The sequence below is a fragment of the Pipistrellus hanaki genome (assembly GCF_964339955.1).
Source record: "Pipistrellus hanaki genome assembly, chromosome: Y".
In the NCBI taxonomy this organism is placed as follows: domain Eukaryota; kingdom Metazoa; phylum Chordata; class Mammalia; order Chiroptera; family Vespertilionidae; genus Pipistrellus; species Pipistrellus hanaki.
Window position 1 is genome coordinate 65,931 of NC_140525.1, and position 72,089 is coordinate 138,019.

The 72,089-nt window shown below is 42.9% G+C and overlaps 2 pseudogenes across 2 annotated transcripts; both read right to left on the reverse strand.

The window, feature by feature from the left end:
• Window positions 1–12,988: 12,988 nt before the first annotated feature.
• Window positions 12,989–43,069, reverse strand: LOC311615851 (melanoma antigen preferentially expressed in tumors-like; annotated as a pseudogene). The gene is made up of 2 exons: window positions 43,038–43,069; window positions 12,989–13,569 (listed from the first exon to the last, which is right to left on the reverse strand). The product of its transcript is annotated as a melanoma antigen preferentially expressed in tumors-like (transcript).
• A 93-nt stretch (window positions 43,070–43,162) lies between these two features.
• Window positions 43,163–43,791, reverse strand: LOC311615853 (claudin-34-like; annotated as a pseudogene). The gene has a single exon. The product of its transcript is annotated as a claudin-34-like (transcript).
• Window positions 43,792–72,089: the final 28,298 nt, after the last annotated feature.

A 72,089-nucleotide genomic window follows, 5' to 3' on the forward strand; every position in this document is an offset into this window, starting at 1 on the left:
GCCTTCCTTTGGGGGAAAAACACTTCCATGTAATGTAAACTCAACTTCTTGTGTGGCATGTATCTTCTGGTGGTTGAATCACAAATTTGTTGTGGAAAATTACCTTCCTGTGGGAAATCACACCATCATTTGGGGATACACGCCTCCTGTGACAAAAATAGTACTTCCTATGTGGGAAACACTCTTTCCTTTGGGAGAACCCACTTTCCAGTGGGGAATCATGCCTTCCTGATGGAGAAACACACCGTTCTTTGCCGGTAATAGTACTCCTTGTGTAAGAAACATCAATTATTGTGGGGAAAATAGTACTTCCGATGAGAAAAACACACCTTCTTGTGGGAAAATCTCACCTTCCTATGAGGACACACATCTTCCTGTGTGGAAAAGAAACACCTTCCTGCAATAGAAACTCAACTTTTTGTGTAGAATGCATCTTCTAGTGTTTGAATCATCAATTTGTGGAGAAACTCACCTTTTTTGTGAAGGAAACACACCTTCCTGTGGGGGAAACACTCTTTGCTGTGGGGGAAATACAACTTCCTGCAGAAGAAACATGCCTTCCTGTAGGGGATGCACACCTTCTTTTGGGGGAAATAGTACTGTCTGTGAAAGAAACACACTGTCCTGCAGGAAAATCTCATGTTTCTCTGCAGAAAACAAGCCTTCCGGTGAAGGGAAATCACCTTCCTATAATGAAACCTCAACTTCTTGTTTAGAGTACATGTTCCAGTGTTAGAATCACCAATTTGTGGTAAAAAAAAAAAAATCACCTTTCTATAGGGGAAATACACCTTCCTTTCTTGGAAATATAACTTTCTGTGGAGGAAACACACATTCCTGTGGGGAAAATAAACTTATTGTGGGGGAAACACGCCTTCGTGTGGGGGAAACACTCCTCCCAGTGTTAAAATCCAACTTCCTGTAGACGAAACATGCTGTGCTGTGGGGGAAACACAGCATCCTTTGGGGATACACAACCTCCTGTGATGGAAATAGTACTTCCTGTGTGGGAAACACATTTTCCTATGGGAGAAACCCACATTCCGGTGTGGGAAACATGCCTTCCGTTAGAGGAAGGACACCTTAATTTGGGGGAAATAGTAATCCTTTTGCTGGAAACAAACCTCCTGTGTGAGTAATAGCATTTCCTTTGGGAAAAACACACCTGCCTGCAGAAATCTCACCATTCTATGGCAGAAACACACTTTCCTTTGGTTAAAAATATTTTCCTATAATGGCAACTCAACTTCTTGTGTAGAATGCATCTTCTGATAGATGAAGCACGAATTGTGGTAGAAACTCAACTTTCTTTTGGGTAAATACACCTTCCTGAGAGAGAAATACAACTTCTTATGGGGCAAACACTCTTTCCTGTGGGGGAAATAGAACTTCCTGCGGGAAAATCACTCCTTCCTGTGGGGGAAATACAACTTCCTATGGGAAAAACAATCCATCCTGTGTGGGAAATGTAACTTCCTATAGGGGAAACACTCCTTCCTGTGGGGAAATATGCCTTTCTGTTGGAAAAACACACAATCATTTGGGGGTAAACGCCTCCTGTGTCAGAAATTGTACTTCCTATGTGGGAAACACACTTCCCTTTGGGAGAAACCCACCTTCCAGTGGGGAAACATGCCTTCCTGTTGGAAAAACACACCTATCTTTGCCAGTTATAGTACTAAAATGTGTGGAAAACAGCAATTCTTGTTGGGAAAATAGTACTTCCGATGGGAGAAACACACCTTCTTGTAGGAAAAATCTGACCTTCCTATGAGGACGCACACCTTCCTATATGGGGGGAAAAAACAAAAACAAAAACAAAAAAAAAAACAAAACAAAACAACAACAACAAAAAAACACACCTTCCTGCGATGGAAACTCAACTTTTTGTGTAGAATGCATCTTCTGGTGTTTGAATCACCAATTTGTAATGAAAAAAAATCTCATTTCTATGTGGGAAATACACCTTACTTTCTTGGAAATATAACTTTCTGTGGAAGAAACACACGTTTCCAGTGGGAAAAATGAACTTATTGTGGGGGAAACACTCCTTCTTGTGGGAGAAAAACTCCTCCCAGTGGGGAAAATACAACTTCCTGTGTGGGAAACACTCCTTCCTGTGAGGGAAAACTCCTTCCTGTGGGAGAAATAGTACTTATTATAGGTGAATCACTCCTTCATGTGGGGGAAATATAATTCCCTGTGGAGAAAACATTCCTTAAGGTTTTGGAAAATACAACTTCCTGAAGAAGACAAATGCTTTCTTGTGGGAGAAACACACCATCCTTTGGAGATACACAACCTCTTGTGATGGCAATAATACTTCCTGTGTGGGAAACACAATCTCCTGCAATACAATGGCTGGTGCACAGAATCTGGCTCACAGTGGCTGGAATACAGTGGCTGTCGCACAGTGGCTGGCACACAATGGCTGGCGTACAGTGGCTGGCGCACAGTGGCTACAATACAGGGGCTGGCGCACAGAGGCTGGCGCAAAATAGCTGGAATACGTTCCTGGTGCACAGTGGCTGGCATACAGTGGTGGTGCACAGTGGCTGGCGAGCAGTGGCTGATGCATAGTGTTTGTGCAAAGTGGCTGGCACACATAGGCTGGGGCCCAGTAGGTGGCGCACAGTGGTGGAGCACAGTGGCTGGCAAACGGTGCCTGGAGCACAGAGGTTGGCACACTGTGGTGGCGAACCGGGGCTGGTGCTCAGTGGTTGGCGCACAGTGGTGATGCACACAGGCTTTGAGCACAGGGGCTGGCGCACAGTGGCTGGCACACACTGGCGGGAATACAGTGGCTGGAGCACAATGGCTGGTGCAAAGTATTGTCACACAGTGGCTGGCGCACAGTCTGGAACAAAGTGGCTGGCGCACAGTGGTGGCACACAGTGGCTAGAGCATAGTGGCTGGCACGAAGTGGCTGGTGCAGAGTGGTGGTGCACATTGGCTGGCGAACAGTGGTTATTGCACAGTGTTTGTGCATAGTGGCTGGTGCACAGTGGGTGGTGCACAGTGGTGGAGCACAGTTGCTGGCCACAGTGCCTGGAGCACCGAGTCTGGTGCACTGTGGTGGTGAACCGGGGCTGGTGCACAGAGGCTGGTACACAGTGGCTGGCGCAAAGTGGCTGGTACATAGTGGTGGTGCACAGTGCCTGGAGCACAGAGTCTAGTGCACTGTTGTGGTGCATTGTGGTTTCTCACAGTGGCTGGCTTACAGTGGTGGCGCATAGAGGCTGGAGCGCAGGAGTGGCTCACAGTGGCTGGTGCACAGTGGTTGCAAAACAGTGGCTGGCATACAGAGGCTGGTGCACACTGGCTGGAATACAGTGGCTTGAGCACAGTGGCTGGCGCAAAGTGGCTGGAATACTGTGGTTGGCGCACAGTGGCTGGAATACTGTGGCTGGTGCAAAGTGGCTGACGCACAATGGCTGGTGCACAGTGTTGGCGCACAGTGGCTGGCACACAGAGGCTGGTGCACAGTGGCTGGAGCCCAGAGGCTGGTGCACAGTGGGGGTGCACTGTGGCTGCAATACAGTAGCTGGTGTCCAGAGGCTTGCTCAGGTGCTACAATACAGTGGCTGGCGCACAGTGGCTGGCTCTCAGAGGCTGACGCACAGTGGATGGCACACAGTGGCCTTTTCATAGTTGTGGCGCACAAAGGCTGTCGCACAGTTCCTGAAGCACAGAGTCTAGTGCACTGTTGTGGTGCGCCATGGCTGGCTCACAGTGGCTGGCGCACAGAGGCTGGTGCACAGAGGCTGGTGCACAGTGGCTGGTGGACAGGAGGGGCACACAGTGGCTTGAGCACAGTGGCTGGCACAAAGTGGCTGGTGCACAGTGGTGATGCATAGTGGCTGGCGTACAGTGGCTGGTGCATAGTTTGCGCATAGGATGGCGCAAAGTGTCTGCAATACAGTAGCTGGCATCTAGAGGCTAGAGCACAGTGGCTGCAAAAACAGTGGCTGGCGTCCAAGAGCTGGCACAAAGTGGCTGACGCACAGTGCTGGCGCACAGTGGTGGCACACAGAGGCTGGCGTACAGGAGTGGCGCATAGTGGCTGTCACACTGTGGCTGCAATACAGTGGCTGGCATACAAAGGCTGGCGCACAGTGGCTGGAATACAGTGGCTGTAGCAAAGTGGCTGGCGAACAATGGCTGGCTCAAAGTGATGGCGCATGGTTTCTGGTGCACAGAGGCTGGTGCACAGTGACTGGAGCCTAGAGGCTGGTGCACAGTGGGGGTGCACAGTGGCTGGTGCACTGGGGCTGCAATACAGTGGCTGGTGCACAGTAGCCGGCTCACAGAAGCTGGCGCACAAAGGGAGCAAAAATGCATATAAGACAATGTCTTATTTTAGGGTGAATAGGGTACCTCAGGAGGGGCGGGTCAGTGCTCCCAGAGTGGAAAGTGACTTTTGGGGACTTGACACAGCTCTCTCTCAGATGTCAAAGCCCATAGACAGGGCAGTGGGGGTCGCAGAACACTAGTTTGTGATATGCCCTGTGATGGGGATGGTGAGTCCTCAGATTCTCATGGCTGTCCAAAAGGGGAAGCTGGTCTCCCCATGCTTGTGGACCTGGGCCCTGAGTAGGAGGCAACCTGTGAGCAGAAGGCCATCTGCAGTTGGGACTTTTAGGTACAGAACAACACTTCCAGAGGTGGGTCCATAGGCCACTGGGTGTGAGAAGCAGGGCAGTCTGGCCAGTGGTGCTCGCTCATTGGTCCAATGCACGAGGGGGCGGGGTTTCTGGAACAAGAGGGCAGGGCCAGGCCCAGAGCAGAAGGCTTTCAAGTCAATGAAGGGTGGGGCCAGGTGAACAGGTGAAGGCAGTCATGCCAATAAGGGGGCGGGGCTAGGTGAAGAGCAGGTAATTGTGACCTAAGCAGGAGAATTTTCTTATTTATTCAATGACAATCCTGTCAACATCTGCTGGAACATCATCATAACAATCCAATTGCTGAAATTTCCTGGTGAATTTCTTCTGACTCCATTTCTTTCAGAATCAGTGGACCAAAACTCTCAAGTTTAGCCTAGGGAGGGCCTTATTTTTTGGAGATGCATTATATTTCACTCAGAAGGAAACCTGAAGGAGGTCTTATTTTCAGAGGATGTCTTATTTTCGGGGAAACAGGGTACTTACTGGTCACTAGGCCCTGAGGGCCGGCTTTTTGCCCCATCATGAGGAAAGCCCTTCCTTGAGGACAAGGGACCTTGTTGCTGGCCTCCAGTCTGTACTACGGGAAGATTGGGGATTCTGCGCCACTGGGGACCCCCATCCTCATTCACAGGACACCATGACCTTATCCACTGGCCACTTTCAGGTGTTGAATCTGGCCACAATCTATTCTTGGCCTGGCCGCTTCTGGCTGATCATGGAGCCAGCCCCCCAAAACCTCAGCCCCCTTGTTTAGGTTGCTGCTGCCTGGCAGCCTGCCTGACTTCCAGCATCAGGCCTTTTCACAACACCCCCCTTCCTGTCTCTGGAGACCAGGCTTTCTCCTGCTTAGGCCACAATTACCTGCTCTTCACCTAGCCCCGCCCCCTTATTGGCATGACTGCCTTCACCTGTTCACCTGGCCCCACCCCTCATTGACTTGAAAGCCTTCTGCTCTGGGCCTGGCCCTGCCCTCTTGTTCCAGAAACCCCGCCCCCTCGTGCATTGGACCAATGAGCGAGCACCACTGGCCAGACTGCCCTGCTTCTCACACCCAGTGGCCTATGGACCCACCTCTGGAAGTGTTGTTCTGTACCTAAAAGTCCCAACTGCAGATGGCCTTCTGCTCACAGGTTGCCTCCTACTCAGGGCCCAGGTCCACAAGCATGGGAAGACCAGCTTCCCCTTTTGGACAGCCATGGGCCTCCATGAGACTCTGAGGACTCACCATCCCCATCACAGGGCATATCACAAACTAGTGTTCTGCGACCCCCACTGCCCTGTCTATGGGCTTTGACATCTGAGAGAGAGCTGTGTGAAGTCCCCAAAAGTCACTTTCCACTCTGGGAGCACTGACCCACCCCATACATATTTATCAGTGCCTACCTATAGCTTGACTAGCAATATGTATGTGGGCGTATTGAAAATTGCTTGCACTTTGTTCAGAAGTGGACAGGTTTTTCCCACTGATGGTAATTTAAGAAATTAAGGATGATGTACATGGATGACAAGATGTCAGAAAATAATACATTCCAGAGTAACATTTTACAGCGCATACAACCATGAGCCCAAATGGAGTCTTAGAGTAAATTTAAACATTGTCATGGAAAGAGAATATTAAGTGGAGTTTTCAGTTTTTACATTTCCTTAAAACACTGCTCTCCATTGAGATATCCTCACCTAAGTGTTTTTCGTTTTCAGTACCACTGTCACATGGTAGACAGAATTATGTAGGTACTCTGTGCAAACAGCCAATCCCTTCTAGGAAAAATTACCATGTCTCTCCTAGAGATGATGATTTCAGTACTAGTTAAAGGTAATGGGCAACAAAACATAAGGTCACCTAATGTATACTAGATACTGTATGTTGTTGAGGTGAAATTCATCCATCATCATACTATTTACCACTGAGCAAGTAAGTAGCATGTAGTTTATTCAGAGTCTTATGCCACAGCCACATCTGTGTAGGTCCAAAACATCTTTATTGCCCCTAAATAAGAGCTCTGCACTATCATTCTCATCCCCGATCCAGCAGCTTCTATTAAACAACAACCAGTATTCTGTCTCTATTGATGTGCCTATTTCCCAAAGATCATAGTATGGGAATGAAACAGGACAGGGCATTCTGTGTCAGGCTTGTTTCTGTTAGCATAAATGTTTCCAATGGTCATCCACGTGGCAGTAATCAGTCCTCAGCCACATTTATGATTAAATATTTCATTGCAACTCTAGTGCACTCAGCTCATTTATCTCTTCATCTGTTGGGGTCATTCCCACTAGAAGACTGCTGTGAGCATTCTTGGACTTGGTATTTCAGTAGAAGTTTCCAGTGATTTTTGTGCATAACTTAGAGTGGAAAACTGAGTTTTATTATGATCCTGTGATAAATGTATGTTGAAGGAATTTCCATTGTTTTCCACAGCAGTTAGCACCTTGTCACCTTTCTGTTGTTTGTGCACACGATTCCAGTTTTTTCTAAATCCCCAACAAACCCAGATATTTTCCTTTTCACACATTGGAGTCTACTTAGGAATAAAGTAGCATCTCATTTTGGTTTGGATTGGCATTTCACTAATGACACATTATGTTGATCATCTTTTCATGAGCTTGTTAACTGTTTGTGCATCTTCTTTGGAGAAATGACTCTTGAAGCCTTCTGTTCATTTCCATTTTCCTAATTTTGAAGTCAGGGTGTGTACATGTTCCATATCTTAGAAGGTGATTGCAAAATACTTCTGCTTTATTTCCTTAACTTATTCCAGCACAGATGACCCAGGTTTGTGATTCAGCAAGCATTATGTTTCACCATCTAGGGAGGAGGCACACCTTGACCATGGCATTGCAGGTCCTAGAGATGTGCACTGCTATTGAAGACAAGGGTGTTTAAAAGTGTCCTCCTCTTTCTGTCAAATTACAGCAGGAATGTTTGGGAGGGGTGTGAGGTAAGAAATCAATCTAAGGACTTGTATGCATGCATATAAGCATAACCAATGGATGGAAGACACTGGGGGTGGTGGTGAGGGCATGCATGGAAGTGGGATGGGGGGACAATGGAAAGATATGTATACATGTGATACTTTAATCAATTAAAAATTGAAAAAAATAAAAAGTTAAAAAAATAAAAATGTTTCCCTCTTTTATCCAATAACTTGCTACAGCTGTTAACATGGACACAGTTAATTTGTGTTTTTTACTGTAGTGATTGTGATGACTGTGTCAGCAGTCCTGATAGAGATTATTCTGAATGTCAAACTAGAGGCTCTTAAGGTTGGTTTTTATTTTTTATGCTTTATTGATTTTTTTACAGAGAGGAAGAGGAAGAAATAGAAAGTTAGAAACATCAAACGGTTGCCTCCTGAAAACCCCTCACTTGGGATGTGCCCTCAACCAAGGTAAGTCCCTCAACCAAGTTATGTGCCCTTGACTGGAATTGAACCGGGGACTTTTAAGTCTGCAGGCCAATGCTCTATCCACTGAGTCAAATTGGCTTTAGCTCTTAAGGCTGTTTATGTGAGAACTATGGTAAGTGTCAAGATATACTGTGTGTGAGAGATAGGATTGGATTTAATTGCCCACCTTGTGTTACTCTAAGTTCACTTCCATTTGCCAAAGGGAGTACTATATGCAGTATGGGTATTGCATTATCTTGGAGATCTTGTGTTCTTTTCTTATAGCTCATTTGGAACAGTACATGCTTTCAGGGATGAGAGATCACACTCATTTATTTCCATATTAAAGAAACAAAATTCTACATTTTTTTTGTTATTCCTCACCTGATAATATTTTCTCCAATTGCCCTTGGAGAGTGGAAATGAAGGGAGTGAGGATGAGATAGAGCTACATCAAGGGGAGAGAAATACCTTGAATTTTTCCTCATGTACAACCCTCAACCTGGTCCAGAAAGGGACCCTGCAACCCAGGGGCATGCCCTGGTCCGGTCCTGCAAACAAATTCTGCAGGGTCAATGCTGGTACTCTTCCCACTTATGCATACCAGTCAGGGTTTTATTTTTTATTTTTTTTAACATCTTTTAATCAGAGGGAGAAGTTGACAGAGTGAAGCATGGGAACAATACAATGGTAAGAATTTCAGCCTGTTTTCAGAAAAAATGTGCATTCACATTTATTCACAATCAATTATTTAAGTTAAAACATTATTCGTTAACTGTCTTTTAAATAATTGTAAGCTCCATTGCCAACCTCAGCATTACTATTATCTTTTCAGCACAGGCAGGTAAACTTATAGGTTTCCCGAATATTTAAGACTTTATGGGGTCATGCCATACTGATGCAAAATTATTCAATTAGAGGTTCAAGTATTGTTATTTTGTCACTGCTTTGTCAGGAGGCTCAGGTGGAACACCTCCTGCACAAAGGTCTCTTCTGCCTTATGGTGGAAGCAGTCACTGAGATGATAAATATAGCCACAGATGAGATGTTTATGATGTGGAGCATGACAATTAATGCAGCAGAATATGGGTAACCTCTATAAGGGGTCCTGGTGTTGGCAGAGATCATAAGTTCAGCATCTACTCATGCAGTACAGCAGCTCAACTTATTGGACTCCTCTGGGAGAGTCAGGAGGGAAGCTCCTGTGACAGAGGAAGTAGACACTGAAATTAAAAATGATGCTAAGGTATGGATGACATTTAATTTTTTTTAAAAAAATTGTCTTCTGTTATTTAAGAATGACCAAAGGCTAATGGTGGGATTGGGGAAGAAACAAGAACTGAAGGTGCCTTCACATCCTATGATGTTTCTGCATAGGATGCAAAGTTTGAATTATTCAAGGATATTTCATAAGCATTTATGTTAATTACAATATACTTAAATATTTAAATTGAACATTTGTATTGTTAAAATATTCAGAATAAAGTTTTCAACAAAATGGGATTTCTTGTCTGATTTTACTCAAAACACGTACAAGCAATGTGTTTGGACAGTGAATTGAATTCTTGGCCCTAAATTCCCCAATATGTCTTAGACCATACTGCATACCAGATTTTGAAAGAACTGCATACAGAATGAAGCAGTGTGCTACTTCTTTATGGCATACTGCCTTCTTTTTCAGTTAGGCAGGGCAAACAAAGCACATTTTCTTTGGAAAACCTCAATGGAAAAAAGGATTGAGGAATCTCCAACAAGGCTGCAAAGCAATTGTTGGCCTCCTTCCTATGGCATTTTGTATGCCCTCAACCTTTAAAGGAATAAAGTAAGGAGAAAATTACATACAGAATGATATAAATGTTTTAAGAAGTCTTAATGTAAGCATCCTTTTGCTTATTGAATGGCATCAGCACCTTTCTGATATGGGAATAATAAGATTGAAAGAGAGATTGTCACTTAAACCAAACCAGTTATCTTTCCTGACTATACCTCTGAATGACATGAACAAAAGTGCCCCTTGGCAGTGATATGTATTTTACTGTAGAACTACTCATGCACTTCCCTTCAACTGTTTGACATTTAATGTACTACAAAGGGTGTGCTCTCCTAAACATCAAGTTACCTGAAGCCTCGTTATATTTATCAGTGTATGTAAACAAACATCTCATTGGAAAGGTTTTTTAAAACTCACGTCTTTGCCTGTTGAGTGTATAGTTATCAACACTTCCAATGTGAATTTCAAAAATTACCACAAAATGTGTGATTTCTAAGAAGTATTTTCATTACAATGGTGTATGTGAAGTATGGAGACCCCATCCATACAGCCTTCATGTACAGGATCCCTGTGCACCAGCAGTCACCACGTACCCAGGGCCCTTGAGTGCCCATCTTCACAGATGATGTCTCTATCTAAACATGCACTTGCTAAGCCTTCTTGCTGTGATACTATGCCTTTTTTGTGCATTTTGATGGAAAAGTTCATCAAAATAAATAATTTTGCTGGATTTCTTAGTTGTGGTCTCCAGAACAAATGAAGTGTCAAGTGCAAGAGACCCGTTGAGAGACAACATGCAGCAATGTTTTTATTTGTTTCATCTTGTTTTTTGGTGTGTTTTTGAATTCATTCTTTAGAGAGAGATGGAGAGAAATGGACAGAGAAGCATGCATTCATGTGAGCCAGAAATATTAATGGTTGCCTGGGGACTGGACCTGCCACCTGGACATGTGCCCTGACCAGGAATCAAACAGATGACCTTTGTCATTCACAGGACAATGCTTAGCCCCGCTGGCCAGGGTCATTAACTTTCACATTTCTTCCTTAACGTGGCTAATAATCACTATAAGTGGCTAATAATCACTATTAATGCTAATAACAGTGGACAAGTCCAGAACAGGACATGTTGACAAGTGCTTTACATAAGTTAGCCCCACAGGTGAATCTCACCACAATGTAATGGGGCATGCTCTCTATGTGTGGTGAGGAACCAACACTCAGATCGTGCCCTTCCTCCCCCAATCCTGCCCTTTTTTATACTTTTCCTCAAATTCCAGAGGTTCTGATTCCAATTATGAAAACTGTTCCCTGTCAAGCGGGGATAGGATGACAAGGTGCAAGCAGAGAGAGTGTTTGATTTAGAGAGAATCTTGTTCTCTGATCCTCTTTCATGGGGTTTGGGAGACTCACCCTCTGTTACAGATATCTCAGCATTTTCTCTCCTCTATAGAAGTAACATAAAGTGCCTTGCCGGTGTGGCTTACTAGACCTATGATCTAAGAGGACATAGTTCAATTCTCAGTTGGGGCAGGCCCCCAAGTTGAGGCCTTGATCCCAGGGGGCATACAGGAGACAGCCAACTAATGATTGTTTCTCATTATTGTGGTTTCTATCCATCTCTGCCTCTCCCTTTCTCTCTGAAATTATTAAGAACTGTACTTAAGAAATGGTAATATATGCTCCCAAGCTGATGGGACCAAACTACAATAGAAGAGTGGAAGGAAGAGAAAATAAAGTAATGGCAATACAAAGAAAGAAGGGTTAGGTGCTGTGTGTGGCAAGCTGCAAAGCTGCTGATACCCAGCAGAGAGCAGCAAGCACATGAGTGGCTGGCACTGAGTGAGAGACAGAAATAGCACATTAAGGAAGATGAGAGGAACACATGGAGGCCTACCCTGGGCCTGGGTGTGTGGCCTTCTCCCCAGGTGCTCCTATGGCTGAGCGCTGACTGAGCCAAATGAGACAGCCCAGGGCTAGAATGCAGTGGCATGTGGGCAGAACGCCTGTTTCTTGCTGGGCAGCTGACTGTCCTTTGACTATGGGAATCCAACCACACAGTATGATTTCTTCCTTTCACTTGGTTGAATTGCCCCTCAGGCTGGCCCTCCAAACCCCCAACTCCCCCGAGTGACCTTCACCTGTGTCCACTTAAGTGCTCTCCCAGAACTGGCTTGGGGTGGGCCACTCGTCAAACACAAAACTCAAGGCCAGTCACTGCTCAGAGTTGGTTTACCACAGCCTTAACTGATAGTAATGAAGATCATGTTGAGAGAGCCTTCTCACATTATGACCTAGCCTCCACAGAGGGTTTCATATTAGTAAGGGACACAGATATTAAGCAAAGGTTTATGCCAGCTTAGCATTTTGTTGAAAGGAATGTAACTGTGTTTACTGGCCACAAGTATTGGAATTCAAGCAGGGGCTGAATCCAGGGGGATGACAGGTTTGGATTTGGAAGTTCAGGCCTCTGACTAGCTGGCAGGATGATGTCCCTTTCAGTACTGGAGACCTGACTTGTGCACAGGGAAGCTCTACCATGGAGTGACCACAGGCCAGTGATGGAGGCTCCCAGTGGGGAGGAGTGTTTTAATCCATGGCCACTAGAAAGTTGTAGTTCAGTGGTGCTAATGGGAGGCCACTTGTTCCAGTCCATGTGGATGCACCTTCTGTGGACTGATCCACTGAACAGTCACAGAGCTAAGGGAAGAGGTACTGGTGCCCCAGAAGAACCACCAAACCAGAAAGGATAAGTGGTGATGGAGCTGCTGGAACCAACCTCACCACACTAGTGTCTGTGCATCACAGATGCTCATGCCCTCTTACTGGACTAGCAACTGCAGATGGTAGAATTGGGTTAACATATCTAGGGGACTCCAAATGGTTCACATTCGGTTTCCTTTATTACTGACATTTATTTACAACCATTCAAACAAAGGTAATCTTGCTTCTACCTGCCAAGCCTGAATCCCACCTCCCTAGAGATTCAGATGCACATCTCTAACTCCTTAGGACTCATCTCCCCAAAGAAAACATCTGCACCCAGTCCGCATCTCCCCCCACCACTGAGTAGTTGTCTGAAACTGGCTGCTGGGTTCCTTTAAGATTCACTTATGTCTGGGCTTCAGTGTCCAAGGGTCCAGAGTAAAGCCTATGAGATGTGCACCCAGCTAGACATGCATGTAACAGGGTCACAGAATGGGGTTTGGGTTATAGAAGGTTCTATAGCCACTGTGAGGACAGGGAAAAGCACTGAATTAGAATATGCCTGGGTGCACCAACTCCTGCAGCATATGCTTCAGCCCCACATGCACCTGGGCAAGTAGGCCCAGGTCGATGATGTTGTTGCTCCTTTCCTCGTAGCTCTCCAGGGCGGGCAGGATACAGCACACAATTCAGCTTGCTCAACCCGATGGTGTGGCAAAGCAGGTGCTCCAATATGGTCATGAAGATGGTGTTTTCACAGAAGCTTAAGGTCATGAGCTGAGAACAGTGGCTCAGGGCAGGCAGGAGGTCCATGAACTGGGAGTCCATGATCCCACACTCATCCAAGTCCAAGTCCTGCAAGGTTGGGGAGGCTCTCTCTAACAGCAATTGGAGGGGCCCAGAACTGATGTTGGTCAGGGTCAGCCTCCTTAAATTCAGGACTCTCAGCTGGCTGACATTCAGATGCTGGGAGAGATGTCTCAAGTCATTTTCTAAGAGCATTCAGCTAGTGATGGACAGAGTCTCCAAGGGGGTCTTCAGGCAGCTGGGGAGACACAGAGCAGTTAGGTGAGAGGGGGGGTGGAATGGTTAGACAGAGGGAAGTGAGCATGAGATGGGCCTTAAGGTAAAGAGGCCCATGTCACCTTAGTGTCAGGTCTTCCAGAAGATGATCAAACCCAGGACAGTGCGCAGTGAAAAGTGTGATTCAGTCAGGGCAAATTTGAGTGGAATCCTTTCTGCTCTGCGAGGGATTCAGCTCCATGAAATGTCACACTGTTCATTTGTTCATCTGTCACCATACACCCAACCTCAGACACACAGGTGTTGAGAGCATAAATGATGGGAGGTAGAGGTGAGAGAAGCTCAAAAAGGAGCTCAAGCAGTAGGCAACCAGTGAAATTTAGTACTGGAGACAGGAACCAACATGCCATCCATTTGGGCTCCCTACCAGCCACAGCCTGGACTCCTGTAACCCTCATCTCTTAGCCCATGAGGCTACTGGCATAGTTGCAGAAAGGGCTAATCTGGACATGGTTTGGTAACATCCAGCTGGAGCTGCCATCCTGCAGGAACTTAGATCACTGCATCTTCTACAAACTACCTATCCCTTTTCATGATTCTTCCCTATAGAATGCTGCTTTCAGGAGGCATTCCTTAGCAGGAACCTTTGGCAAGCCTTGGCAAACAGGTGATTAGAAGTGTTTTGCCATCACCAAATCGATAAGTGTGGACCTAAATCCATGAAACCTCACTTCTGATGGGCTTTCCTCTCCTCACTGCCATCCTCATGATTCCACTGCACAATCTTCCCTTACACACCACTTAGGATTACACACCCAATTTTCCTTCTCAGTATTCTTGTGCATGGACTTGCATGGAGCTTGGCCTAGAGGTCAGGTGATGTCCAGCTATCCACAAGGCAGTAAACCAGGACAGTCAGGGGTGCTAACTTTTGGGTCCAGTCCCATGGATCCTGGTTTAGCAGTGAAGTAAACTTGAAAAAGTCACAGGTCTTCTGTCCAGACAAGGGTAGGTGTCTGAGAAAATTGGAATGAGGTGACTGCCCAAGTCAAAGCATTGAGAACCTACAGGTGGGAGGTAATATCAGACCCCAGGCCTCCTGAAGTGTACACAGTCCCTGTGCCCTGACCAAAGTTTAACATGTCTTTTTTCTTTCCATTTTTTTGGCAGTGTTATTTTTGTAAATCTTTATTGTGGGAAGTATTACATATGTCCATTTTCTTCCCCCTATCAACCCTTCCAGGCCATCCCAGCTCCCTGCCCCAGATCCTCACCACTGCCATTGTCTGCTTCTGTGGGTTATGCATAAATGCATGCAAGGTCTTTGGTTGATTACCTCCCGCCCACCACCCACTCACTCTCCTCTGCGTTTCCTCAGAGATTACAAAGACAGTCCATGCTTCCATGTCTGGCCCCATTTTTGTTTATAACATTCCACATGTGAATGAGATCATGCAATACGTGTCTTTCTCTGGCTGGCTTATTCACTTAGCATAATATTCTATAGATCCACCCATGCTTTGCAAATGGTAAGAGTTGTCCCATTTTTTCTGCCTGGTAGTATTCCAATGTGTAACTGTACCACATTTTGTTTGTTTGTTCCTTTGTTTTTATTCACTCCCCTGCAATAGGCACTTAGGTGCTTTCCAAATCTTAGCTATTGTAAATTGTGCTGCTATGAATACAGGGAGACATGCATTTTTTCTGATGAGTGTTTCAGGTTTATTTTCTTTCTTTCTTTTTTTAATATATTCTATTGATTTTTTACAAAGAGGAAGGGAGAGAGATAGAGAGCCAGAAACTTCGATGAGAGAGAAACATCGACCAGCTGCCTCTTGCACACCCCCCACCTGGGATGTGCCCACAACCAATGTACATGCCCTTGACCAGAATCAAACCCTGGACCCTTCAGTCTGCAGACCGACGCTCTACCACTGAGCCTAACCAGTTTTGGCTGTTTCAGTTTTCTTAAAAATATATTCCCACAACTGGGATGATGATGACAGGGTCATATTTAAGATCTATTTTCAGTTTTCTGAGGACACTCCATACTGTTTTTCACAATGACTGCACCAATCTGCATTTCCACCATCAGTGTGCTAGGGTTCCCTTTTCTCTACATGCCTGCTAGCACTTTTCATTTGTTGATGATTCCCATTCTGACAGGTGTGAAGTGATTTCTCATGTCCTTTTGATCTGCTCAATGTCCTTTTGGCTTCTTTATATTGAAGGTGCTCATTACACATTGATCCTTATAATTTACCTTTATCTTTAGGGTTTTGTAGAAGCTAAGAGTTGGATTTGACTCATAATCTTTGTTGAGTTCAGAGATCCATTTGTTTGACTTAGGAAGAATAATTGATGGTTATCCCATTTTTTCCTATTGTCTAAGCACAACAAAATGTAGTTTGTGTAGACATTATTCTTCAACTTCTTCTTCCAACAGGTATTATGTGCATGCCTCCTGAGTGCTGAGTAATGCCTCTGAATTAGACAAACCCCCTGTTTTATTGGGTAGTGATTTTTTTTTTTGTACATATAACAGATGTTTAAGGAAAAGTAAGCACTATTATGCACAAGAATGTTGAAAAGGAAAATGATGGTGGCAATTTATGTAAAATTAGAAGGGGTAGCAGACAATGCTTTTATTCATTAAAAAATCAAGGGAACCAAGGGTTATTAACTAAATCTAGAATGTTAGCTATGAGGCAGTGGGGCATAGATCTCTAGGAAATATTTTGGACCCAGAGTACTTAGAGGGTCTAAAATACTTAGTACTTATGGCTTCTGTTTTGTGTCAGGGCCCCTGAGTGGCAGAAATCTTATTGATCTTTGTTTACAAAAGTAATACCAGATTTGTTTACCAAAATTGTTTAGGTGGGTCAATTACTATCCACTGAGTTATGTTACACAACCAATGTTGACTTTGGGATAGCAGGGAATTTAAGCACTTATGATAACCAAAGTGCTATCTTTATAAAAGTTATATTCATGGGCACATTTAAATATGAACAGCTGAGTGATGTAAACATATTAAAGATTATGTAAAGATTCTACTTAAAAATAGAAGACATGAAATACTTTAACACTATGTAAGTAAATATATGGATTAATACTGAAAATTTTTACTTCAATCACTTTAATCAAAGAAATAATAAAAATAATACAGACTATGAGTAAAATAAACAATCCCTTTGAATTATTGAATGTATAATTAATTTCCAAAGTAGTTACATTTCTATGTCACCTGAGTACACTTTAAAAGAAATCAAAGCTGACAATATAAAAATAAAGTAAGACAAAGTAATGCATGTAATTTCTCATGGTATAGGAGACATGTTTATTTATAACTTTGCTTATTTCTAGAGGGCATTTGAATAACTTTTAATAATCAACATATATGGTTTTGTGGTAATGGAATTAATGGAAGGCAGTGAGTGGTAAGTGGTTTTATAAACTTAGCATGATCATGATGAAGGTATAAATAGTTTGTGAAAATAATTTATGGTTTGGGAAATTTTTTTAAAGTTATCAGTTTTCTTTTGGTTGCCATGATAAAGAGATTTATAAAAGTTGTGCACTTGTTCCTTTTAAATGTGCTGCGATAATGTGGATTTAATGCATAATCATTTAAAAAAAATTTTAATATATTTTTATTGTTATTATTTTTGTAGATATACCAATGCTCCCCCCTCCCATACATACCCTCCCTCCCCAGAGTTTTGTGTCCATTGGTTGTACTTATATGCATGTATACAAGTCCTTCAGTTGATCTCTTATTTCCCTCAGATCTCCCCAGCCTCCCCGCTGTAATTTGACAGTCTGCTTGTTGTTTTACTGTCTCTATATCTATCTTTTGGTTCTTCAGTTTATAATGTTCTTTATCATCCATAAATAAGTGAGGTCATGTGGTGTCTCTCTTTCATTGACTGCCTTGTTTTACTCAGCATGATGTTCTCCAATTCCATCCAGGTTGCTGCAAACGATGATAATTTTTCTTTTTTTGTGGCTGCATAATATTTCCTAGCTATTGTAAATTGTGCTGCTATGAACATAGGGGTGCATATATTCTTTCTGGTTGATGTTTCTAGCTTCTTGGGATATATTCCTAGGAGTGGGATTACTGGGTCAAATGGGAGTTCCATTTTCAGTTTTTTGAGGAAGCTCCATACTGTTCTCCACAGTGGTTGCACCAGTCTGCATTCCCACCAGCAGTGCACTAGGGTTCCTTTTTCTCCGCAACCTCGCCAACACTTGTCGTTTGTTGATTTGTTGAGGTTGGCCATTCTGACAGGTGTGAAATGGTACCGCATTGTTGTTTTGATTTGCATTTCTCAGATAATTAGTGACTTTGAGCATGTTTTCATGTGCCTCTTTGCCTTCCCTCTGTCTTCTTTTGAGAATATTCCATTTAGATCCATTGCCCATTTTTAATTGGGTCATTTATCTTCCTTTTATTAAGTTGTGTAAGCTGTCTGTAGATGTTGGAGATTAAACCTTTATCAGTGATAACATTTGCAAATATGTTCTCCCATACAGAGGGCTTTCTTGTTGTTTTGTTGATGGTTTCCTTTGCTGTGAAGAAGCTTTTTATTTTGATGTAGTCCCATTTGTTTATTTTCTCTTTAGCTTCCATTGCCCTAGGGGAAGTATCATTGAAGAAGTTCTTTTGGCATACATCTGAGATTTTGCTGCCTGTGGATGCCTCTAATATTTTTATGGTTTCCCGTCTTATGTTTAAATCCTGTATCCATTTTGAGTTTATTTTTGTGTATGGTGTAAGTTGGTGATCCAGTTTCATTCTTTTGCATGTATCTGTCCAATTTTCCAAACACCATTTATTGAAGAGACTGTCTTGACTCCATTGTATATTCGTGCCTCCTTTGTCAAATATTAACTGAGCATAGTGATTTGGGTTGATATCTGAATTCTCAATTCTATTCCATTGATCTATATATCTGTTCTTGTGCCAGTACCAGGCTGTTTTGAGAACAGTGGTTTTGTAATACAGTTTGAAATCTGGTATTGATATCGCTCCTACTTTACTCTTTTTTTCTCAGGATTGCTTTGGCTATTCGGGGTCTTTTGTTGTTCCAAATGAACTTTTGAAGAGTTTTTTCTAGGTCAGTGAAATATGCTGTTGGTATTTTAATGGGGAGTGCATTGAACCTATAGATTGCTTTGGGAAGTATGGACATTTTGATGATGTTGATTCTACCAATCCATGAACATGGTATGTTCTTCCATCTGTTTACATCTTCCTCTATCTCTTTTTTCAGTGCCATATAGTTTTCTGTGTAAAGGTCTTTTACCTCCTTAGTTAATTTTATTCCAAGGTATCTTAATTTTTTTGGTGCGATGGTAAATGGGATTGCCTTTTTAGTCTCTGTTTCTGCAAGTTCACTATTGGTGTATAGAAATGCCATAGATTTTTTGGCATTAATTTTGTATCCTGCTATATTGCCACATTCATTTATTAAGTCAATTAGTTTTTTAATGGAGTCTTTTGGGTTTTTTAATGTACACTATCATGTCATCTGCAAATAAGGATAATTTTACTTCTTCTTTTCCAATTTGGATGCCTTTTATATCCTCTTCTTGTCTAATTGCAATGGCTAGTACTTCCAGTACTATGTCAAACAGGAGTGGTGAGAGTGGGCAACCCTGTCTTGTTCCTGTTCTTAGAGGGAATGGTTTTAGTTTTTGTCCATTGAGTATGATGTTGGCTGTGGGTTTATCATATATACAATAGCTTTTATTATGTTGAGGTATGATCCTTGTACTCCCACCTTGTTGAGGGTTTTTATCAGGAAAGGGTGTTGGATTTTATTAAATGCTTTTCTGCATCAATTTATATGACTATATGATTTTTATCTTTCAATTAGTTTATGTGATGTATCACATTTATTGATTTGTGGATATTGTACCATCCTTGCCTTCCTGGAATAAATCCTACTTGGTCATGGTGTATGATCTTTGTGTTGCTGTTAGAATTTTGTTGAGGATTTTGGCATCTATGTTCATGAGAGATATTGGCCTGTAATTATCTTTCACTGAGTTGTCTTTATCTGGTTTTGGTATTAGAGTGATGTTGGCTTCATAGAAGGCGTTTGGAAGTATCCCTTCCTCTTGAATTTTTTGGAATAGTCTGAGGAGGATAGCTTTAATTCTTCCTTGAAATGGGATGGAAGCAAGCTAACTATTGCATTCAGAGTTCAAAATAATGATTATAAGGTTGTTCAAGGATTTTGATTAGAGGGTCAAGGAGAAAGTAAAACAAGAATACTAGTGAGAAGGCCAAAGACATGAAAGAACCTTAAAGAAGCTTGCCAGATGTTCCTGCCTCTGCGTTGTTGGGAGCAGGAACATGTAATGGTATTGAGCAGAAGCACTCACTGGGGGCTGTGGAAGCAGCCTCTCCTGCATTCCGGCCTGCCTGGAAAGAGGCAGGGCCACAGAGGAGGAGACACCAGGCCTCAGAAGGTGTCTGCTTTCAGGGTGTTGCCTGGGAAAAGGATGGAAGGGTGGGTGACTTCTGATAATCAGAGTTTTAGGATGGCCAAGGGACAGGAAAGGTGTTCACTACAGGAGTGCAGGGGCCAGATGTTAGCTTCTGACCCTTGGTAGGCTCTCAACTCCCTGGGCCAGGGTAGTCAGTCCCATAGACATGCCATTGTACTACAGAAGGCAGGCGCCATTTTCAAGATGGCTTCACTGCTCAACAGAAGCCAAGGGCCTTGTCCTGTGAATGTGAAAGCTCATAGGAGGGGCCACCCTCCCTGAGTGTGGGGCAGGGGCTTGCAAAGAAGTGAGCAGGAGTGTGGTCTCACACGCTAGGGAGGGTGCCAAGGCCTGGCTGTATGGAGGCTGGTGCACCCTGCAGCACCCTGAATGGGTTGCCCTTGGGAAAGGGAAAAGGTCAAAACTGTGTCAACAGGCCAAAGGCTTCCTGGTACACAGCCAGCCACAGGGGCCAATCAGAACTTTCTAGGCCAGAGGGAAACCGCAACCCAGCAAAGTTCCTTTTCATGTTAAGGTAGGGGTGAAACGTGAGATGACAAGCACTTGGACACAACTTGCCTTTCATTTAAGTTGGGGACTGGCCTGCCTTTCTCCATTCCAGTTTCTCACTCAGCTTTTGAAAAAGATTTTGGAGTGTGAGGAATGAGCAGAGGATCTGATGGGGGTGGTGGGTGCTGGGTGCTGCACCTGGTGTCTGCCCTCTGCCTTGATCCCTGTTCAGTAGATCCCATGAGATGGGCACCATTCCACTCCTCTTTTGAAAGCAGGGCTGCAAATGCACCAGCTGCTGACAAATACTGCCTGGACCACCGACCTGAGGAGCTTCCCTGTGTTGCCCAGGAGGAGAAACAGTTTCTCACTGGCACTCTCAAAGGAGCCAGCCAGGCTAAGTCTTGTGAGTGCCTTCCCAGCCTCAGAGGAGGAGACATGGGTGTCTGTGTTGCATTAGGAAGGCACTGTTGGAACAGGGTCACCCACAAATACCCAGATTTTATTGGTCACCTGCATGGGTGCCTGTGGGTGACCGGGACCTTCTTTTATTTAGAAAGGTGGTCTTTGGGAAGAGGCATGTCTTTTTTAAAAACTGAATTTTGCTATATCTGACAGAAACCCAAGTAGAGAAGTGAAGACAGAGGGAGAGAGACAGGGAGGAGAGAAAGAAAGCCAGTGCAAATGAATGAAGTGAGATGTGGATGGTATGGCAATGACCTTCAGGCACACAGAAAGAGGCCTTTCCTTGGTCTTTGTTCTCCTCAGCCTTGGATCTGCAAGAACGGAGGGTACAGTCCCCTACACCCATAGGCCTTCCCCTTGGCTCCAGTTGGACCTCAGAGACCTTACAGGGTGCTTTGCCCTCTCTTGCCCAGATTCTATGGCCCAATTATTATCACATATTTTTGTTTCTCACCCCAGGCCATGTTTAATGCTGAGAGGTGGGGAGGAGAGGGAGAGGGAGGGAGGAAGGGAGAGGGGGGGAGGGAGAGAGAGATCCCTTTCCTCCCCTAATCACCCTGACCAGGAATCCAACACAACCTCTGGTGTTTGGGACCACGCTCTTGCTGTCGATTTTGCTAGGGTAAATGTGGACCTGGTTGTAAATGACAGAAAAAGCAAATTCGCCATGTGCAACCTCTGGCTGGTGCATCAATGGGAAGAGCAGGTGGTGAGGGCCAGGAAAAGGCCACATGATACTTCAAAAGGGGGGGCAGGAGGGACTTTTCAGGGAGGGCAGTGGCAGGCAGTGGTGCTGGGGAAGGGAGGGGCGGAGCAGAGTGGGGCCCAGTGCAGTGTCGCTCACTGTTTGGAGTACATGTGGGAAGAGCTGATTGTTCATGGCCAGTACAACTAGGTGGTGCCCAACCTGTTGCAGGGGAGAAGCACCCCTTGAACCAGGACTATGCCTGAAGGACCCGGATAAGGGCACTAGGGACAGGCAGAGAAATCCATGCACCGCCACCTGCTTTCTGGCAGCTGACCAGCTCAGGACCAGTGTGCCCTTGGGTTGTGGGGTGAGGAGGGGTGGTGGACCGTGGGGTTGGGGCAGGGTGTCCTGCTGGGTCAGGAGATTGCGGGTCTCGCCAGCCTTTTGGAAAGGGAGTGTCGGGAAAAGCCCTTCCACTGAACACAGGGGCTGGTGGGTACAAGTGCAGGGAAGGAATGTGGGAGGAACCACGCAGGCCAGGGCAGAAGCGGGTGGCGAGGTGGCCTCCATGTTGAGCGTTACGCTGTGCAGAAACCAAGGAGGCCTTAGGAGGTGAGGGCACAGGTGCTGCTGAGGAGGAGCAGGGACTGGGCGTGGAGCAACTCACGTGGGTGGTGGAAGTGCGGGCTGGCCACAAAATGAGTGCGGCAGAGGAGGCAGAGTCCCAGGTGGAAGCGCAGGCGAAGCCTGAGGAGCAGCAGAGAGCAGAGCCAGGGCCGGGTGGGACAAGAGCCCGGCACACACGGGAGGCACTGGAGGCCCTTCAGGTCCAGCTGAGCACTGAGAGTGCCTGAGCCAGCAGGGCCTACATGCAGGTGAGGCACAAGACCTCTCAGCATAGAAAGCCCATTCTTGAGCACAGACGGGCCATCATCCAGTGCGTCCCACACTTCTGGGCCCAAGATGTATCCTTGCCCAAGCCCTCTGGCTTCCCTGTGGACAAAGACTCAAAGACCATAGGAGTAAGTGGAGGAGGAGCCAGGAGGTGGTGAAGGGGAGGAGGGCAGAGGAAAGAGACCCCTACTTCCACCCCCCAAGCCCCCCCTATCCCGGCACCCGATCCCCCCTCCAGTGGCACAGCACTGGCCAAAGCTAGGGCAGGCTGCTGCAGCCTTCCAACTTTCCTGCTGCAGGTCAGGAAGTGTGGGCACGAGGTATCACACCTCAATCAGATAGTGGAAGGGCACCTTCTCCAGTGCAATGGGAAGATCCTTGGAGATAGTGTTTTGCCTTTCTTCTTTTTTCACCAAAAAGCTCAGTGTAGCCACCCAGCTGGTACTAGTAGCCACGTTTAAGCTGCATGATTCCAGTGTCCTCTCTCAGACACATCAGATGCCCATATGAACTTGGGGCAGGCTTCCTCCCTCCTTCCTCAGACACACACACACACAGCAGAGGACACACACTGACACCCGCACCCACACCAGTACACACCTACCCCCTTTTATTGCAGCTCTTGTGTTTGGCTTGGCTCCTTTGCAACTCGGAATGCAGCCTTTGTGACCCACAGGAATCTCTAAAGATGTGTGCTGCCACTGTTTCTGGAGACCGCACATTCCTTTCCCAGTGATCCCAAGGGACAATGTGGGAATCTCTTTCACGTCCCCTGTGGAAAGGGTTCCAATTCAGGCTCGGGTTCTGGAGAACGGCCGCACACAAATGAAAAGAGACTTGCAGAAACTCGATTTGGCAATATGGGGGGCCACACAGCAGTCCAACTCTCCTGGGAGAACTACCCTTGCTCTGGCTCTGCCATCCCTTTTATGGAGGTTTTGGGGAAAAGATCTTAGGTAAGATAAACAGACATTTACATTTAGCCCTTAGGCAGGAAATAACAAACTTATATGGGAGAAACCAGGCAGAGGCTGTTTCAGCTAACAATGTCTCAAGTAAAGTCTGAGTGGTTAGAGCTATTAAGGTTGTTGACCAGCCTTCATGGCTTCCTGTCAACATCTCTCTTTTAGTGAAACTGATTGGCTTCCAGCAGGACAAGGCCAGGGTATCTGCAAAAATCCTAAGCACTGTGTCATCTGCACAGGCACAGGGAGGAGTGTGTGTGTGTGTGTATGTGTTAGGGGGGGGGTGTTAGAGGGACCTAGGAAACATGTCTCAGAATGGACCCTCCCATTCTCAGGACAGGAGCTCAGGCAGACGAACCTGAACCCAAAAGGTACCATTGTTGTGAGCGTGTTGAGTGTGAAGGAAGGTAGGTGATGAGGAGGTTGGAACAGAGGCACTGTCTGCTGTCCCTGGCTGACTCCCTTTTACCCCCAGGCATTTTGGTGCCCTTTTCACCACCTCCTGGAGCTCCTTGACCCGAAAGCAGATCCGGAACCATCCGCAGATATCAGCCATCATCTGTGACCAAGATGGAAGACCTGCTGGACTACTTGATCAATGTGGAGGTCCAAGTGGGAGGTAGAGTGGAGGCTGGAATGGGCGGCCCTGCAGCCCGGTGGGAAGTCTCTGAGCAGAAAGAAGAACGGGAGGGTAGGGGGGTGGTTCCTGCAAGCAGGCTCACCCCGGAAGCTGGCGGACAAGACACTTAACTAGTTGCACCTCTTGGCAGGTGAAGGAAGGAGCCTTCCCAAATACCGCTGCAGGTTGAAGTTTTTCTTCCGGAGCAACCCCTACTTCCTGAACGAAGTGATCATTAAGCAATGTGAGGTCAGCCCTGCAGGTGAGTGACAGTTCCCGGGATGGGCCTTTGGAAGAACAGCCAAATTCGGGATGTTGACTGGGAGGGTGGGGGAGGAGGGGCGGGTAAGTGCGGTGGGGGAGGGGAGCGAAGATGTTAGGGGAGGGAGGGGCAGCGCGGGGGCTGGATATCTGGCCCATGAGAATCCAGCCTTCTATCATCCTTCCTGCAGGGTACAGGGCCTCTGGTTCCACTCCAATCCTCTGGCAGGGGGATTATGAATGAGGAGCCCCCAGCCGTCTGCAAGACACAAGCTGCTTCCGCTTCTTCAACTGGTTGTCTGAACCTACATGGTCACTTATCAGCCTGTTGAAAACGACATATTCTGTTGATTAAGATTAGTTACTTAGTCTATGTATTTCCTCAGCAAGTATACAATACGTATAACCAAGCAATATATCTTTATTTATTTATGTGCTTATTTGAGTGTTCATCCAACCAGTAATAATGCTGTGTCTTTATAAAGGGTTCTGGTGTTTTAATTGAATGTCCTAATAAGTTTTGGAGAAGGCACAGTTTTATCAAGGTTTCCTCAAAAAAATATGTGAAGATATTCTTCCACACTCAAAACAAGAGCCTTAGTTTGTTTCCATCATGACCCAAACACAGAAAGAAACAGTAAGAGACATAGTAAGTTTCCATTATTATATGCCTATTGATTATGCCTCAAAACACATTTTCTAAATGAAATGAACAAAAGTGCCCCTGGGTAGTGAGATGTATTTTACTGTAGAACTACTCATGCACTTCCCCTTCAAATATTTGACATTTAATACACTACAAAGGGTGTGCTCTCCTAAACATCAAGTTACCTGAACCCTCGTTATATTTATCAGTGTATGTAAACAAACATCTCATTGGTAAGGTTTTTAAAAACTCACGTCTTTGCCTTTTGAGTGTATAGTTATCAACAACATTTCCAATGTGAATTTTAAAAATTACCACAAAATGTGCAATTTCTTAAAAGTATTTTTTTTAGAATGGTGTATGTGAAGTTCGGTGAAAAATTTGAAAGCTGGAGCCTCAGATTTTTAAGGACTTTAAAGTCCAGCATGTAAGACTGGGGGCAGTGAGGGAATAAGCCCTTTTGGGTTTGGCTCAGTAAGCCCCTTTTCATTGCCACCTGATATGCTGCTGGCCTGATGAAATACTTAATAAAGCCACTTAGATGTAACATTTACTCAGGTGAATTTTACCAACGTAGGTTTGAATTTATAGCACATTTGGTGCAGAGAAGTACAAGAAGGCAAACAATGCAAAACTTCCCAGTATAGGACACATTATATACAATTCTCTCGGCAAGTGCACTAGAAATGAAGATTAAAGAAGAAGGAACAGCATAAAAATTTGACTATGACAAAGGGCTCCTTGTATTTCTTTTTGTATGCAGGCTGATACTCTATCCACTGAGCCAAATCAGTTAGGGCATGTACTTCTTAAATGAATATTACGGGTATCAAACCCTAAGTGTGTGTGTGTGTGTGTGTGTGTGTGTGTGTGTGTGTAAATATATGTATATATATGTGTATATATATAAAATTTGTTTTCACAGAGGATGGAAAGAGTAACATCAATAGTGAGAGAGAATCATTAATTATCTGCCTTGTTCAAGGCATCTACTGGGCTTGGAGCTCAAACCTGAGCATGAACCCTATCCTCCTGGTTTACAGGTCGAAACACAACCCCTGAGCCAAGCAGGCCAGGCTTTGGCTCTTTTTTATTCAGAGTTTTCCCTCTGACATCTGTCTCTCGCAGCTGCCCTAAATTCAACCTGCCTGACTGCAGTGCAGATTGGTTCGATTCTGGGATACATTCAATAGTAAGCAACCGACTATTGTGCCTTACTCTGCCTGCTTGCTTTCTGATGACCTGGAGACCCCCATCCATACAGCCTTCATGTGCAGGATCCCTGTGCACCAGCAGTTACCACCTACCCATGGCCCTTGTGTGCCCATCTTCACAGATGATGTCTCTATCTAAACATGCACTTGCTAAGCCTCATTGCCCTGATGCTATGCCTTTTTGAATATTTTGTTGGAAAAGTCCAGATTCTAATAAAGAATTTTGCTGGATTTCTCAGTTGTGTTCTCCAAAACAAATAAAATGTTAAGTGCTAGACACCCTATTGAGAGACAACAGGGATAAATGAGTTTAGTTTTATTTTGTCTAAATATGGTGTGTTTTTAAATTGATTCTTTAGAGAGATTTGAATGGAGAGAGACAGAGAAGCATGCATTCATGTGAACCAGAAATATTAATGGTTGCCTGGGGACCTGATCTGCTATCTGGACATGTGTCCTGACCAGGAATCAAACAGGTGACCTTTGTCATTCACAGGACAATGCTTAGCCCCACTGGCCAGAAGATGGCTTCTGAACTGCAAGACTGCAGACTGCAAGATAGTGTGTGAGTGAGAAAACTAAGGGAGAATGTGTGGTTCCATGGGAGTGTTTGTTGGTGAGTTGAAGGACAGTTATACTTCAGGAGACTATCGGGGACTACTAGACAGGGCTTCCCTGAACAGACAGACTCCTCAGCTGCTGGGTTCCTGCCCAGGGTGACTGGCTAAGATGCAGAGACCATGCCATCTTGAAGGGGAAAGTGGATATTATGGGAAAGAGTGAAAAGCTCGGAGAATCTACAACTATGGCACCCACCTAACAGCTGTGAACCTGAGAATATGGATCCCCAAATAGAGCAAGCATGCTGATTCAGAGGAACTCTACCCTCCCTCACAAAAGGTCAGATTTCGCCTGGGATATGATGAGGTTCATGGTCCTGACAGGAGAAAGAAACTCATGCACAGTGGCAGCTGGGAAACCTGGGGAAGTCTGTGCCTAGAAAAATTCATAGCCCTTGGAGCTGGCGAGATCCCTGAATGTTGAAGTGGGTCCTCAGAGCTACTACCAGAAGGAACTCTAAAAACAACCCATTTAGATCTGGACACAAAAGGACAGCCTAAGTATTTTGAAAGTGTGACAGCTGCTTAGACCCAAGGGGATGAGGGGGGGGAGGGCGGAAAGACTGCACAGACTTGCATACAGCCCTGGAGTTTGCACACTTACTTTGGCTCTCTTTCTCTCTCTCTCTCTCTCTCTCTCTTTTTCTTCTTCTCTCTTTAAATCCTTGCTTCTGATTACTAAACGCATTACATTGGTTCACCCAATTGGGAGCACCCAAAGAGACTGCAGGGGAAATCTGTTTTTCTGGAACCTGGGGATCAAAGCTGGGAATAACCATTAGAGAACCAGCTCTTGGGCAACCCATTCCCACAAACAAGTATTAAGTGCCACAGGGAAAACAAATTCTAAACACCAGCTAAAGAGAACCTATAGACCCAGAGGTCAATCCCGAAACACTGCCACCCAGAGGTTGAATTACAATTAGACTCTTGTGTAAACACAAAGAAAGGAATACAAGAAATAGAGATGTACTGCCTGTATAAAACTCAGCACTGACAACATCGAGGAGCAGTGGAACTCAGGGAACCTCAATACTGTCCGACTAGGATGCAGGCGAGTCAGACAGAAATGTAGAAGAAGTGAATGACCTTCACTACTGCACATTTTTATTTTTATTTTTTCTTCTTTTACTTAAGATACCATGTTTTTCTTTTCTCCTCACTTGATTTTAACTTTTTAATTATTAAATTTTTATTTTATATCAGTATTATTGCTACTACTATTTTACCTTTTTTTATAAAGTGTCATTTTATTTCCTCTTTATTTTACTTTAGGATTAGTTTTCTACATACTATTTTTATCTTTATCATCATTTTACTCTATCTCAACTTTATCTTTATGCCAACACTCTTTTCCTCACTTTTCCCCTTTCATTGTCCTGTTTCTCTTACCCTATTCCTTCTTTAAATTTTCCCTACCACTTCTTTTTACCCCTGTTAAAATTTCACCCAACTTACATTCCAATCCCCTGCTCCAAGTCCATCCATATATGCCTCTCTCTTCTCTTTCTTCACTATACACTAATTTTTCTCTCTTTGTTGTTGTTTGCTTGATTGTGGATTATATTGATTTTTATGCTTGTTTGTGAGATTGTTTTGCTTATTCCATTTGTTTGTTTGTTTGGGGTTCTTTTGCTCTTGTTTTCCCTTGCCTCACGTAGTGTTAGTCTTTGTATCGATAGTTTACATTCATCCCCAGGTACTTGTTGCTGGCTTTTGTTGGGATTAGTGGCTGTTCTATTCAAGTTTTCTCCCCATATGTATAATCTGTTCCCCTCTTCTTTCTTATTCTCCTTGTTTTCTCAGTTACTTTCTATCCTTTTCCCAATTTCATTTTTGCTTCCGCCCCCCTTCTTCTTTCTCTTTTATCCTCTAATTTGCCTTTCCCTGGTGGTCACCTTTATTTGGGGTTATTAATATCATGAATTTTAATGAACATTTGGTTCAGTGCCATGTACATTATACATAGTTGTGTTGTATTTTGTGCCCTTCAATCAATGTGTGTGTGTGTGAGAGAGAGAGAGAGAGAGAGAGAGAAGAGAGAGAGAGAGAGAGAGAGAGAGAGAGAGAGAGAGAGAGAGAATGTATAACCAGACACCCAGAGAAGTGGAAACATGCAGAGCCAAAGAAACAGCCCACATATGAATGAAAAGCAAGCTCATCAGAAAAGGAAGTAAACAATAGAGTCAAGCAACCTGTCAGAGAAAGAATTCAGAGAATTGATCATAAAGTGGTTGAAAAAAATGGAAGATAATATGTGTAACAACCAAGAGAAAATGAAGAACAATGAAGAAGAAATGAAAAATGACATCACTGCTATAAAGAACTTAATAGAAAGCATCAAGAGTAAATTAGAAGAAGCAGAGGACTGCATCAGTGAGCAAGAAAAGAAGGTAGAAAAAATACCCAAGTAGAGAAACTTTTACAAAAAAAAAAAAAAAAAAAAAAAATTTAAATAAATAAATAAATAAATAAATAAATAAATGAATGAATAGTAGGCGGAGATCCTAAGGGAACTTTGGGACAGCAAAACACAAAATAACAGCCACATCATAAAAGTTACAGAAAGAGGAAATTCAGCAAGGAACAGAAAACCTGTTGGCAGAAATAATCACAGAAAACTTGTTTGATATAGGGTAGAAAACCCCCATACAATCCAAGAATCTCACAGAGTCTGAAACAAAATGAATCCCAAAATAACACCACCAAGGCACATTATAATTAAATTGGCTAACCCCAATGACAAAGTAAGAATCTTAAAATTGGCCAGAGAGAAACAGAAAGTTATTTACAAAGGACCCACAACAGAATAGTAACTGATTTCTCAACAGAAATATGGCCAGGCAGAAGGGAATGGAATGAAATACACAATGATGCAAAGCAAAGGTCATATTGAAAAATACTGTTCCCAGCTAGGCTATCAATCAAAATTGAAGGTGACATCAGGAGCTTCACAGACAAAAAAGACTAAGGGAGTTTATTTCCACCAAACAAGTAATATGAGATTGCTACAGGGTCTACTGAAGTAAAGAAGCCTAAAGAAAAGAAGAGAAAAGAAAAAAGAAAAGAAAAAAAGGGAAGAGGAAAAGGAAGGGGAAGAGAAGAAAGAAATATAAGAGGAGAGGAGAGGAGAAAGAAGGAGAGGAGAGGAGAGGAGAGGAGAGGAGAGGAGAGGAGAGGGAGGGGAGGGGAGGGGAGGGGAGGGGAGGGGAGGGAGGGGAGGGGAGGGGAGGGGAGGGGAGGGGAGGGGAGGGGAGGGGAGGGGAGGGGAGGGGAGGGGAGGGGAGGGGAGGGGAGGAGAGGAGAGGGGGGAGGAGGGGGAGAGGGAGGAGAGGGAGGAGAGGGGAGGAGAGGAGGGAGAGGAGAGGAGAGGAGAGGAGAGAGAGAGCTGAGGAAGAAAGGATGGAGACGAAGAGGTTTGGTTGCCGGCACATCCCCAGTAGATTGTATCTCAGTGGATAGAGTGTTGGCCTGCAGACTGAAAAGTCCCAGGTTTGGTTGCCGGCACATCCCCAGTAGATTGTGCAAAAAGCAGCTGATTGATGATTTGCTCTCATTGATGTTTCTAACTCTATTTCTTTCTCTTCCTCTGTGTAAAATATTCAATAATTTTAAAATGGAATAAAAGTGGTGACAAACAAGTACCTATCAATAATAACTTTAAATGTAAATGGATTAAATGCCCCAATCAAAAGGCATAGAGTAATGGATTGGATAAGAAAGCATGACTCATATATCTGTCGTCTAAAAGAAACCCACCTCAGAAAAGAGAAGCATACAGACTTAGGGTGAAGGGATATTAAAAGCTTTATCAGGTGAATGGGAAAAAAAAGCTAGGGTAGGAATACTTATATCTGACAAATTAGATCTCAAAATAGATAAGCAAGGCCACTTCATAATACTACAGGGAGTAATCCAACAAGAAAAAATAACTCTAGTATACAAATATGTAATCAACACAGAAGCAGCCAGATACATAAAAAGACTCCTGGAGGATATCAAGGGAGATATTTACAGCAATACAATCCTAGTAGGAGACTTTAATAACCCCTATCACCATTGGACAAATTCTTTAAACAAAAAAATCAGCAAAGGAACACCAATCCAAATTACTCACTAGACCAGATGGAATTAACTAACATCTTTAGAACATTTTGCCCCAAAGCCACAAAATATACATTCTTCTCAAGTACACATGGGTCATTTTTAAAGATAGACCAGATATTGGGTCACAGGCAAAGACTATTCAAATTCAAGAAAAAATAAATCATGTCAAGCATCTTCTCAGATCACAATGGCATAAAACTGAAAATCAACTACAATAAAAACAATAAAAAATCAAAAAACATGGAGACTTAACAGCATGCAATTAAACAATGATGGATTATCAGGGAGATTAAAAAAGAAATAAAAAACATCATGACAATAAACGACAATGAAAACACAAATATCCCAAATTTATGTGACATAACTAATGCAGTCTTGAGAGGGAAGTTCATAGCTCTATAAGTTTACTGCAAAAAAAACAAGAAACAATGGTAATAATCTAACCCTACAACTCAAAGAGAAAAAGAGCATAGCTCTATAAGTTTACTGCAAAAAAAACAAGAAACAATGGTAATAATCTAACCCTACAACTCAAAGAGAAAAAGAGCAATAAGAAAAACCCAGTGTAATCTGAAGAAAATAATAAAGATCAGAGCAGAGATTTTACATATATATATATATATATATATATATATATATATATATATATATATATCAACTAATAAGAGCTGGTTCTTGAAAGGATAAACCTCTAGACAGGCACATCATGAAACAAGAGAGAAGACCCAAATAAACAAAATCAGAAATGAAAGTGGAAAAATAACAATAGACCCACCAAAATACAAAGGATTGTTAAAAATAGAATGAACAACTCTTTCAACAAACTGGACAACCTGGAGGAAATGGAATATACCTAGAAAAAAATATATAACCTTCCAAAACTCAATCAGAAAGATTGTAAACAGCTCAATAGGCCAGTAACTATAGAAGAAATTAAAGCAGTCACCAATAAACTTCTGGGAAACAAAAGCCTGGATCATACAGTTGCACAGGGGAGATTTACCAAACATTCAAGGAATAAATAAAACCAATACTCATAAATTTCAAGGGGAATGAAAAATTCCCAGCTCCTTCTATGAAGCCAACATCAACCTATTACCAAAATCAGATAAAGACAACACAATGAAAGAGAATTACAGGCCAATATCCATCATGAACATAGATGCCAAAATTCTACATAAAATTCTAGCAAATTGGATTCAGTAATACATGAGGAAGATCATACACCATGACCAAGTAAGACTTATTGCAGGAATGCAAAGATTGTAAAATAACCTCAAATCAATAAGAAAGCATGGCTCCTGTATCTGCAGTCTATAAGAAACCCACCTCAGAAAAAAAGAAGCACACAGGCTTCACATCACATAAATTGAGAGATAAAAATCATATAATTTTATCAATTGATTCAGAAAAGGCATTTGACAAAATTCAGCACCCTTTGTGGATAAACTCTCTCAACAAGATGGGGAAAGAAGGATCATACCTCAACATAATAAAAGCTATATAGTATAAACCCACAGCTAACATCATACCCAGTGGCAAACCATAAAACCATTTTCCCTAAGAACAGGAACAAGACCGGATGCCCACTCTCACCACTTCTGTTTGACAGTACTGGAAGTATTAACCACTGCAATTAGACAAGAAGAAGAAATAAAAGGCATCCAAATTTGAAAAGAAGTAAACATGTCTATTTTCAGATGACATGATATTGTACATAAAATTCCTAAAAGATTCCATCAAAAATGACTTAATAAATGAATCAGGAAATGTAAAAGGATACAAAATTATCGCCAAGAAATATATGGCATTTCTACTGACCAATAGCAAACTTACAGAAAGAAAGACTAAAAAAGCAATCTCATTTACCATCGCCCACACAAAAAAATAATAAGATACCTAGGAATAAACTTACCTAAGGAGGTAAAAGGCCTATAAGGGGAAAACTACAGGACCCTGGAAAAAAAAGAGATACAGAAAGCTGTAAACTGATGGAAGATCACACCAATTTCATGGATTGGTAGTTTTCTGCTCTTTACATGGGATATTCTCACATTGTACTAAGTTTCCCTACTACCCAAAGCAATCTATAGATTGCACTCCCCATTAAAATATTAAATGCATTTGTGACAGACCTAGAAAGAACTTTCCCCAAATTTATCTGGAATAAAAAAAATACCCTGAGTAGCCACAACAATTCTGAGAAAGAAGAATAAAGTGGAGGAATCTCAATACCAAATTTCAAACTATATTATAAAGCCATTGTTCTCAAAACAGCCTGGTACTGGCAGAAGAACAGACTTATTGATCAATGGAATAAAATAGAGATATTGACCCAAACCACTAAGCTCAATTAATATTTGACAAAAGCAGAATGAACATACAATGGAGTCAAGACAGTATCTTCAATAAATGGTGTTGGGATAATTGGACAGATTCATCCAAAAAAATGAAACTGGATCAGCAACTTAAACCATACACAAAAATAAACTCATAATTGATACAGGACTTAAACATAAGACAGGAAACTATAAAAAATACTAGACAAATCCATAGGCAACAAAATCTCAGACATACGCCGAAAGTACCTCTTCATTTATACTACTGCTAGGCAATGGAATCTAAAGAGAAAATAAACAAATGGGACTATACCAAAATAAAAAGCTTTCACACAGCAAAAGAAACCATCAATAAAACATGAAGAAAGCAACTGTATGAAAGAACATATTTGCAAATGTTATCACTGATAAAGTTATAATCTCCAACATTTGCAGGCAACTTATACAACTTAATAAAAGGAAGATAAATGATCCAAAAAAAATGTTCAAGGGACCTAAGTAGACTCTTCTTGAAAGATGATAGAAGCAGGCCAAGGGACACATGAAAACATGCTCAAAGTCACTACTCAAGATGCAAATCAAAAATACAATGCAGTGCATCTAACACTTGTCAGAATGGCCATCACCAACAAATTAACAAAATACAAATGTTGGCAAGGATTCAGAGAAAAAGAAACCCTTATGCACTGCTGGTGGAATGCAGCCACTGTGGAGAACTGTATGGAGTTTCCTCAAAAAACTAAAAATGTAAATCCCATTTGAACCAGTAATCCCACTCCTAGGAATATATCCTAAGAAACTATGAACATCAATCAGAAAAGTTATATGCACCCCTGTGTTCATAGAAGCACAATTTACAATAGCTAAGGCTTGGAAAGAGCTAAGAATTACAATAGCTAAGATTTGGAAAGAGGTGCCCATCAGCAGATGACTGGGTCAGAAAACTATGGTACATCTACACAATGGAATACTATGCGGACACAAAAAAGAAGGAATTCTTACCATTAGCAGGAACCTAGATGGTATTGGAGAATGTTAGGCTAAATGAAATAAGCCAGTCAATGAAAGAAAAATACCACATGATCTCACTCACTTGTGGATAATAAAAACCATTATAAATTGATGAACAAAAATATAGATGCAGAGGCAGTAAAACATCAAATAGACTGTCAAATTACAGTGGGAAGGTTAGGGACAGGTGGGGGGAGATAAGAGTTCAACCAAAGAACTTATATGCATGAATATAAGCATTACCAATGGGTGCAAAACACTGGGGGGTGAGGACATGTAAGGGAGTGATTAGGGAGGGGCAATATTAAGATATGTACACATATAATATCTTAATTAAAAAATGAAAAAAAGTACATCATTTCTCAATGTGAGCAAAGAGGGAAGAAAGAAGTTGGTAAATTGTGAGAAAATCTCATGTAAAGAGCAGAAAGCACAGTCTACGTCAATCTAAGATATCACTGGGAAATTACTAAAAGTTGCAATAAACTGTTGGAAATACAAGGAAGAGAAGTGTAAAGCATTTCTCAATGTGAGGAAATGTTGAAGAAAGGTTTTTATACAATAATTGAAAATCTCTTCAAATAGAGCAGGAAGAACACTACAGCACAGTGTTAAAAACCACGAGTAATTCTTTGGAAAGCAGCAGTAACTGATCCCAAATGGTTAGAAAACAGGTAAAACTCACCTCTATGTCAGTGAAGAATGTAGAAAGAAGTTAGTAAAATGTGGGAATATCCATGGAATAGAGCAGTTAGCATACTATAACTCTGTTAGAAATCACTCTGTATTAACTGAAATGCAACTGATTTATTAATTGATATTAAATCGGTGGAAAACAAGTCTACATCATTTCTCACTGTGAGGAAAAGGGAAGATAAGTTTCTGTACAATACAAGAAAATCACATAAAGATAGCTCTAACCACAAAGATAGCCCAGTAAAGCCCAAGGATTTCACTGAAAATCAGCACTGATGTAACCGAATAGAGAGAAGACAAGGGAAAGTCACTTAGTAATGTGAGGAAAGAGTTTAGAAATGAGTTTGTACAATGCAGTTGAATCAATAAGAGAGAGCAATATGCACAATATAGTACAATATTAGAAACCAATGATAATTCAATGAAAAGCAGAAGTAAATGACAATATAGTTTAAAAAAAACAAGTGAAAATGACTTTGGAATTTTAGGAAAGAATGTAGAATGGTGTTTGAGCACCAGGAGATATGTGCTAAAGTGCAATACGTAAATTAGAACACATTTTTAAAATATATTTTATTGATTTTTTTTACAGAGAGCAAGAGAAAGGGATAGGGAGTTAGAAACATCGATGAGAGAGAATCATTGATCAACTGCCTCTTGCATACCCCCTACTGGGGATGTGCCTGCAACCAAGGTACATAACCTTGACCAGAATTGAACCTGGGACCTCCCAATCCATAGGCCTATGTTCTATCCACTGGGCCAAACTGATTTAGGCTAGAGTACACTTCTGAAAGCATTTGAAATCAGTGAATGGCAGCTGTAATCTCTACAATACAGATGGGAAACAGGTGGAAATCACTTAAGAACATGAGGAAAGACTGTACAAAATGATTGACAATGTGGGTATTTCAGTGATAAAGAGCATAAGCACACCATAGCACAGTGGTACAAACCTTTAGTAACTGAATGAAAAACACGAGTACATTATACAAAACGATTAAGACAAGTATCGCTTTATGAGGATAGAAAGTAGAAAGGTATTTGTAAAATGAATTGATACCCTGTTTCCCCGAAAATAAGACAGTGTCTTATATTATTTTTGCTCCCAAAGATGCGCTAGGTCTTATTTTCAGGGGATGTCTTATTTTTCCATGAAGAAATAGAATATGGTACACATTTACTGTTAAGTGAAAATAAAGGAAATGTATTACCTATATAAGGTACAGTAGTACGGTAGTTGTCAACACAAACCAGAAAAACTGTGAATCCTACAGTATCAAGAATTTACCCATTTATTCAATGACAATCATGTCATCCTCTTCCTGAACATCATCATAACAACCCAATTCCTGAATTTCCTGGTGAATTTCTTAAGACTCCATTTGTTTCAGAATCAGTGAACCAAATATCTCATGTTTAGCCTAGGGGGGCCTTATTTTCGGGAAGATGTCTTATATTTCACTCAGAAGGAAACCTTTAAGTAGGTCTTATTTTCAGAGGATGTCTTATTTTCAGGAAACATGGTATCCATAAAAGATAGCAGATGAAACATGCAGCAGTGTTAGAAACCTTTGGGTACCCATTGAAAAGCAACAGTCAACTATAGACTAGGATTGGAAAAGAAGAGTAAATCATTTCCACTGACAGCACATAGGGAAGAAAGAAGTTGGAACGATTGGGGAAAATTCCAGGTAAGAAGCAAAAGCACAATATACCCAATCTAAGAAATCACTGGAAAATTACAGAAAAGCAGCAGTAAACTATAGGAAATGCTTGGAAAAGAAGTGTAAATCATTTCTCAATGTGAGAAAATGGTGGAGAAAGGAGTTTCTAAAATGTGTGACAATCCCTTAAGTAGGGCAGGAAGCATACTATACATAGCACAGCGTTAAAAACCTGATGTGATTCACTGAAAAGGAAAAGTAACTTATGCAAATGGTTTCAAAACAAGTAACACTCATATCTCTGTGAGGGAAAAATATTAAAAGGTGATTGTGAAATGTGGTGTTGTACATGAAACAGAGCAGTAAGGCTTATCAAACTGTGCTAGAAAACCACTGTGGACTCACTTAAACTCATCAGTAAGTGATACAGAATTGTTGGAAATAGATGAACATCATTTCACACTGTGAGAAAAGAGTGAAAAAAAAGATTTTTGTACAATGCAAACAAATCATTTAAAGCCAGCTGTAACCACACTGGAGCACAATGTTTGAATCGCTAGGAATTTGATGAAAATCAGCACTGATGTGCATCAAATAGAGAGAAGATAGCTAAAAGTCACTTTGAATTAGAGGAAAGAGTCCAGAAAGTTGAATATAAAAGTAGGTGAAATAATGGAAAAGAGGAATATGCACAATACAGCACAGTAATAGTGAAAGAATAAAAATGTTTAAAAGCTGTCTGTGTTATCTCAACTACCCAAAGCCCCCGCCAGTGATGGAAACAGAGCCCTTAAAGCTGTCTCACTCCCTAAGGTCCCCACCCCCAGTGATGGGAACAGAGCCCTTAAAGCTGTCTCACTCCCTAAGCCCCCCCCCCCCCATCAGTGATGGGAACAGGGCCCTTAAAAGTTGTCTCAGGAAACAGCCCCGAGCAGGGAGTAAAGGGAGCAGACATGGCTCTGACAGATAAGAGAAACAGGATAACAGAGTAAACTTTGCTTTGACAGTTAAGAGAAATAGGGTATAAAAGAATACCAGATAGGACTGTTGACTTAGCGCAAGCCCTGTCATAGAATATGTTATTAACGAGCCCAGCATCCCTTTTAGAATTCCTTTGTTCCCCTCTTTCCCCTCCGTGTGTAATCCCTCCCGATGTGTAGTTTTTGCCTATATATACTTATAAGACTTTCTGCTCGGGGCTCGACTCCTCTGCTCCTGCGTGAGTTATGAGTTGAGCCCCAGCACGCTGGAATAAAAAGCCTCTTGCTGTTTGCATCAAGTGACGCCTCCTGCGGTTGATTGGGGTCGCCGTCGATCGTGGGACAGAGTGAGGGTCTCCCTCTGGGGGTCTTTCAATAGAACCCTAAGAGAATTCACTCAAAAGCAGCAGTAAACGAAAAATAGTTAGAAAACAAGTGAAAATCTCTTTTGAAAATGAGAAAAGACTCTAGAACAGTTTTGGAGCATAAGGAGAAATCAGTGCTGAAATGCAATACACACATCAGAGCACACTTTAGCAAGTGTTTTAAAATCAGTAAACAACAGCTGTAATCTCTTTAAGAAATCACACAGAATTACCAAAAGCCGCAGTAAACTGTAGGAAATACTTTGAAAACAAGTTTACATTCGTGATACCAATAGTTAGAAAACAAAACTAAATTCTCTATCTGAGGAAAAAAACGTATAAAGGAGTTTGGAAAATGTGGGATGTCCCAGAGATGGAACAAAAAGCATACTATAACTGTGATAGAAACCGCTCTGTATTGACCGAAACACAACAGTAAACAATACAAAATCTTTGGACGACAAATGTACACCTTCCTCACTGATACAAAAGCATGAAGAAAGGTATTTGTACAATGTGGGAGAACCAAGTAAAAGCTGTAACCACACTAGAGCACATGTTAGAAGCCCTAGGTGTTCTCTAAAAATCAGCAATGACGTGTACCTAATAGAGAGAAGACAAGTGAAAGTCACTTAGGAATGTGAGGAAAGAGTCTAAAAGGTGTTTGTAAAAGGTGATTAAATAAAAATAAAAATTTAAAATTAAAAAAAAACAAAACGAGCAGTGTGTGCACCATGACACAGAGTTGGAAATCAATGAGAATATTTTCACTGGAAAGCAGCAGTAAATGACAAAACTATTAGTTCACAATGGACTGTAAGAAAATAGTGAAGTACAGGTTGAGCAGAAGGAGAAATCAATGCTGAAGAGCAATACACACTTTAGAGGACACTCTTGAAAGCACTTTGAAATCACTGAACAGCAGCTATAATCTCTACAACACAGATAGAAAGCAGGAGCAAACCACTTTTGAACATGAGGAAAGACTGTACAAAGGTGTTTGATAATGTGGGAAGTTTGTGCTGAAGAGCAGAAGCCCACCACAGCACAGCGTTAAAAACCATTAGTAACTGACTGAAAACCAGCAGTTATTTATACAAGCTTATTTGACAACAAGTAAAAATCATATCACTGGATGTGGAAAGAAAATGGAAATGTGTTTGTACAGTTTGGTGATATCCAGGAAAGAGAGCAGAAAGCAGATTTAGAAACCTCGAAGTACTCAGAGAAAAGCAACAGTAAACTATGCAAAGCATTGGAAAACAAGTGTAAATCATTTTTCAATGTGAATACAGAGGGAAGAAAGAAGTTGGTCCAGTTTGTGTGGGAAAATCCAGTGTAAAGAGCAGAAGGCACACTGTACTGCAGTCCAAAAAACCAGTGAGAATAATACAAAGCAGCAATAAACTGTAGAAAATAGTTGGAAAAGAATTTTAACTCATCAATGTGAGGAAATGGTGAAGAAAGATGTTTGGACAATGTGTGGAAATCTTTAAATACAGCAGGAAGCATAGTATAACACAGTCACAAAAACTGTAGAAAAAATAAAGTATCTACACTTCTAAGAGAGGAAAGAATGTAGAAAAAATGTTAGTAAAATACACAGATATCCATGAAATAAATAGTGTGCATAGTATATATGGAAAGAAGCCACTCTGTGTTCACTAAGATGCAGCAGTAACTTACACAAAATAGTTGGGGAAAGGTGTACATCATTTCTCACTGTGAGGAAAGAGTAAGAAAGGATTTTTACAATGAGGGAAAATGCCCTGTAAAGAGCAGAAAGCACCCTTTACCCCAGACTAAGAAACCACTGAGAATCATGCAAAGCACTAAGTTGTAAATCATTTATCAGTGCAATGAAATGGTGAAGAAAGCTGGCCAATATATAGAATTCAGAAACATGTCTCCCAAGAGCTTCCTTTTTCAAATATCCAGAAATATGATTCACTTGAATAACACAAGTCCAGTTTAAAACTTATAAGTCCAGTCATTCTGTTAATGATACGTACTTCATTGACAGATTTCATGGCGGGGGGGGGGGGGAGAGGGGGCGTGTGGAGATGGTGTTTGCCTAGAACATTTACCAGCCATTTCACAGCTTCAAGGAGAATGGGGAAGACTTAGTCCAAGGCCAGTCCTGAATGTTTCATGGGACCCAGAGGTTCATTTCAAACCCCTGGGATGGGGGGGACCAGGCTCTCTCAATGCAGAGGAGTGTCTTCCACCCAGTTCTAAGGACATTGTGCAAATCATAGCAGGCAGAGAGGGGGCATTACCTAAAGAATGCTTCTACCTCTTTTTTAAAAAAAATATATTTTATTGATTTTTTTTTACAGAGAGGAAGGGAGAGAGATAGAGAGCTATAAATGTCGATGAGAGAGAAACATCAACCAGCTGCCTTCCTGCACACCCCCTACTGATGATGTGCCCACAACCAAGATACATGCCCTTGACCAGAATCCAAACTGGGACCCTTCAGTCCAAAGGCCGATGCTCTATCCACTGAGCCAAACCAGTTTCGACATGCTTCTACCTCTTTACACTTCCTCTATCAGAGGGAAGAGGGAAAAATCCCTTGCCCACACCCAAAGGATCCATTGAATATTCCAGGGTCCGCAGGCAATGCCTTTGGAACACATGTTTAAGTAGCTGATACACTAAAACCAAGGGAGAAATTTTGTCAGACACTCTGTTCTCAGAGACTTAAGTACTGTTTGAGAAGAAAACCATTTCATGTCAGTCATGTAGCTCTCATATTGAAGTGAGTCCATCTCAATTTAAACCTACTAAAGACCTCCCCCAGTTAATGGTTGAGTTTAAGTTGAGTCCCTTGAAATTTCTGTGGAGCTCTAAGCAATGGAAAAGAGGGTGTGGGTCAGGTATATGTTATGTCTCCAAATTCTTGACTGCACGTTTTAGAGGCACTTCATCTAGTTAATATTAGCTGAAAGAAGACATCAGTCTGTGAGAGAACTGAAGTTGTTGTCTCTCCTGACATCCCAATAAACATGATTTTGGAATGTAATGAGATGAGGATGTTAGTAGGGGAGAAGAGGGGCTTACAACTTACCCAGGGAGTGAGTTGGACCACCCATGAAGCAGAGAAATAGGATATACCTATTGGCTGTGGTTCTGTGAGCAGTTACTTAGATTTGAATAAACTAGACCTATGCTGACTGGGAATCTACTTAAGCTTTAAGGGATAGGTAGCAATTTAAAAAACGGGAAAATTGTTTCCTTTACTTCAGCAAATCAATTTTTTTTTAAGAAAATAGCAAAGGTGTGGAAGTGGGAATGCTTGAAATTGAGCCTTAAAAGCAAAGTGAATATCTTATGCAATAAAATAAAATTCTACACTTATTTAAAAAAATTCAACTTCATTTAATGCAGAGAGGAGTGGAGAGGGAGAGAGAGATAGAAACATCAATGATGAAAGAAAATCATTGGTAGATTGCCTTCTGCATGCCCCCAATGGGCATTGAGCCAACAACCTGGGTTTGTGCCCTTGACCAGAATAAAATCCAGGAACTTTCAGTCTGCAGGCTGACACTCTACCTATTAAAAAGAACCAGCTAGAGCTGTAAAATTATTTTTTCAAGCTTTCAAGATTCTAAGAAGTCTTTGATAGTAACAACAAAAAGTTATTAACTTTAAAGGCGTACTATGGTTTTGGAAATGCAAGGTAATTTCCAATTTTTAGAAATTAGTTTTGAAGTGTATCATGGTGAAGAATTGTGATGTTTGGGGTTTGCTTTAGAGACTTCTGAGAATGAGAAATAGATAAAAAAGAAGGGAAGAAAGAGAAAATAAATATGGCAGAATCATAATTGCTGTGACAGGTAATGAAAGGGGAATTCCTTCCACTATTCTGCTTTTGCACATAACTGCAAATTTTATGTACAGGTGGAGAGGTGTTAGTGCCATAAAACAGAAGGTCAGGTTTGTTGCTTCTAGTGGTAGGTTGAGGGGGAGCTGTGAGAATCCCAGAATTCTCATTTTCACATAGTAGGTGCATAACATCAATTACAATAATAATAGAAAACTTGTAAATTGAGCATACCTCCTGGATGCCCACAGCCAATCAGGAATGAGTATGCAAATTAACCTGACAAAGATGCTGGGCGTGTGGGCAGAGGGCATATGCATAGCCACCAAGGAGAGCAGCTCGGGATGCCCACTGCAACTTTGCTGGGATGCAGTGTGCATTCCACTTCCACGAGAGCTCTGGGCCTACACACACACGCCCAGAGCAACCAAGGGCGGGTTAAGATGCCAAGCTTCCTGTGTCCAGGGGACTTCACTGGATTGCCTGGTCCTGTCAGGCCTGCCTGGAGGTGGCTGGCTTTGACAGTCTTTTGGTTTCTGCATCCCAAGGATTAGAAGAGGAAACCAAGAACATGGGAGCACAAGAGATTCTGAGGTTCATAATTTGATGGCAGACACATTGTGGGATCTCCAAAACACTAGAGCAAATTGAGGCTGGAACAAGTTACTGTTGTGATTAGGGGAATCCAGGGAAAGGAAAGGTGAGAGACTTAAGTAAAGTCACAGTGGTGAGGTAATATTAAAGGAAAGATACCCTTCCACTTTTGGGGAATCTCCACCAATAGAAAAAAACAAAACTAAACAAAAAAAGAACAACCCCCCCCCCAAAAAAAAACAAAACAAAACAACCTCTATTTAGCTGTGAGAAACAAATCAAACAGCGTTGTGGGTCTCAGCCAAATCCCTCATATGATTTCAAAGACAGAAACTCCAGGATTGGAGAGGGTGCAGGTTGTACTGAAGGGCCCACCCCTGTGCAGAAATCTTTCTGCAACAGGACCCTCCTTTACCAAATAATAATAAAGATGGCTAGACAGTGGTTGGTTTGGAAAAAAATTCAATGAATTTTATCAACCAATCAATGGGCCCAATTTGGACACACACAAATGCCCACTTTCTGCTCAAGATGGCCTTTGCTATGGTCATGACCCCTTGGAACTATTTCCTACAGCATCCTGATAATATTGCACCCCCATAAACTGCCCTTTGTGGATTTGCAAAGCTATTCTACTGGGAATTTCACACTTCTGAGGCCTCAGGTACACTTGGTTGTAGGGGGAGAAGCTGGTAAGACAGGGTAAACAGCCCACTCAGCAGTATCAGGATGGCAGCCAGAACTGCCACGGGGACTGTGCTGCCAATCTCCTGCCGGTCTGGCCTGAAGGGCATGTGGAAGGATGGTGGGAAGTGTGGTAGTTCCAGATCAGAACAATGAAGATAAATACCCCAGCTATGATGGTCAGGGCTCCGGAAGCTAAGAAGAGATTGCAGGTGTTTTCCTTCTGAAGATGAGCCACACACACTCTCTGCAGACCCATGATGGTAAGCACTTTCCCCAGGAGAGCCAGGAGGCTGGCAGCCAGCAGCAGGTGCTGAGTGATGCGGATATTGAGAGGCAGGTAGGTGTCACTGTAGGTGTAGCGGTGACACGCTATGGCTCTACTCTGGAGGATGTTGGACTGGTAAGTGCAGACCTTCCACATCCCTACACAGGCCAGCCCTGTGGAGGGGGCAGAGCTGCTCTCCACTTACCAAACACACCACTCAGCCAGGCCCATGCAAGTCATGGAGAAAATCCATCCTATGGTGGTGACAATGAAGCCAGCTACTTGGCAGCTGGCACTGTGGACCAGGGAGGCCATGGCCATGTATCCCGGAGAACTGCAAACCAATAGAGAGCATCATTAGGATGGGGCAAACAGTCCTGGAACCGGCCCGCCCCCCCCCTCCTCCCCCCCCCCGGGGATCAGCGGGGATATATTGGAGAGGGAAATTACATATTCCAGAATGGAGACACTTGACCCCCATACTCTGTTGGGGAATGGTCCTTAGGAAATTTTTACTGAAAGCCTTCAAATATGCAGACTTTCACCCTGCAGGGTACCTAAGTGGTTAGAGCGTCTTCCCAACAGGCCAAAATGGCTAGTTCAATTCCTGGTCAGTGCACATACAATAAGCAACCAAGGAATACATCAGTCACTGGAATACCAAGTCAATGTTCCTCCCTCCCTTCTTCCTTCCTCTCCTTTCTGTCTTCCCCCCCCCCCTTCCTGTCTCAAAAATCAGCCAAAATATGTTCAAACTTTCAAACAGGCAGTTCCATTTATGGGCATTTGTGGAAAGACCCAACTAAGATTAGGGACAGATATTTTATGATAGAGATGGGCATCAAAGTAGTGCTGTGTGACATTGAACAATGGTAAACCATGTCAAACCCAACAGTAGGTTTTGGTGATGTAATGTATGCTACAGCCATACAATGGAGCTCCATACCAAACTTACAAGTGCAGCGAAGTCGCACCTGGTGTGATCTTTGGTGTCTGGCCCTTCTCACCTTGCATAATGGTGTCAAGGTTCATCTGTATTGTAGCTCCTGGGAGCAGATCATTCCTTTCAGTGGAGAGCCATCTTCCATTGTATGGCTGCTCCATAGTTTGTTTTCCCTTCGTCAGTTTGGGAACAGTTAGATCCATTTTAAGTTTTAGCTCTTACAAATTCCATTGCTTTGAACATTTGTGTCTAAAACTCTACATGGGTGTATGTTCTCATTTCTGGGGTGTAGATAGGTAGGAGAGAGACCTGTGCATGGGTAATGCTGTCACTGTATGTGTGTTTAACTTTGAACAAAGTACTAAGCTGCCTCCCCTAGTGGCTGCTTCTTTGCAGTGAATGTAGGAATTACCTTTTGGGAGTTTTTTATATTCAGGTTGCAATTTCTTCACACCTTCTCCAACATTTAGCAGTTTTTCATTACACAATGGAATAGTAGGCACCTATCAAATAGAAGGATTTCTTACCCTTTGAGACAGCAAGGAGGGACCTGGAATGAAGTCAGTCAGAGAAAGACAAGGAGCCCATGATCTCACTCTAATGTGGAATCTAATGAATAAAATAAACTCAGGAATGGAGTGAATCCAGAGACATGGAAGTATGGAACAGAGGGCAGAGTCTTAGAAGAAAGACAAAGGAAAGTGGGTGGATGGGTGGGTGGGTAGTAATTAACTCAGGACCTTGTATGCATATGCAGAATTCATGAACACAGACAACAGGGTGCTGAAGCCCTGGATGTTGGACAGGATGTGCTGGAGTGGGTTGATGGTTGCAAAGCGGCACACATGTAATCTTTCAACAATAAAGATAAAAAAAACAACTGATGAACAAAATAGATCCAGAGACATGGAGGCATTGGATAGAAATCCAAATCTCTGAGGGAAAGTATATGTGTGTGTGTGTGTCTGTGTGTGTGTGTGTGTGTGTGTGTGTCAGTGTGTGTGTGTGTGTGTGTGTGTGTGTGTGTGTGTGTGTGTTTGTGTATAGAGGAGAGGGGGGATGTGTTGAGATTAATCCTAGAATGTATATGCATAATCTGTGGATATAGGCAATAGTTCAGTGAATGCCTGGGGTTGGTGCAGGGTGGAGGGTGTTAATGGAACAGGAAAAGAGGACATCTGCAATACTTTTAACCTTGAGGAAAAATTAAAAAATAAAATAAAAAATAAAATGTAATGAGACCAAAGGGAAGATGTTCACAATATACCATGGTAAGCAGCATGTTACAAACTTGTACAGACAATGGGATCAGAGGGCCCATGAGCTTGAAAGCTATTAATGTTGTGCAGAATCACATTCATATAGAAAAATACACCAAATCTAAGTGTACAGCTCAATGATCTGTCAAGGGTAATACACCTGTCGCCACCACTCAGCTTAAAAGAGATAACATCCCTGGTTTCTTGCTTGTCTTTAGTTTCCCACCTCAGCAGGAATCCCCAAACATGGTGATTCCCTTGTGCCTGGTTTTAAAGACACGTTTTGTGGCCAGGGCATTCCTGTGTAAATAGCTTCCTATGCTCCCTGACCACAGGCTATGACTTCAAAGAGAAAGGCGGAGGGAGGGAGGGAGGGAGGGAGGGAGGGAGGGAGGGAGGGAGGGAGGGAGGGAGAGAGAGAGAGAGAGAGAGAGAAGAGAGAGAGAGAGAGAGAGAGAGAGATGCATCAATGAAGAGAGAGAATTATGGATCCAATGCCTTCTGAACATCCCCTATGAGAATCAAGTCCCCAACCCAGGCATGTGCCTGACTGGGAATTGAACCATGACCCTCTGGTTCATAGGTCGATGCTCAGCCACGGAAGGCAAACTGACCAAGCTGATTTTTTTTTTTAAATAATCTGTGGCTGTTTGAAAATTTCAGTTATTTGAAATGAGCATAATTTTTTTAAAAAAATAAAAACCATAAATAAAAACACCAAAAAAGCAACTTAGGAACAATGGAGGATTAACTCTGGTACACAAATATGTTGCAAAATTCCGTGTAATAAATTTGTTTCCTGTAGTACCAAGCAGACTTTACAGGAGAAGAGAAATCAGTATCGTGGAAAAAGGTCATGGTGGGTTGCATTTAAAATGAAAATAAGATCCCTGGTTGGTGTGGCTTCACTGGTTGGACCTTGTCCTGTGCACCAAAAAGTTGCTGGTTTGATTTTTCAGCCATAGCACATATTTGAGGTGCCAGTATGGCCCCTTTTACAGGGCATGCAGTAAGCAGCTGACAGATGTTTTTATTCTCTCTTTCCCTTATTCTCTCTAAAAATCATTTAAAATTCATAATACAAAATTAAAAATAAACAAATTGAGGACAAAAAGAGTATAAGTATGTAGCAGGATCTTATTTTAGCCCATTCTGAAATACACTGGGAAAATAAAATGAGATAGCATCTGCTGAGATTACCAGGCATATTTCAAGTTGAAAACAAATGGTAGCATTCACAAGCAATACAAGAATAGAAATGAATAAAGGGTGAACAGGAGTGGACATGGAAGCCAGTACTTGGAGAACATTGAGGGGTTCGGCCTTTATTCTGAGGGGTCCCCAGGGGAAGGGACAGGAGGAGAGATTTTCTAGGCTGGTACCAGAAATTCCTTCTCATGGCCAGATATTCATGGAAGATGTCTTGTTTATAAATTTCCTTTTTCCAAGCCACACAACCCTCAACAATTATGTGGAAGGAACACTTTAAATGGCATGTTGGGCCTGGTTGGTGTGTCTCAGTTGTTGATAAGGTTTAATTCCTGGTCAGTTGGATACTCTTTTATCAGTAGGAGCGGTGCAGTAGGCAGCCAATCAGTGTTTCTCATCATTGATGTTTCTGTCTCCCTCTCCATATCCCTTCCTCTCTCTCTACAATCAATAAAATCATGTTTTTAAACAAGACAAGTCTTACATAAAGAATAAACAAATAAAGGTGACCTACATTCACCTGTCAGCAGAATTGCAGATGACAGTTAACATGTTCACTGAGCAAATGAATGAGTTACATAGAGTGATACTACCCCACCCCAAGAAATCTCAGGGTAAAAAAACTAGGGGAAAAAAAATAAAACGCAATGGTTACCCAACTAGTACAGAAGGCAGGAAGAGGATGTCTCAGAGGTACAAATGGAAGCAACTGCCAGGCTCAAACAGAGATGAGGAAACCAAACATTCTTATGTTTCCATGGCTCCCAGGCCTGGCCTGCAGGCCTGTGACAATTGTCTCCTTAAAGGGCCAGAGTCCAGGAACAGGTCTTCAAGAGTTGAAGTCTTTTTACTGTAGAAATGTCCTTTTTGAGGTCTTAGGCCAAATAGTTACAGCTTAAGGGCAGGACTATCCATCTGGGTGTTAAGTAGAAAAACTGAAAGAAGAAGCACTGTGATGGAGAGCAAGTGCCATGCTAGGGAGCCAGTGCCAGGACACGGGGTGGCCTCCCTGATCGGTCCTTGGACCAGAACCTTGGGGCAAAACTAACTTGGGCCCTGGCTGTCACCTTACTCTGGACATTCCTGTCTCCTTGGAAAAGTTCCTGATAGCACCTCACATGGGACACATCATCTGGGGATGGTGGTAGGCAGGGAGGAGCAAGGGCCAAAGGGGTGGCAAATATGGAAAACAAGGAAGTGAACAGGCAAAGTGACTCCTGAGTCAGAAAACACTCAGCTCTCTTCAAACCTCTCCTCTTGCTGACTTTCTTAATAAGGTAAATGAGGGACACATCAAGGACACCTCTCTTGAGGCAAAGGTCTACTAACACCTCCATGGGGGCCAAGGGTGGCTTTGGTCCCGTCCTTAAGCTGTACAGTTTCCCCCTCCTCCTCATGGGCTGTGGGGCCTTAGGATCCAGCAGTGAGCACACATCAGCTCTGGTTCCAGCCCATATGATCCAGAACTCCTGATGAGATCCCTTCTGTAAATTCAGCATCTGCATTTTCCACCTTCTATGGAGAAAATAGAAGATTGACAGGGGTACATTAAGATATCAGGTAATAAGACCATGGCCCTGAGTCTGGGAATCTTGACAGCTGGGCCAGACACCCGATGGGACTTTTACTCCTTACCCCAGAAATCAGATGCTCCTTGCACTACTGGGATCCTTCGTGGTCCCCATTTCTGGTACCTTTCGGTGCCACCAGGAAGGGGTTATCATGTCCTTCTTGTCACCCTCTCATCTTCATCAGTCCTATATATCTGAAACCCATTCCCAGAATGACCCCAACAGTGGCTCCAAGGCCTGCCTAACTTCTCCCTGAGGCCCTGTACACTCCTATATCCCAGCTGTAACTGCTAAGACCCCGGAGGCCCAATCAGGCCACTGAATCCCCCTAACCTGGGTGGAGTCTACTGGGCAAGCAGGGCTCTAGCCCATCGAGCACAGCCTGCAAGATATCATGATAAGGCTGCTGATGGTTCAACAAGGCTCCCAGAGGGAGGCAGGGGAAGGGCCAAGCCTGCACCAGAACCTTCAGGACATTGCTGTGCCTCCCAGCCAAGGCTGCTGTGAACAGAGGTGGGAAGAACTCTATAGGCAGCCACTCCACTGCAGCAATGGCCGAGGCTTCATCCCTCAGCAGGCTCTGGCATGCCAGGTCCAGGAATCTGAGTGGAGCCTCATTGTTCATCCTGATGAAGTGGCTCTGAAAGAGATCCTGGGAAATGGTCAGGAGCAAGGCATCATATCAGGCTAAGCATGAGCAACCCCATTCTCTCTCCCTTGAGAGGAACCAGCTGAGGGCCAAAGGCACTGCTCTGACAACAACTGGAGTGTCCCAACTTACCCCAATTCCATCTTCTACTTAGGGGCCACAAAGCCACTCAGCCCTGCCTCTCCTAGGCTGGTGGCAGGATATATACCTCATCAGGCACCAAGGAGTGGTGAGATGACCACTGCACCCCTCCCACATGTACTGACTGCCTACCTGTAATTCTGCTGTGCAATGAGTACTGGGAAACCAGAGAGATGGTCCCACCCTTTTCAGGGAAACCTTTCTTATTATTGCTGATGGACTGAAAGCCCCTGGAGTAGGCAGCAGCTCCTGGTCCATCAAATCTCTTGCTAACCTACAATAAATTAAACAGATGGGGAAGATTAAAGAACACCCACACAATGCATACTTTGTGTCTTCTGATATATTCTAAAAGAGTAAAAGCAGAACAAATGTTTTCATAACATGGGGGAGCTAGAGATGAGAAAAATAACCATTAATTTGAGATATACATTTATTGTGTGTCCCTTCTATGAATATTAAAATGACCACTTTATCCATAACAACATAGGGCTCACATGCCACAACTAAGCCTCCTCTCAAAAGAGACTGCAAGCCCTGGTCAGTGTTGCTCAGTTGGCTGAGAAACCCCCTTGTAACCAAAGGTAGCTTGCAGGCTCCATTCCCAAACACCAGTAGGATGTGGACAGGAGCCAGCTGATGGATATTTCTCTCATAATTATTTCTCTCTCTCTTCCTCCCTCTTTCTAAACATCAGTTGGCTTTAATAAAAGACCTCCCCTAATACTGGTTGTCAGACACACAGCCTGACCACTAAAAAAAACAAAAGGGATATTTCCATTTTGGCCTACAATATGTTCCTTAGAGATATTCTACTTTCAGACACCTTTATGGATAGCACACCTCAAAACAGAAATCAAAACATTTTAGATTAAGGCAAGCCATAATCTAGTGGCAAAGGCAAAGTCTGATTCTTTTTAAAGAAAGAAATGATAATTATCTGTGACCTTAAGCTCCTTGGAAACCACCTTAGGCTTATGACTCACCAGACTGGGTATGATGCAAGAGCCCTCTGCTCCAACCTGGGCAGTGTCTCTCATGCTCTTGCCTCTGGTCCCTCAGTCTCCTCAGAAACCATTATACCCCATCTGGCCACACCTTCCTGTTGACATCCTAACTGAAATGGCAACTTCCAACTCAAAGCTGAACCTTAGCACTGGTTCTCCAGGCAGTTTACCTGATTGGGTTTTGCACTCTGCACACCTCCAACTGAATCCTAGGTACTTTCAGGAAAGGAAAAGAAAATGAAACCAACCTGAAAGTAGACTTGATGAGTTGTTGGTACCACAAAAATTCTCTAATATTCCTGTTAATATTTCATTAGGGTATCCTCTTAAGAGAAAAAGGAATACAATGCAAAAGCATTGAGTACCAAACAGTCCCTGACACATGATGTTACCTCAATTGCAATTACAAATTCAAAGAGTACCTGGACAGTTGTTGTTCCAGATTTTGAGGATCAAGCCTTCCCCAAAGGAGGAAGGGCCAAAATCACATCTAGGGATTGATCAGGAGAAGGGAGGGGTGCAAGTTTGCAATGGGACCAAGAAAATGAGCCAAAACAAAGTGCACATTTGAGAAACTCACAGGCTATGACTAGGTAATCTAGAGAACTGAAAATGCTGGTGGTTAAGAAGGAAATGGGTGGATCCTTTAAACCCAAGCTGATGGGAGTACAGGGAGGAGGTTCAATCACCCTCCCCCTGTGGAGGTAAAGGCCATTTCCTCCAGAAGAACCAGATGAGCTCAGCAAACTGGCTAGAGAAAATTAAATGTAAAAATATGTGCTATACAGAGTCCAAAGGAGAGGTGTTTAGTGGAACCTAAAACTTACCCAGTTATAAAAGGCTATGAAAGGCTAGAATCCTGGGCTCTTTTGAATCTTGAAGGTACAGAGAAAAATATACCTGGACCAAAAGCCCTAAGTATCCTTATCAAGGAACTGCTCCCAGAGGGCATTCTCTTTAGCTCAGGCCTTCTATTTCACACCCTGATCTTCCACAGGCAGCAGATTAGGCACAGGCAAGTTCCAGGTTTCTGGCCCTAAACATAACTGCCAAAGAATGTTTGGATAATTAATGTTTGCTCAACCCCAGAAAAGATCACATGCTATTTGGCTTCAAAAAGTTCCTTCTAGGCCCAAAACTCTCACTCAGATTGTGAGGGAAGAGTGTCCTCTCTCAGGATTAAGCAGTGTGCAGAGATACACCTTCTGCACACTGCTTAGATTTGAAAGTGTACTAGTATATGGCATATTTGGTCAAGATATGCCATATTATAGGATGTCCCATGGTGCACTGAGTCACAAATTGGATCTTTTGAAATTGAGATGAGAGAGAGAGAGAGAGAGAGAGAGAGAGAGAGAGAGAGAGAGAGAGAGAGAGAGAGAATGAGAGAGATAGAGAGAGGGAGAAAGAGAGAGACAGGGAGAGAGAGAGAGGCACCACTTTTCTGCAGGGTCTTTTTTACATCCTGCAAAGTGATGCCTAAACAACTCACTTATTTCAGGGAGAGAGACCACGTGACATATTACCACAGTGGTGTTCACCAGAAATTACAGAATGGTTGATTAGATTTCTTGAAGAGGTTCAAATTGTAATGAGTTCAGGAAGTTAATCTCGACTTGTTCCTGGGCTTTTAGTAGGAGTGCTGCCACATGGGGTCTGCACTTCTCCTTAACACTGACAGTACATGCACTAGAAAGACATGGAGCCCAAACTCAGGCAGTTTCTATGTGATCCCAGTGTCCAGGAGTTATACAGAGGCAGGTGGGACCACTTAGAATGACCAGGAAACAAAGTCTGAGCTGAACTTGTCTTCTTCAAGAGCAAGAACCACTCCTCTTCCCATGCAGAACATGCTTTCCCCCACTGATGATAAAAATCAGGAGATCTCTTTTGGAGAACATGACTTGCTACAGTGTAGAAAAGGGACACCCACTGACGACAAAAATCAGGAGATCTCTTTTGGAGAACATGACTTGCTACAGTGTAGAAAAGGAAAGGCAACATCCCAGCTGCTCTCCTGGATCCTGAGAGGTAACAGAGAGGTGGTAGTATACCTTTCCTGGTTTCCTGTGTCTGTGGGCCTACAGAGGCCCAGTGGATCAGGCCTCATGCATGGGCTTTCCCACATTCAGCTCTCTTATCCCAGCTTTTGAGCAGACATGCTTCCACCTGACGTCTTTCCCTTTGAAGTTAGACCTCTTCTTACTGTGATGTATATTGTCCTCTGCCTTTTGGAAACTCAAAAGTCTCTGCTCACCTTACCTACCCTGCCAGTGCCCAACAAGGTCTGGTTTCACCTCAGACCCAGTGACATCTAAACAATTGACTGCCCCTCTTTCTTCCTCCCCAAGGAAGGCATGCCTGTCTTCCAGGGCACAACTGCCTCTAGGCATTTAATGCCAAGGGAGGTGCTTCTAGAGGCACAGGGGAGTGGCTGAGGAGGAGCACTCCCTTCAGGCTGGAATGACCAAGAGACTCCCATGAGGAACCTTAGAATGAGAGACAGGAGAAAAGTTGCAGCAGAGCAAAGGCCATTCTTCCTGACTCTGACAGAGCTGTATCCCATATATCTGATGGAGAGTGCAGGCCAGGAGGTGGGAGAGTGTCAAGCACTGATTCTGCAGAGAAGTGAATGGCCCAATCATGGCATTTAGGCTGCGGAGGGATGATCCTACTGATGTTTGCACTTCTGCCTCATTAGTTGGAAAGTACTATGCTTCTGACCACTGAGGGCGAGAATGGTGTGTACAACTGCATACCTGGAATCCAGTGGCCCTAAATCCAGAACTCCAAGCCAGAGGAAGCCCATTGTGTCTGAAAGCAACTCCAGATGCTCTAGGCTGTACACCCTGTTCCACTGCAGCCTGTGGAACCTTAAACCAGGAGGGGCGCCATAAGCCTCAGGGTCACAGAAGGACTTGCTCCATGCTGGACAGGAAAACCTGCTCTGCCCTGTGCTGAGGGCTGGCAGGAGACACTGGCACAGGGTGGACATGTTCTCAGGGATGTCCTGGGTCAGCGGATCTTAACCTGCCATAGCCAAACACCTCTCTTCTCTCCTCAATTTTTGGTTTACTAAAAAACATTCACTGAGTGCTGAAGGTACATCCACTGCTATTATGGGTGATCAGCAGGGACACCTCATGAGAATATCATGGTCTCTGTCAGAGCATCTCTGAGGCAGGCACCCTCACTCTATTGGGTAGACAACAAACAAACAAAAAACAAATGAGCTGAAAAATGAGTAAATCACAAAAAGAACCAAATGCTCGCCAACAAGGAAACATCATGTTCATGCACATATACCATAAGCCTGGGCTCTTGTGAAAATCTCTGAGAACACTGAGGAGGAAACTAAAAACTGGACACACGCCTTGGCTGGTTGGGCATTGTCCTGCTCATAGAAGGTCACATGGTGGGGGCCCGTACCAGAGTCAACAGTATTTTTCTCTTCATTCTCCCTCAGCCCCCAACTCCTCTTAATCTTTCAATGAAAAGAAAAGATACCAAAATTACTTGAGAATATAGCAACTGGCCGGATACATGTGAGGGAGAGCATTGAGTTAGGCTGAAAGGACAATACCTGGATGTGTGGTGTGTGTGTGTGTGTGTGTGTGTGTGTGTGTGTGTGTGTGTGTGAGTGAGGGACAGGTAAATTCAGTAGGGGTAGTAGGAGCTAGCAGTACAGGCTCTCCTGGACAGGGAGCACCTACCCCATTGGAGACACTCCCCAGGCTGTAGGTCTTAGACACGGAGCCCATGCCATCTTGAAGGGGATTGTGGCCGCTTCTAGGAACTCCTAACACCACCATCCAGACAGGCTTTGGACATTGTCAGTGGCCCAGCAGCCATTCCAGTCAAAACCCAGCTGTCCCACTTGCAGACCCAAAGACCTCTTCCTCAAGAATTTCATGGCTTCTGCAGCAATAAGTATGACTTCCCACTTCCCCTGCAGTAGACCACAGACACCACTGTCACATTTTTACAGATCCCAAATCACCTGATTGGCTCTTGGGTGCTGCTATGAGAGCCCTGCCCCCTCCCACCCTGGGCAAGCTCTTACCCAAACAAGGGCACAGGACCATGGCTGTAGAAATTTTGAATTCCCACTTCTTGGACACCTGCCCACAGATACCTTTATGTGTTTCATTGACAGAGCCCTTCAGAGTGCATCACTGTGCCTTCTTGGCAAACACACCTTTGGGTTCCTGTGAGCTGCCACGGGGAATGCGCTTATCCAACCACAGATGCATCAGCAAACACTGAGGCTTCCCACCCTGCAGCTGCAGAACTCTGGACACCACAATTGTGTCTTTCCAGTGTGCAGTCCTTCTGAGTCCCACCACCCCAACAGATGGCTCCTGGGTATCTCTGTAAGCCCCAGCTGGGCACACACTATTTCAACCATGGGCCACAAAGCAGCAACAATTGGGGCACACACCATCCAGACTGCTGACTCCACCACCACAGTTGAGTCTTTACAGCAAGTAGGCTTATGGAGCCCACGGCCACTATAAGAGGTGCCTCCTGAGACCTGGTTGGGTGTGCTCTTATCCAAACCAGGGTGTGCCTCCCAAGGAGAAAAAATTTGGATTTCCCCCTTCCTGGCTGTCTACTCATAGACACTGCAGTTGCGTGGTTTCAGCACACAGATCCCTGAGGTCACCACCCCAGCACACAACTCCCTGGTGCCTCTATGAACTGCCACGAGGCACACTAGTACCTAACCAAGGGCTCAAGGCTCTGGCAGCAGAAAGTTGGACTTCCTCCTCCTCAGCTGCTGACCTCCAGTCACTGCATTGCACTGATCAAGCATGCAAGCCCCATGAGCCTGCCAGCTCAGCCAGCAACCCTGAGTGATTCTTTGAGCTACCACAAGGTAAAATCATGGCCACAGGCATCCAGTGCTTGTGGTGGTGACTTTACAGCACAAGGGACCCTGGAGCCCACTGATCCAGCAGATAGTTCCTGTACAACTCTTTAAGCAGCCAATGGATATCCAAATCCAATAAAAAGAACACATCCCCCAAAGCAACATCTGAGAGTTGTCACTCCATGAAGCTAGTGAAACACCACAATCACTCCAATGCAGAGTGTGTGTCCCACAAGCACACACCCCTTGCAGAATAGTCCTGTCCCCTCTGTGTCTGCCTTGGGGCATATATCTCTCCACCCAATGGTGCACAGCTCCCTCTGTAGGATCCACACACCCTGCTCCTGGCCAACTACCTCTGGTCAGCCTGCTGCTGGATAATGAACCCCTTCATGATTCAGAGAAGGAAATCAATGTGACAAGTGTCCCAAACACAGACTAGAATAGACCTGCCCACACTACCCACTGTTAGGCTCTGATCCCCTTGTAGTGAGTTACAGAGTGATGCTAATCCAGCAAGTATAATAACACATGACCAAAGTCACAATACTGAGTCTCAGGCCCTGAGAGTCCTTCCTCCCAAGCTGTGAATTCTGGGAATCAACAGTGAGCATGTACCTGAGAATCTTTTGACCTCCTTTTCCACAAGAGTGGGAACCACAATTACAGCCAACATAGCTTTCATAATGAAGATGTGGTTAAGCCATACTGCTGAACCCTGAGGAGACTTCACCCATGAATAGGAAACTAATATTAAGACACAACTACCCCAAGAGAACACAAATAGTTCAAGTAGGGAAATCCATTAGATTAACAAACCCAGGTGACATGAGAGATCACATCATAGGACCACCCCCCCCCAAAAAAAAAAAATCTGGGTTAGCAAAGCAGTTGGACCTAGGACACAGAAACAATTACAATGCTACAGCAAAATATGGGGAGACAAAAATGCAATCTCCAAAGAAAAGAAAAAGGGGAATCAACAGAAAAGAAGTTACATGCAATGGAGGCAAGTAAAATGTCAGATAAAAAATCCAGACTAATTGTTATAAGGATGCTCAAAAGTCTGGATGCTCAACTCAATGAGAATTATAAAGAGCTGAAAAATGTGACCTATATGAAAAGGAACCAAAAGAAAATGAAGAATGACACAGCTGCAATAAAGAACATAATGTAAGGCTTATATAGTAGACTAGAGGCTGAGGACCACATCAGGAAATTAGAAGATGAGGTAGGAAACAAAACACACACAAACAGAGTGGCACCATGACAGAAAACTCAAAAAGCCTGAGTTCAGCCTAACGCAGCTTTAGGACAACACAAAATAAAACAACATTCTCACAACAGGGGTATTAGAAGGAGAGGAAGCTAAGCACAGAGTAGAAAACATGTTTGAATAAATGATATAAAACTTTTTTGACACAGGCAAAAAAACAAAACAAAACAAAAAACAAAACAACAACAACAACAAACTATGCCAATCCAAGAAGCACATCAAATCCCAAATACCATGAACCTAAAAACACCAAATCAAGACACATAATAGTTAAATTGGCAAACATCAAGGACAAAGTATGAATATTAAATTGAGCCCCAGTCGAGCAAGCTCTTATCCAAACAATGGCACAAGTAGAGACAGGAAGTTACATACAACAGATATCCCATTATAATATCAACTAATTTCTTATCAAAAACACACCAGGCCAGAAGGTATTGGAAGGATATGTAAAATGTGACGGAAAGCAAGTGACTGAAACCCAGAGAGGATTCCATTCAAAATTGAAGGTGGAGACAGGAGCTTCACAGAAAAAATCGGGTTAAGAGAGTTTATTACCACCAAGTCAGCAATGCAAGAAATGCTGAAGGGTTGCTGTCAAAAGAAGAAACAGAAATGTATGAAGAAACACAAGCATTAAGAATAAAAATGATGACAAAAAGTACTTATCAATAATAATATTAAATGTAAATACATTGCCTTAACTAGTTTGGCTCAGTAGATGAGCTTTGGCCTTGGGACTGAAAGTTTGATTCCAATCAAGGGCATGTACCTTGGTTGTGAGCAAATACCCATTGGGAGGTGTGCAGGAGGCAGCTTATCTATGTTTCTCTCTCATCAATGTTTATAACTCTCTATCCTTCTCCTTTTCTCTCTGTTAAAAATAATCAATAAAATATATTTAAAAATAAATAAATGTAAATATATTAAATGCTCCAATCAAAAGACATAAGGTAGCTGAATGAATTAAAAACAAAGAAACAAACAAACGAAAAACCCTGAATCATATTGTTGGTGTCTGCAAGATCTCCACCTCAGAACAAAGGACTCACACAGACTGATAGTGAAGGGATGGGAAAAATTTACAGCAACTGGAAATAGAAAAAACTGGGATTGTAACACTTTTATCTGACAAAATAGACCTCAAAGTAAAGGCCCTAGTAAGAAATAAGAATGAAAGTTCATAATACTAAAGAGAGCAATTCCACAGGAAGATATAATTCTGGTAAACATATATGAACCCAATACAGGAGCACCCAAATACTTAAAACAACTTCTGGAAGATATCAAGGCAAAGATCACTAGCAATACATTCATATCAGAGGCCTTTAGTACCCCATCACACCCTAGATTATTCCTCTAAACAAAAAATCATCCACGAAATAATCCTAAGTGGTAATAAATTATCTAACCTTGCAACATAAAAATCAGAAAGAGAGCAACAAGAAAAGCCTACAGTACCCTGAAGGAAGAATATAATAAAGATCATAGCAGAAATAAACAATGGAGAGCCAAACAAACATACAAACACAAACAATACAAAAGATGAATGAAAAAAAGAGCTGGCTTTTTGAGACGATTGAAAAAGATTGATGCACCTTTTGCCAGGCTCCCGAAGAATCAAAGAGAGAGGACCTAAATAAACAAAATCAGAAATAAAATAGGTGAAGTAACAACTATGCCCACAAATATATAAAAGATAGTATTAAAAAATATTCTATGAAAAAACACTAGTCCAAAAAATTGGACAACCTAGAAAAGAATGGACATGTTCCTAAAAAATACAAGTTTATAAAACTCAATTTGGAAGAATAAATTAGGAAAAGAACATTAATGAACTTGAAAAAATAATCAAATAAGTTCCACAAAAAAAAAAAAAAAAACCAAGGCAAACTGGATCCAGCATGACATCAGAAAGATCATACACCATGAACAAGTGAGATTCATTCCTGGGATACAAAGCTGATACAACATCCACAAGTCAAAAAACATGATACAACACATAAACAAACAGAGATAAAAATTAAATAATCATGTCAATTGATGCAGAAAAATGCATCTGACAAAGTTCAACAACCTTTCCAAATAAAAACACTCACCAAAGTGGGAATAGCAGGTTCACAATAAAAGCCTGATATGACAAACCTACCATCAACATCATACTCAATAGGCAAAAATTATAACCATTTCCCTTAAAAACAGAAACAAGACTTGGATGTCCGCTTTCACCACTCCAGTAGAACATGATACAAGACGTGCTAGACACAGGGATAAGACAAGAAGAAATAAATGGCACCCAAAATAGAAAAAAAAGTAAAGTTGCCATTATTTATAATGACATGATACTATACATAGGAAATCCTAAAAACTCCATAAAAATTAGACGTAATAAATGAATTCCACAATATAGCAGGATAAAAAACAAGAAAAATAAATCTACAATAGGACATTTTTATATACCAATTGTAACCTTTCATAAGAGAGCTTTACAAAACAATCCCAGTTATCAAAACAGCAAAAAATCAAGATACCTAGGGATAAGTGTAACTGAAGAGATAAAAGATCTCTACTCAGAAAATTACAAGATGCTGAAAAAAGAGATAGAGGAAGACATAAACAGATGGAGGAATATGCTGTGTTCATGGATTGGTAGAAGCAGCATAATTAAAATGTGTATACTACCCAAAGCAATCTAGAGATTCAATGCACTCCCCATTAAAATACCAACAGCATATTTACAGACATAGAACAAACTCTACAAAAACTCATCCAGAATAAATGAAAAGATCCTGAATAGCAGCTGCAATCCTGAGAAAGAACAACACAGTGGGAGAAATCTCAATACCACATACCTAAGCTGTATTACAATGCCACCATTCCAAAATGTCCTGGTACTGGCACAAGAACAGACATATAGTCCCATGGAATAAAATAGAGAACCCAGAAATATGCCAAAACCACTATGCTCAATTAATATTTGACAAAGGAGGCAAGAACATACAATGAAGTCAACACAGTCACTTCACTAAATGGTGCTGGGAAATTCGGTCAGATACATGCAAAAAAAAAAAAAAGAAAAAGAAATAGGCTACCAATTTACACCATATATGAAAATAAACTCAAAATGAATACAGGACTTACACATAAGAGAGGAAACACTGAAAGTATTAGAGGAATCTACAGGCAGAGAGATCTCAGACTTATGTCAAAGCCATATCTTCATTGATCAGGCTCCTAGGGCAAAGGAAACTAAAGAGAAGAAAAAAAATGGATCTACATCAAAATAAAAAATTTCTGCTCATCAAAAGAAACCTTTACCAAAAAAATAAGAAGCCCACCACATGGGAGAGGATATTTGAGAATGTTATCTCCAACATGTGTTTAATCTCCAATAACTGTAGGGAACTTGTACAACTAAACAAAAGTATGATAACAACCCAATAAAAAAAATGGGCAAGATCTAAATAGATACTTTTTGAAAGAAGATATAAGAAGGTCAATAGTCATAAAAAACATGCTCAAACTCACTAATCATCTGAAAGATGCAAATATAAAAATGACACTGTGGTACTATCTCACACCTGTCAGAATGATAATTTTCAACGTATCAATAAAGGTCAGGTGCTGGTAAGGATGGGGAGAAAAAGGAACCCTTCTTCACTGCTGGTGGGAATGCAGACTGGTGCAGCTACTGTAGAGAACAGTATAAAGAGTCCTCAAAAAATTAAGAATGGAACTTCCATTTGACCCAGTAATAAGCACTTGTGGAAATATATCTCAAAAACCCAGAGACACCAATCAGAAAGGATATATGCACCCCTATATTCACAGCAGCACAATTCACCATAGCAAAGATTTGGAAACAGCCAAACTGCCCATCAGTGGGTTGAAAACCTGTGGTGCATCTGTACACTGGAGAACTACGCTGCCAGGAAAAGGAAGGGCCTCTTACCATTTCAACCGCATGGATGTGGCTGAGGAGCTTTATGCTGAGCGAAGTCAGTCAGTCAGAGAAAGATAAATATCACATGATCTCACTCAATAGTGGGATATAATAAACAACAGGAACTGATGAATAAAAATGGATCCAGAAACAGAGAAGCAGGGGGCATAACCTCCTGTCTCCAAACCTGACCACCGCTTTCTCACAGGCTGAACCAGAGGACAATGTAGGCGACAGGCCATATGCTTTGTCAAAAGCGACCTTTCCCAAGGGGACACTGATCACAGTCCAGCGGCCACGTTTCTGCCCCTTCTGTGTCTCCCACACCCTGGAGCAGGCCTGAGAGCTGGGCTGGCCTGAGAGCCAACAGACTTGAGGAGCCAGAGGAGCCAGAGGAGCAGATCAATATTACCTCAGACTTTTGATTCTGCATATCAAAGGTGCAATAAGTTTTGCTGTTATGCAAACTGTAAAAGGTGTAATTTATAATGCATTTAGTGAAGTTGCTAAACATGGAGAAATATTAATCGAGGACACTATCTGGAAACATATGATTGACAACTCCATCATCCTTAATATGCCCAAAGAACTATGGCAGGTTTTTGCGTATATCTCTGTGTTTGGATGTCCTTCAGATGCAGACAAAATATGGCTGAGAATAAATCTCATGTTGTTGAAGATTTTTGTTGGAAATTACACTGAAGAGAAGGTGCCTTTGTGAACTGTGAAATGCATGCCCTTAACAAAATTCAAGAGGCATTCACATTGCATGGAATGAAATGTTCACATTTCAAACTTCCAGACGATCCTTTATTAAGGAATACAAATACATGTGATGAATCCTAGGGCAACTAATTCTCTGAATAATGAGCAGTTGGAAGCAGTGCAGACTATAACTTCAGCCATCTAAGATCAAATGGTACACCCCAAAGGCTTTCTCTAGGATGGCCCGGGTGATAATGGAAAAAAATATCTCTATAAAGTTTTAACACATTATATTAGAGGCCATGGTGGTCTTGTTTTACCCACACTGTCTACAGAAATTGCTGCAAATTTACATCTTGGTGGAAGAACCTTTCATTCTCAATATAAATTACCCATTCTGTTAAATGAAACTTTAATTTCTAGACTTGATATAAAGAGTGAAGTTGGTAAAACGATTAAAAAGGCCCAACTTCTTACTATTGATGAATGCTCCATGACACCCAGCCATGCTATAAATGCTATAGATGGATTACTAAGAAAATTATGAATTTGAATGTTGCATTTGGTGGGAACGTTCTCCTTCTCCAAGGATATTTTCAACAATATCTCAGTATTGTGCTGCAATGCAATACAATCTGCTATAGTACAAACAGCTTTAAGGTATTGTAGTATTTGGGGATGTTTAAGAAAGTTGTATCTTAAAACAAATATGAGATCAGAGGATTCTGATTATAGTGAATGCTTAATAAAAGTTAGAAATGAGAAACTGGATAGCAGTTTTCATTTAGGAATGGATATTATTGAACTCCGCTTTGAAATTATTGAAGCTAACTTTGGAAATACTGTATCTATAGATAACATTAAAATATATATCCAAATATGCAACTCTTTGTCCAGAAAATGAGTATGTTCAAAAATTAAATGAAGAAATTTTGGATATACTTGGAGATTTTCACACATATTTGAGTGATGTTTCCATTGACTCAACAGAGGATGCTGAAAAGAAAAATTTTCCCAGCAAATTTCCCAATAGTATTATTCCTTAAGGAAATCCATGTAATAAATAAAAAGATAAAGTGGGTACAAACATAGTAAATGGGTTCTTTGAATAGCACTAGATTTAGTATCAAAAGATCGTGACTGAACATTATCCAAACTGAATTATTAATAGGATCTGCAGAAGGGGTGTTTGTTCTGATTTCAAGAATCAATTTGTCCCCATATGTCACTGGCCTCCTATTTAAATTAATTTGAAGACAGTTTCTCATAATGCCAGCATATGCCATGATTATTAATAAATCACAAGGACAAACTCTAGACAGATTAGGAATATTCGTAACTAAATTTATTTTCACACATGTTGCCTTGTCTCCAGTTTGAAGAAGGTGCAATGTTAAAGTCAAAATTTATCTCAAGGGACATTAGTCAAGCAACCTGAAAGTGTTTTCATTCTTAATGTGGCACACAGGGAGATGTTAGAATTAGTTTAAACAATTTATTAGTCATTGTATCAGTGTTTTTTTTACATCATGTTTTTTGTAGTTTTTATAAATGTTTTGTTGTTGTTATATCATGTTGTGATGTTTATTTATTAAGTTTATATATTGTATTCATATAGATCTTACTAATTTTTTCATCTCTGACATTTCTATTATTGAGAAAGGCAAGTAGCAATATTAAAATATTTCCTCTAATTAATTCCCTGTTAATGTGCACAGATTTCATGCCCCCAAAATTTCATGCCCCTGGAGATATATATATATATAGATATATAGATATATAGATATATATATATATATGAAACAAATTAAATTTCTAGAGCACTTTAACAGAGAGATCAACAACAGGACAGTCACAGTAGGGGAGTTTTAACTCTCCTCTGACTTGACTTAGGTCTTCCATATGAAAAATAATCAAGGAAAAAAATCCTCTAAAGGATATACTGTATCAGATAGATTTAATTGACATGATAGAACATTCCACCCCAATAAGCAGAATATACATTTTTCTCAAGTGCATCTGAATCGTTCCCAAAGATAGACCATGTTAGGTCCCATAACAAGTCCCTACAAGTTAAAGAAGATTGAAATCATTTCAAGCATCTTGTTAGATCACAGTGGAATTGAAATAAGAAATCAACTAAAGTAAAAACACACAGAAACATTTAAGCACCTGGAGTCTAAACAGCATCCTATTAAGCAATGAATTGCTTACCGATAAGATCAAGGAAAAATCAAAATTGTCCTGGAAAGAAATGAAAATGAACAAGCAACAACACAATATTTCTGGGAAACAGCAAAAGCAGTCCTGAGATGGAAGTTCATAGCAATACAGGCAAATCTAAAAAAAAAAAAATGAAATAAAATAAATCTAAAAACACCAAAAATCACACACACACACACACACACACACACACACACACACTCACACAACAAGAAATATCTGCAAATAAAATATTCACCCAGTCAACTTAAGAATCGGAAAGAGAATAACAGGAAAAGCCCAGAATATGTAAAAGGAAGGAAATAGTAAAGATTAGAGCAGAAATGAATAACATAGAGACTGAAAAAAAATACAAAGAAAATCAATGACAGTAAGAGCTAATTATTTGAAAGGATAAACAACACCAATAAATAACTAGCCAGACTGATCAAGACACAAAGTGAGAGGACCCATATAAATGAAGTCAGAAAGGAAAGGGAGGAGTAACCACTGGCACCACATAAATACAAAGGATTTTAAGAAAACACTATGAACAACTATATGCCCACAAGCTGGGCCATGTGGATATATAACAGCACAAGGCACATGCCTGTGTTTCCTTTAGCAGGGGACAGGTGAGGAAGCGAGAGGGGGGCATAAGGGAAAAGGCCCTGGATGGCACTCAGCAAGCGAGTTCTGCCCTGGAGAGTTGTGATTGGACAGGAGGAGGTGCACAGGTCTAAGGGACGCCCAGGAAGCCTCAGAGGCAGAGGCAAGGACAGTAGGTGGGCTTCCTCAGGACCTCCGGCTCCAGAGGCCAGGCTCATACTCCCAGACTGTGAGTGAGGGGCGGCGCTGTTCAGGGTGACGCCCACTATCCTGTCTGTGATTGGAGGAGACTTTTCAGGAGCTCCCCAGAGACAGCAGGCAGGACCTGGACAGGGGCCTTTGGTACCACGTGCTCACATCCCCAGCGCCTGCGCATGAGCATAGTATCAGTCCACTCCAGATAGCCAGAGCCCGGATGCATGCACGGTGAGCAAATGTCCTGACTCGACTCAGCAGGCTCTGCACACGCCTGCTCCTTCACTGGACTGGTATCAGAGGCAGGGAGCACCCAGAGGAAGGCTGTGTTGGGAGACAGAGAGGTTCCGAGGTGCCGCGGGGATTCCTCTTAGTTCCGCTAGGGGGCCTTCAGCTGAAGGGTGGCTGGGGCCACAGAGCGCACCCTAGGGCCTTTGCACCACTTAGGTCAGGGCAAGAGGGATGGCCCAGGAGGCTTTTAGCTTCACCTCTGAGCAGGAAGGTGGTGATAACCAGGACATAAAGGCAGAGGAGGTTCGGAGGGCAGCCTTGGGACAGGAGCAGGAGAATGACATGCAGGTGCTAGACTCTGTGACCCTGGAGCTGAGATTGGAGGCAGGTGAGGAGGTTTGGCTAGGTGTTGAGTGGGGGAGGGAGGAGGAATGTGTGGCTGCAGAGCAGTTTGTGCAGGGCGAGGAGGGTGAGGTGCAGCAGGGAACCCAGAGTGAAGATCAAGGGGAAGACAGAGGGGAGGAGTTGCAGGCACAGGTGCAGTTAGTCCTGTGGCAGGTGGTGCCAGGGCAGGGCATGTGGCCAGGGGAGGAAGTTTTCGCAGATCTGCAGTTGGGGAGGCAGGAGGAGGTGGTGAGTGAAGAGGTGAGGCTGGAGGAACAGGGGCTGGGGTCCTAGAAAGGTCCTACTGCCAGGATCAGGGGTGCATGGAGGAGCAATTAATTGCAGGGGAGCAGTTTGTCCAGGATGGGGAGAGGGAGGGCACCATGGAGGCAATGGAGCTGGTGGGGGATGCAAAACCACAGTCAGAGGCAGAGGTAAAGCCACAAGAAGAGAAGCCAGTGCAGCAGGAGCAGGCCCAGCCAGGACCCTGGGGCAAGTGCCTTGTGCAGTTATATATCCACAGGGCCCAGCTTGTGGGCATATAGTTGGGGGTGCTCCAGGACCTTCAGTTGCAGATGGAGCCCATAAATGAGCAAGCCAGCGGGGTCTTCTCTGGGCTCAGGCGCAGGATGGGGCAGAGGCTTAAGCCCTTTTTGAACTGAGAAGTTTCAATATCCAGCGCATCCCTGGGTTCTGGGCCACAGCTGTTTCCTTTTCTTTCTTTCTTTCTTTCTTTCTTTCTTTCTTTCTTTCTTTCTTTCTTTCTAAAAAATATTATATATATATTTATTTAAAATTTCTTTATTGAGTAAGGTATTATATATGTGTCCTAATCCTTATATGTTTGCCAACCCTCCCCATATCCGCACCCTCGGTGTCTGTGTGCATTGGTTAGGCTTATATGCATGCATACAAATCCTTTGGTTGATCTCTCACACTTACCCCACCCTCACTTCTGAGGTTTGACATTCTGATCAATGTTTCTCAGTCTCTGCATCTGTTTTTTGTTCATCAGTTTATATTGTTCATTATATTCCACAAGTGAGTGAGATCATGTGATATTTATATTTCTCTGGCTTATTTCATTTAGCATAATGCTCGCCAGTTCCATCCTTGCTGTTGCAAATGGTAAGAACTCATTTTTCACTGCTCCATAGCATTGTGTGGATGGACCACGGTTTTTTAATTGTTTGGCTTTTCGCAAATTTTAGCTATGGTTCTGCTATGAACATAGGGGTGTATGTTTCCTTTCTAATTGGTGTTTATAGTTTATTGAGATATATTCCTAGAAGTTGAATCACTGGGTCAAATGGGAGTTTCATTTTTTTATTTTTTTAAGGATGTTACATACTGTTCTCAGTGTCTGCATCAGCTGGCATTCCCACCAGCAGGGCACAAGGCTTCCTTTTTCTCTGCATATTTGACAGCACTTGTCTTTTGTTGATGATATACATTCTGACAGGTGTGAGATGGTCCATATTGTTGTTTTGATTTGCATCTCTCAGATGACTGGTAACTTTGACCAAGTTTTAATTTGTCTCCTGGCCTTTCTTTTGTCTTCTTTTGAAAAAGTGTCTATTTAGGTCCATTGCCCATTTTTTTAATTGTGTTGTTTATCTTCCTTCTGTTAAGTTGTATAAGTTCCCTTTAGATGTTGGAGGTTAAACCTTTATCCATGAGAACATTGGCAAATATGTTCTCCAGTGCAGTGGGCTTTCTTCTGGGCTTGTTGATAGTTTCTTGTGTTGTGCAAAAGCTTTTTATTTTGATGTAGTCCCATTTGTTTATTTTCTCTTTAGCTTCCATTGTCCTAGGAGATGAATCTGTAAAAGTATTGTTAGGGCATATGTTTGCCTATGGATTCCTCTAATATTTTTTTCTGTTTTCCCTTCTCACGGTTAAGTCCTTTATCCATTTTGAATTAATTTTGTGTATGGTGTCAGTTAGTGGTCTAGTTTAATTTTTTTGCATATATATACACACACACACACACACACACATATCCAAGTATCTGAACAACATTTATGGAAGAGACTGTCTTGACTCCATTGTATGTTCATGCCTTCTTTGTCAAATACTTATTGAGCATAGTGGTCTGGGTTGATTTCTATATTTGATTCCATTGGTCTATAAGTCTGATCTTGTGCCAGTACCAGGCTGTTTTGAGAACAGTGGCTTTGTGATACAGCTTGATATCTGGTATTGAGATCCCACCTACTTTGTTCTTCTGCTGTATCCTTGAGGGTAAAGGAACAGAACCCCAAAGTGCATGGGACAGTGCAGGAGAAAGGTGCCAGTGGGGATGGTTTGGATGGAAAAGAGACACATCGGAGACAAGCTCAGGGTAGTGAGCCCCAGTCTGACTCAGGATCATGGTGATAACCTCTCTCTTTTATGGGCACCGCAGAACAAATAAATGCAGGTCCAGGGCTAGAGCTCCAACACAGATGCAGGCATAGACCAGGGGCTGTTGCCCACAGATGGGGCTATGTTGCATGGGTACTTCCGGGACTAACCAATGTTTCCCTTGAGGCCTTCTGTATGTCCAGCTCCTCAGTCAAAAGCAGCTATGAGTGATGTGTACCCCGTCTAGCCCTCAGCTTGCAACCATCTGCTGGGCATTGGGTCTGTCAGGAAACAGTGGCACTGTGGCCCGTTCTGCCTTTTATGGAGAGGGAGTGGCCTTAGGGAAAGGAGAGGCCAGGCCAAACTGCAGTTTCCAGCTCTCATGCCCAGTGTCCAGCGTGCAGGCTCCTTGACACAAAGCAGTTTGTCAACCACCCGGTGTTGTCCACCATGATCAGCCTGCAAGATGAAAACATGCTTCGCCACAAGATCGACTTGAAGGTCAGGCTGCCAACTCCTAGGAGTGGAGGGAGGGCAGGAGAGTGAATGGCCTGTCCCTGAAAACAGCTAAAGGTGGGTGCCCTGGGCTGTGACTTTACTCTCTGGATCCACTTTCCTTCTGCAGGTGAGGGAAGTCAGGCATCCTGAAGATCGCTGCACCATCAGCCTGTACTTCCACACCCCCCCTACTTTCTCAACAATGTGATTGTGAAGGAGTATCTCATCAGAGTCACAGGTAAGAGATGGCTTCCTGCATGGGCAATACCTGGTGGTGGGCAGAAGTTGGGAGGCGGTGCCCCCTGTGTCACATACCCTTCTCTTGCAGGTTACAGGGCATCCCATGCCACTCCCATTCAGTGGTACCAGCGTTGTGAAAGGGAAGCCCACAGCCACAGGCACTGGGACAGCACCCTCACCCTCTTCAACTGGTTCTCTGACCACAGCTTGGCAGGATCTGGCAGGATTGCTGAGGTGGGACATCACTGGCCATGCCAACACACAACTTTGTGTGTGGCCCTGCTTCTTGAGTGTGTAATCGGGTCCCTGACCTCTCCTGACCCAGCCCTGTTTGCCCTACCAAATCATCAGCAAGGACCTGTGGCTCAACCCCCTGAAGTACTATAGTACAATGGCTTCAGATGAGTGGATGGGATTGGGGAGGAGGGGCAGCTTGGGCTCTCACCAGGTGTGCTGCCAGGAGGTGGGCCCCTATTTTTCTCTCCCAGGGACGTCTGGAGGCTGGGAGGGATACAGCCTGTGACACTGGGTCCTCAGGGCATGGGTGTGAGACAGGAACTACCTGCACCACAAGGGCAGTGCGATTCTGGTTCAGGCAGGGGAGGCTTATGCAGGAGGAAGAAGGGTGCATGCCCACTGTCACTCAGAATGAAAGCAGATTCCTTGAGCCACTCCTCTAAACTCTCCCTCCAGGCCGCACACCCCACCCTCAGGCCTTGCCACCTGCCCCTCAACAGGGGCTGGCATAGCAAGTTCTTCCTACACCCCTTTCCACAGATGTCTGTGAGTCTTCCTCATGCACAGGCCTAGACCAGTGGTCGGCAACAGAGCCAAATATCAATAGTACAATGATTGACTTTTATTTTGAGAGACACATTTTTAAAACTTAAACGTCTTCTAATGCTACTATTCAAAATAGATTCACATTGGCTGTGGTATTTTGTGGAAGAGCCACACTAAAGTGGCCAAAGAGCCACATTTGACTAACCAGCGGCAGTTTGCCGACCTAGAGCTTAGGCTGCTGTGCCACCTTGTCACTTTGCTTCTTGCTGCTGACCACCATCAGCTATTTCCCTTAGGTCTCCACTTCCTCCCTGGCCAGCAGGAGAGGCCTGCTCCTTATCAGTAGGTTATACTGCAAAGTGTCTTCCACAGAGCTGAAGGAATCCTTCGTGATGCCAGTTGTCAGTGATATGAACAATTGTTTTGCAGCCTTGTGGGAGATTCCTCAATCCTTTTTTTCACGTAGGTTTTCCAGAGAGAATACCTGATTTGTTTACCATCTCTAACTTGAAAACAGGGCAGCATGCTATGAAGGAGAACAAACTGTTCCACTTTGCGTGAAGTTCAGTTTAAAGCCTTTATGCACTTATAGTCAAAGACACTATGTGTAATTGAGGAGCAAGAATTCAATTTGCCATTCAAACACATGGCTTCTATGTTTTGAGTAAAATCAGATAAGGAATTACATTTTGTCGAAAGCATTTTTCTGATTATTTAACAATGCAAATGTTCAATTTAAACATTTAAGTATATTGTGATTTAAATCAACAATTATGAAAAAACCTTGAACAATTCAAACTTTGCAGCCTATGCAGAAACTTCATAAAGGGACCTACAATTCTTGTTTCTTCCCCAATCCCACCATTAGCTTTTGGTCATTCTTAAATAACAGAAGGCAGCTTCTTTACAAATAAAATGACATCCATACCTTAGCATCATTTTTAATTTCAGTGTCTACTTAGTCTGTCACAGAGACTTCCCTCCTGACTCTCCCAGAGGAGCCCAATAAGTTGAGCAACTATTCTGCGGGATTCACTCTCTCTTATGTAGACGGTGAATCTTATGATCTCCACCAACACCATGCTCTGGACCCCTTATAGAGGTGTCCCGTTGGCTCTTGCAATATTGCTGTGCCACCATCAAAACCTCCTGGTCTGCTGCTCCAACAATCAGAACAGCTAATGGTCTACCCTAAGTCAGAAGGGGCCTTCATGATGGCAGTTTGCAACCTGAGACTTCTGTAAAGTCAGTGACCAAATAACAATTCTTGAACCCCTTTTTGAATGATTTTATGTCAGTAGGACATGGCCCTAGAAAAACTTATTTTTGAAAGCTATGCTTTTATCAGGTGGTACTGAAAATATATCAATGATGCTGAGGTAGGCAAGGGGGATTATATATATTTAAAATACAGCAGAGGGATAATGTTTTAACTTAAGTAATTGATTATGAGTAAATATGAAGGTACTTTGCCTGGAAATGGGCTGAAATTCTGACCTTTGTGTTATTCCTATGCTTCACACTGTCAAATATTTCTTCAGATTGAAAAAAAAAAAAGTTTAAGTACACCCCTGGCCGGTGTGCCTAAGTGTTTCGATCATCAGCTGTGGCACTCGAGGATAAGGGGTTTGATTCCAGGTCAAGGACACCATGCCCCTGGGTTATTGTTAATCAATAGATGTATCTTTTGGTCTCCATCTCCCTCCCTGCCATCTACCTTTCCCTGCTCTCAACTCTCTGTTGAACACCGACAACAATGGAAAAAGGTCCTCAGTGTGGATTAGCAAGAACAAAACACAAAAGATACATTATTGTGCATAAGTATAATAAAACCAACATTGAAAAAATTTTCTCCAGGCTCAAAAATGTGATTGAAACTACCAGTGCAGCAATGCATAAAGGAAAAAGAGATTGAGACACTGCAGGCCACAGCGCAGGGTTAGAGCTGGCAGAGGGCGTGACAGAGTCTGCTGAGTCAGCTGGAGGCCTGAGTGGGTCCTTATGGTACCGAGACCCAATTTTAGTTTTCAGAGTGGTGCTGTTGGCCTTATCAAAGGGAGATCTGCTCACTGCTTTTGCAATCGGCCAGAGGCCCCCAACTCTCCCCTACCCATCTCCTGTCCTTCTGCTCCTTACTCATCCCTCCCGCAGTCATGATGGTGACCTTTCCTATTCACCTTGCCAGGTCTCACTGTGCCCCAGACTGAGGGTCAAAGTATTTAGCATTGGGAACTGACACTGGCCAACTGGAAGCGGGGGCTGGGAAGATACGATACAAGGGGATGTCTTAGAGGCTGTGCCCAATGGCCTCCTCTCACCACCACATGCAGGTGGCTGAGATTTTCATTCTGTGGGCCCCGCATTTGTGCTCAGACTCGGCAGAAAATAGGGAAGTGGATGTCTTATGTGCCAGAAAGGGTTTCTGCCAGGATGCAGTGGCTGGTAGGGGATACTACACTGACAGGCACACTCTCATGTTGACCATGAGTACTGTTCCTCTGTGAGGTGGGACATCTGGGGGTACAGCAACCACAGACTCTGCCCTTGGGATGGAGCTCAGTTCCCACACCGTAGTCCAAATGCTGTGTAACCTTGGGCTAGTGAATGCCCATCTCTAAGCTTCAGTGTCTGGAAAAAGGGAAATGTGCAGCGCTCAGGGATGAAGAACATGAGGAGGATTACAGGGGATGAGCTCAGAGCAGCACACAGGCACTGTGACAATAACCCCAACAGGAGTATTTCGGCATAGAGAGCCCCTCCTTTGTCATGTTCACACAGCACCTGCCCTCACCCAGGCAGCAGGTTCAATGAAGCAGGCGGCTGTATCCTGGCTCTCAGGGTAGCAGACTCTGTGGGCAAAGGCCTGGCACGTTCCAGGAAGCAGCGTCTGCCTTACCCACAAAGTGAGGCAGGTGAGGCGCATGCCCTCCTTGCCCCATCCAGGGGCGTGACTGCAACTCCTTTCTTCAGACACAGGTTCGCTAAGCCTGCACACGGAGCATTGTCATGACTCATCAAGAGTACAACCACTGGGAGAGGAGAATCTCTGAAAAACAACCACTGAAAAACAACGTGAAAGGGTGCGGCAATAGAATTTTTGCGAACCAGCTAGAATTGAAAGAAATGGGAATCATGCTCTGTTAACCGTGACTGTTTAATTCTGATTACAGAGGGCTCATTCTACCCTGGCTGCAGCTGATCTGGAGAAGCAGCCCTTCCTCCCCATTTCAGCTGCCTATTCCCTTGGAAAGAAGAACAGCCTTCCTGCAGAAAACAGTGGCCAGCCTTTGAAGGTCCCCAGAACTCCCTTTTTGCATCCCTGCAGGCCTTTGCAGTTCTGCAGCCTGCTTACTTGTTAAGCAGGCCTCTGCCACTCCTTTTTGCTATTTCCCATGTAACTCCAACCCTTTCATGTCCCTAAGCCCTTTGAAGAACTCTGGTTGTTTGCATACGACGTGTAAGCTGCCCTTTTGCCCACTTTTCCTTATTACTTTTTCTATCTAAGCCACTGGCTTATGCTGTGTGCAGAGCAGATTTCTGTGGCTAACCTGCTGC